Here is a 72,089-nt window from a genome sequence, read left to right on the forward strand (position 1 = left end):
GAGTTATGCAAGTCCACCATTGTATTGCCTCTCACAGAATAGGTTCACTACAATGTATTTGAGGAAGAACAGAGTGCATGGCAGTTGTGGGATAAAATCAAGAATCTCTATGACAAGAAAAGTCAAGATGTCAAATGTATTGGCTGAAGTAGCCTATGGATCTATGCATGAAGGAGAATGTGACTATGTCTGCTCACTTGAGCCAGTTCCATGCTATACTCAAGAACTTGACTTCACATGATATCACTTTTGCAGAGGATGTCACTCCTCTTTTCTTGCTTGGTACTCTTAATGAGTCATGGCGCACTGCATTATGTGCCTCTACTGCTACCTTGAAATTATCTGATGTTGAGAGTGCTCTTTTGCAGGAAGAGGTTAGCCGCAAGAATTTGGATGCCTCTCCTGTGTCTCATGCTATGACAGTTAGAGGCAGGAATGATGGATATGGAAAGCATGGCAGTGGTAGTGGCCGTGGACGGGATTCTCAGAAATCTCGGTCCAAGTCTCATGGGAAGTCACGTACCAAATCCCGTGGCAGGAATGCAGATGTTACTTGTCACCATTGTGGGAAAAAGGGCCATATTAGGCCACAATGCCATGAATTGTGCAATGAAAGGCGCAAAGATAAGGGGAAAGACAAAGTGCAGGTTAAGTCTTCTGATCGCATCATAGTACCTGCAAAGTCTAGTGTTAAAATTGAAGAGATCATCAATGTTATGCAACCTAAGAATGTTGATGATGATGATTATATCCTAGCAGCTTCTTCTAGTGCTTCGCAGATGACAGAGATACACTCTATGTATGCACAATGTTGGCTCTTGGACTCAAGTGCGTCCTTTCATGTGACACCTTACCGATAGTGGTTTCATTCATACCGTACTGTTTCGGGTTCTGTGCGCTTGGGTGATGACAGCTCTCTTGATATTATGGGCATTGGTGATGTTAGGCTGCAGTTTCCTTCTGGCAGCAGTTTTGTTATGCAGGATTACGTCATGTACCTGCTTTGACACGCAGTCTTATGTTAGCTGGACAGCTTGATGACACAGGATATCATGTATGTTTTGGAGACTCTACATAGAAGATCACTTGTGGCAGACTTATGATTGCGAGAGGTGCCAAGGCTGGCACTCTCTACCCCTTGATTGTATCAGCTTCTTCCCTTGATCATGTTTTGTCTGTGGGTTCTATCCCACATGTATCTCTTTGGCATGCCCGTTTGGGCCATATGTCTTTGAAGGGAATGAAAATGCTTTCTGGTTTGCAGTACTTACTGCCCCTTGATTATGCATGTTTCGATTCATGTGAGCATTGTCTTTATGGCAGGCAGACTAGGTCTACGCATAAGAAGTCTGGTAGGCCACGCATGAGTGAGCCCTTGGCATTGGTACATTCGGATGTCTGTGGGCCCATGCCTTGTCAGTCTATGGGTGGTGCAAAGTATTTTGTTACATTCATAGATGATTTTTCACGAAAAGTTTGGGCTTATCCCATTAAGCTAAAATCCAATGTCTTGGCTATGTTTCAGAGATGGCTTGCATTGGTTGAGAACCAGTCTAGGTATAGGCTAAAATGCCTAAGGACAGATAATGGGGGTGAGTATGTCTCACATGCTTTTGAGCAGTTATGTGATGAGAGGGGTATTAAGCGTCAGTTAACCGCCCCCTACACCCCCCCAGAATGGTTTGGCTGAGTGGATGAATAGAACCATCCAGGAGCGTGTACGCAGTATGCTTAGCCATGCAAGCCTTCCACAGACCTTTTGGGCTGAGGCAGTTAGTACAGTTGTGCATGTCATAAACAAATCACCCTCTAGTGGTTTGGATTTTCAGGTTGTAGAGGAGGTATGGACTGGAAAACCTTCCTCTTATGCGCATCTCCGTGTCTTTGGATGTGAGGCTTTTTGCCATGTGCCCAAGGACAAGAGAAGTAAGTTGGATCCCAAGAGTGCCAAATGCATTTTCCTTGGTTATGGGGATGCAGGCGAGATGGGTTACCATCTCTGGGATCCGCAGGCACGGAAAGTCATCCGCAGTCATGATGTAGTCTTCCATGAAGACAAAATGCATAGGCAGCCTGAGAGAGTTGTTGAGATCCGCAGGGTCATATTTCAAGAGGAGCCGAGAGCTCCCGCACAGCCAGCTGGACAGCCTAGAGCTGCAACAGATGCTCATGGTCAGGGTGTTGGACAGGCAGTTGGGCAGGCAACAGAGCCTACCGTGAGACGGTCTACTAGATACAGACGTCCACCTGATAGATTTTAGCCCTCGATGCATTATGTCTTGGTTACAGATGCAAGAGAGCCTTTCACCTATGATGAGGCTATGCGCAGGGGTGACAATCACTCTTGGAAGAGGGCTATGCAGTCTGAGATAGACTCTCTGCATAAGAATGACACTTGGGATTTGGTTTCCTTGCCTACGGGCAAGAAGGCTTTGCCATGCAAGTGGGTGTACAAGCTAAAAAGTACCCCTGGACACCCCAAGCTAGCATACAAGGCTAGATTGGTAGCAAAGGGTTTTAAGCAGGAGCATGGTGTGGACTTTGATGAGGTCTTTTCTCCTGTGGTTAAGATGACCACCCTGTGCTTAGCCTTGGCTTTGGTTGCTCAGCTTGACTTGGATTTATACCAGATGGATATGAAGATGGCTTTCTTACATGGGGACTTGCATGATGAGATTTATATGGAGCAGCTTAAGGGCTTTGCAGAACCTGCCAGGCAGCACCTAGTGTGCAAATTGAAGAAAAGTCTTTATGGCTTGAAACAAGCACCTAGGGAGTGGTATCATAAGTTTGATGCCTTTATGCAGTCACAGGGCTACAGCCGGAGTGCTATGGATCCATGTCTTTACACGAAGAAAGCCTGTGATGGTTCTTTATTGATTTTGGTACTCTATGTGGATGATATGTTGATATAGCAGGGAAAGCTCATGATGAGCTAGATGCTCTTAAGGCTCAACTCCAGAAGAGCTTTGAGATGAAAGATCTGGGACAGGCCGCTCACATACTTGGTATGCACATTAGACGCGACAGGCATCAGGGACTCCTCTACTTGTCACATAGGGAGTACATTCATAAAGTCCTTGAGCGCTTTTGCATGCAGGACGTAATGCCTATTGGCTGTCCATTGCGTTCTTATGTGAAGGTATCACAGGCTGCTTGTCCACAGACAGATGAGCAGAGGGCCGAGATGGCCAAGATTCCCTATGCATTTGCAGTGGGCAGTCTTATGTATGCCATGATATCCACTCGTCCAGATATTGCCTTTGCAATTGGTGTTGTGGCACGCTATATGGCTACACCTGGCAAGAAGCATTGGGATGCCGTGAAGGGTATCATGAGGTACTTGAAGGGCACTGCAGATATGTGCATATGCTATGGCAGCCAGGATACAGGAGTCGTGGGGTACACTGACTGATTATGCAAGACATGCAGATAGTAGGAAGTCCACTTCCGGCTATGTATTCACCTATGCTAGAGGTGCTGTTTCTTGGATGTCCAGGGTGCAGAAATGCACGGCCCTTTCTACTACAAAGGCCGAGTATGTTGCAGCCACCCACTGAGGCTTGCAAGGAGGCCATTTGGTTGGGTTGTTTGGTTTTGCTGACCTTGGTATTGATGCTATCCCTACACTGCATTCGGATTCTATGAGTGCTATTCAGTTAGCCAAGAATCTGGTCTTCCATGCAAAGACGAAACACATTGAGGTGAGGTATCACTTCATATGTGGAGTCGTTGAGGACAAGTTTGCTGATCTTGTCAAGATCTCGACTGACCAGAATCCTGCAGATCTGCTCAGAAAAGCCTCTCTACAGAGCTCTTTGCCTTCCTCAGGAGGTTGATGGGCGTGGGATGAGATGACGTCTTTCCTCATCATGTTGTACATGTGTACATGTTGTATTGTCTTTTTTCTTTTTCTTTTCACTCCTCACTGGGGCAGATTTGCCTTTAAGTGGGAGGTTGTTGGGGGTAAAGGCGCCTCTGCCTAGCCGCCTGTGTATTACTACACTGACAGTCACAGTCACTGCACACTGCAACTGGCAGGTGCCCATCACCGTCACTTTATTCTTTATTCTTTTAGTGACAGTTTGAATAAAGGAAGGTCCAGTCACACATTGTGACTATTGGAGTTCCCATTTCTAGTCTCTCCCTTTCTTGCTCTTGCTCTCCTGCCATAGCTCTCGAGTCCAACCTTCGATCTGCCGCTCCCTTTCAATAGTCTCGCTACCCTAGTGTAGTTTAGTGAGCCTAACATAAGGTGGGCAATGAACGAGACATATCTACATCTCTTGGCTATTTTTGTGATCAAATATGCAAAGTTTGTTACGGGCCAACAGATACTCAAAAGCATTGAAGTGAAGGCCAGGGCTTATAACCAACAATAGTTGCCTATTGAAGAAGAAGGAGCTGCAATAATTGAAAGAATTGGCCTCATCAACATGGGAAGTATGAGGTGTCAATTGAGCACAGGGATGGCAGTGGCACAATCCCATTGTGGATGCCATGTTTGCTTAAAAGTGATGAAAATCAACTGGTATTTAGTTGATGCTCTCCTTATTATTGGTCAATGATAGTTCTTGGTTTTCTTTTTTAGGAATGCATCCTTGCAACTAGGTCATGGTGCACAGTGACGACTTCCTTACTCATGCAAGAGATTAAGGACATCAACTGCACTAGCATCTTCAAGTCAACATGGCACAAAAAAGATGCAGCTCTTTCACATTACATTGGCAAATTGGATCATATAAAGGGAGATTACATACATACGCACAAATATTATGTCATGTGATGCATTATGAAGAAATATTGTATTAATTTGAATAAATGATGAACATTATGTTCGTTGTTAACAAATTATAGTTTTTCACAATGAGTATTTCCTTGATAATGTAAGGCTCCCACTTTTTGCACTGAAGGTACTAACTAGGTTTTATGGAGAATGTCCCCTTCAGTAAACGCGGAGAAATTAATTTTGGTCAAAAAGAAATTTGCCTTGCAAGTATTTGATATCGGGAATGGATGCCAATCTTTAAGGTTTACATCAAATGAAAGGCAGGGTTCCTATGAAGTCACTACCTTCAATAGTGCTAGCACCACGTATACAACTACCAACCTCAAAGGATGAGGATGATGAAGACGATGAAATGCTGACAAAGAAGATGAAGCCATCCTCTTTGAGCCTATGTAGAGATGAATAAAAGCTCGTATTACTCACTCTTTGAGCCCCATTTCTAGCCTTGTCTCTCCCTAGAGGCCAACCATTGTAAAAAATTCTCATCCAAATTATTATAAGCTTCTTGTCTCTTTTCTTTTGCCATTTGTAGTGCAAGGGCTATGTCCAAGTTTTGACACATCCTTTTTGCTTCTTTTACTCTCATTCTATTTCAAATTACTCTATAAAACGGTTGGAAAACTTCCACTAGATTGTTTGCTTTTTGTGCGCCACCATCGTATCTTGTATGTTTGAAGTACTTGGTCCTTGCTTGGTAATGGGACTACTTCATTCCTTGGGTTAACCAAATTAACAAACTTTCATATTTCCACAAAAACCAAGGACTATGACTATAAGTAATATATTGTTTATAAGAAATAAAATATATGGTTAGTTAAGAGCTAAGTAGTATGTTCAAGGTGTAAAAACCAAATATGATTGCACTTTCTCTCTCCTTAATTTTTTTCAAGGCCAAAAAGTGACCTCAAATCCCCCCTAATGCTTTGCATACATTAGAGTGTTGATGAGAATTGGATAGTATCTTCACTTGCTATTCTTCGTTAAAGGCACAATAGCCTTTAGGTGGGAGGTTTTTGGGTGAATGCCAATAGCCAAGGGTCAAGTAGGTATGCCTTGTATAAATACATACAATATATCATATAAATGAAGATAATGAAGAATAATGATAGTAAAGTACCCACCAAAAACCTCTCTCTCTCTCTCTCTCTCTCTCTCTCTCTCTCTCTCTCTCTCTCTCTCTCTCTCTCTCTCTCTCTCTCTCTCTCTCTCTCTCTCTCTCTCTCTCTCTCTCTCTCTCTCTCTCTCTCTCTCTCTCTCTCTCTCTCTCTCTCTCTCTCTCTCACACACATCACATTGACTACACATCCCACCATCACCTCCTCTCATGGACCATGTATATTGTTAGGTCTATCCACAAATTTGGAGACCCTCTTAACCCATGCAACTACACGACCATTGTGGTGGACCACGTATTGGCCAAGTTTTATACTATGAAGCAATGATGGTGGCAGAGTTTAGCACCTCTACAAAGAGAGGGGGGGTTGAGAGCTACAAAATATGTTGGATTCACATGGCAATTCTTTACACTGGATCACTACTTCACCTTGATTGAGAAGGCCAAAGCTAGGAAAAAGAGACTCTATTGCTACTTTGTGGACTTTCATAAAGCATTTGATATAGTCCAACAAGATAGATTACTACATGTTCTACATTTACTTGGAAAATATCAAACATGATTTTGGGATATCTATACAATATATAAGAGGGTGATAGGTCAAGTCAAATACATAACAGGACTGTCGGATGTAATCTCTAGCAACATTCACTTGAAGCAAGGTTCTCTCTCCTTTACTCTCTTGGCTCTTCACCTACAAGGTAGACCACATTACCCATGGTGGCAATGATGGGGTCAATATAGCAATTATATTGGTCTCTCTTATACTTAAGGCTAAAGACCATCTCAGTCTTTGAGTCATAAGAGGGCCTACATCTTAATGCTCTACGTGATTTTTGCACATAGAGGGGATTGATCGTTGATCTTGGGAAAACCAAGATCCTAATCTTTCATATATCAACACCAATATGAAGGAGATATGTTTTCACATTAGAAGCAATACTCTTGGAGGTAGTGCATTTATATGTCTATTTGTGTTACATTTACCACATCACCTGAGAGATTCACCATATCACAAATAGCTAGAGGTTAGCTCACGCAAGGATATGCAACATTAGCCATGTTAAAGAGATGGTGCCATCAAGCGCACTTTCATGATCCCCATACCCCATGGACATAAACGAGGCCAAAGATTTCTTGATTTGGCTACATTCATATGGACATGAAAGAGACCATAGATTATCATGCTCACAAATAACGCAAACCATTAGTACATGAGATCATCAACAAGAGTTTGCAACACCTACTATGGTCATGGCAACCCTTTTATAAACTATCAACTTCATATACAAAGTACAAGATATGCACCCAAAGAAATTGCCTAAGAGAGCTTTTGAGGCTTCTAGATAGCTTGCACAAATAAGACATCGGAGCTCATGTCCTACATAGGTGCAATAACTCATAGGATATGTGATTGAATTGAACCACTACCTTGCCTTTGAGTATGTCCCAACCTCCCCTACTATACATCTCTCTCACACTAAGAAACTTGGTCATGAGAAAGAATCTCAATCGACAATACATACAACATACATGGATTATACCCCCAACAACCCCTTCTTCCAAAGATGTGATACTAAAGGAACCATTTTCTAAGGACCTCAACAAATGGTTTCATTGAAACCAAGGTACCTAAAAACACGTGCCACATTGGATGTGAGTAGCCATCATTCGACCTAGGATCTCTCATCATCTAGAGAACATTGAGTCTAAAGAGCAACTTGCATTTGTAGACTATTAAGAATAGGAGTGAGGAGCACTACATATGTAAATACAAAACCTACAATACAATTCAATCCAATCAAGATACCCTACAATGTTAAGAAGAGACACCTCCCTTAGACTAGTCATGGAGTCCCCAAATAAGCAACGCTTGGGTCACTTCCTCCTCAAGACTAGAGACTCCAAATGTCATTACTCCAATCCAACACCACATAGGGGGGAGACAATCACAACTTGCCAACTCTTTTCAAACAACAATCGCACAAACAACCCCCACACAAAGGGGTAACATTCCAAGAGCTAAGGAACTCATAGTTACACAAAGTGTAGGGATGTTGAATACACAAATTACACCAGAGAGAGAGAGACTAGAGATCCACTAATGACACATGGGCAATACCTACTAGCAATAAGATAACCTTAGACATTGTTCATATACCATCTCATCAAGAATTTATTATATATTATACATGTTGATCTTCACTATAACAAGTTAAACATGATTGTCCCACATGGCTATAACTCTCGACTTGTAATTTGTCACTTTTATGGCTTTGATCCTATTTCACTATATTTGAAACGACAAGTGTATATGATACCAAAATTGGAAGGTACTTTACCAACATTATAAGATAATAGATTAAAAATTTTGAAACAAGTTTCAAGTGAAATTTTGTTTTCTACAAAATTTAAAAATTTAAGTGTATAAAAATCAATCCAAACAACACTAAGTAATGATATTTGGAGATCTTAAAAAAGCTGACAAATTTTATCTAATTCCAAATCTCTTGATTGGGAAATATACTATACATATCAAAGTATTGTCGTGAAAGTTTAAGCCTAATTTAAATTTTTTGACATGGTTTTGAGTAGAAACACAAAGTTTTCTATTTTCTGCAAAAATAATCTTAAAGATGGACATAAAAACATACACTTTCCAGCTTGTTTTGATCCTCTATATTTTTTTCCAACTACTATCTTGAGTTAATCACATTTCCCTAAAACAATTTCTTTTTAATCTCTTATTGACGATAAATGAAAATTTTTGTAGAGGGTCAAAATTACTACAAAAGTGGCTTTTTTGCTACAAGTGTTAATACACATTGTAGAACATCAATTAGTTACACCCCCTTTTGGCACCCCCAACCCCACCCCCCTAAAAAAAAACCACACAAACAGAAAGACATGGATACAATTGGCTATTGTTGGGTAGGTTTTGTTTCCCAATGCCACATGCACATGCAGATAATGCATACACACAAATTGCACTGACTAGAGTTTATATTGCATGGTTAAGGTATTTGTCACATATTATTCTCAAAAGGGAAAGGCTTTGGAACAACAAAGAAATACAGACTGACAAATAGGTTTTCTTTGGAAACTTCTGATTGGGAGAAATGCATTCTACATACTTACATCCTCCACATAAAGAATGGGCCCATCAGTTCTGTTTTTCCCTCTAGATGGTACCTTTCCTGTGCTCTTCATTTCCCATTTTTTTAAATTGTGTTGTCTTCAGTTTACCATTGTGCAAGCACAGATGACATGAGCCCGTCTATGCAGTAAGATAAATGACACAATGGATTAATAGTAAATCAGTATTTAAGCACATGTTGCTGCATAGAACATGTATAGTTTGAGATTCTATTGTTCATAATCCAATCCTGTGCTCTTCATTTCACACTTCTTTAAAATATGTTGTCTTCAGTTTACCATTGTGCAAGCACAGATGACACAAGGCCGTCTATGCAGAAAGATAAATGAGATTAGGGATTAATACTAAACCGGTATTTAAGCGCATGTTGCTGCATAGAACATGTATAGTTCGAGATTCTATTGTCCATAATCCAATACTTCTTATTTCAGTGTATAATGTGAAGCTCTTATGAAGATTCACCAAAACCATCCACAAAACGCATTGAAAATATCTTGCAATTTCAAACTTTCTGGCGTTGTATGGTGTCCTAAATGATACCATCACCATGTGGAAAAAACATCCAAAAAACATAAAGAACTTAGCAATTTAAGGAAAAATCTCAGTCATGTGCCTCTACATGAACTTCATCTCAAACAAGCCACTGGGAAAATTCATACATTTCGGTCAGAGTACTATGTTTTCACAGTTCAAAATGAAGCCCACTCTTCTCTATACTTCAGACAATACCAAGTAAACTGTCAGCCCATACAATTTCTGGAAGTCTTCGTAGATCCAGGAGTTGATTGCATCGTATCACTTACCACCACTGTCCATGTCCCCACTGTCCAAGTTCGGTGAAGATCTCAAGTCCCAAGTGACATTCAATCCCATAAAAACGAATTCATCCTTATTCATGGAAGTAACAACCTTGATGATGCCCAAGCAACGGTAAAGCAACAACACCATGGCCTAGCAGCTGCTTCTAACTTGGAATGGCATGCCTGAATATATAGCTGCTGATTATTGAAGGCCCATAAGGGCATGAATATAATTAGAACTGCTCTAGCTAGAAGATCCAGTATCTTTCATGGACCTTTGAACCTTCAACACATTGCGAGTCAAGCTGCTGGTGCAGTCTTTGACTTCTTTGGTGGATTACCTCCTGATAAATACACGTAGGAGTAGAATCCAAACATTGCAGCACTGCACACAGAACTTCAGCAGAATTAAAACCCAGAAAGTAAGTTCTGCATCATGATCTTTCAAGAAAACCTCTCAAACAAACCACAGTGAAGCATGTTCCAGTAACATGGTAATGAACCTAACCTGATGATAGCTAGAAATGCCGTTGGGAAGACTGTTTTGACCTATGCACACACCACCAAAAAGAAAACAATAACACTTTCAGCAGCCCTTTCATAGTGCTCATAGTACTTGCATGGAATGGAAGCATCCGCTTATCAAGGCCTCATGATATCAGCACCCAACTGCTCCAATCATGGCAACCAAACATTACATAGCAGAAGAAAACAATATGCTCACCTCAAAGAATCTCCGGATCTCTCTGAGCATAATAATTAAGGTGATTGCTGGTTCAAAATTTAACAAAAGCAGCAGTTAGAAAGATGTGGTCTACTTTAGGTTACTAGAAAACAGAGACTATTAATGCATAAACTAATGTAACTCTATGATACCACCTTAGAAAAGGATTCTCAAAAACATTTTCAGAACCCAATACAAGAGCATCAACCTCAGTCTTCGATCTTTTTACGAAATGGCATAAAAAACTGACCACTCAAATGAATTGAGAAACAGAATGGTACATAAGTAACCCAACCAGATCTTTCAATCCTATGCATCAGGAACACCAGACACTACCTGCTTGTCCTTTGATGTACGCCATTGACGATTCACCTTTCTTCCAAACTTTTAAACTGGAAACACTTAAACCTAGAAGTGCACCACCTAAGATAACACCAAAGCGAATAGCAGCAGTGCTTCCAGAGATTATAAACCAAAGCAGCCCTCCAATAACCAGAAAAGAACCTGTCAAAAGTGTTTTAATGATGTGTTTTTTTAGTCCAAACTTCCTGGTTTCCTAAGTGCATGCAAGCATATCATACATGCATCATGTCTGCAAGTAAACATGGACATATAACATTTGCATCTTTACATTTTGTCTTAAATCTGGAGATGGCATGTGTATGTACATGTTCTACACCACATGTTTTCAAACTTATGTGTGCAACATGCTGGTAGAGCGGGCAGTGGGCACAGGCAGTGGGGCAGAGCATGTGGGGGGCTGTACACAGATGTGAGTGTATTCAAGCCTCAATGAAGGAAGCTGTAGAAATACTTGTAAATGTAGGTATGCACACAGATGTAGATACATGTGCATGTCCATCAAAACTTGTGTGCGCAGACAAGCATCTTCTCTTTCTTTTATTCTTTTTGTAATGATACATACACAGGTGCACACCATCAGAACTTGTATGTATAGACACTCATCTCCTCGTTCTTTTGTTCTTTATGAGCAGAGCAGATACTCATCAGTTAAGCATTTGCATACTCACCAACAATGCTTAACTATCGAACAATTGTAGGAAAATGTAGAAACGATTATACATGGAATTCAGATGTGCACATAGATGCAGATATATGGGCATGTTCACATCATCAAAACTTGTCTGCAAACATGAGCATCTCCTCTTTATTTTATTTTTTGTGTGCACACATACACATCACCAATGTTTTCCTATTGAATAATTTCCCTAGACATAGATTGTGACTTGCAGGAATATAATTATCATACCGTATGGAATGCCAAGGCAAAAGTCATGTATCTTGGCACCCTTTTTTGGATTATCTGGGGAATGGGCTTTTAGAGCTGTCTCTGCAATATCTTTGATTGGATCTGGAGCATTTTCAGCAATGTAGCTTAAATTTTCTTTGCTCTTTTCTGCTGTTTCCTGTGCAGTTGCAGCCAATGCTGCTTTTGCTTTCTCTGCTTGCTCTTTTAACTGTTCCGTGGTATCTCTTAACACACCAATCAACTTTTCAGTCGATTGGACAGCACTATCTTTTAGCCCTGCCATTTCATCAACCGGTCCATCCTGTGAATTCTCAGCGGGTTGGCTTGCATCTATAGCATCATTTGCCTGTTTATCCTGTTCTTCGGATACAGCAGCTACTTGAGCACCTTTCAACCTTGTATCACTGAAACCCTGCTAGACTTTCATGCTTAGTATTACTGACTATTACTATACAATTGTAGAAATTTGTCAACTGCACCCTTTCTTTAAGATAAAAATATCTTCAATGATCAATAAAACGTGAAAATGCTCAAAAAATTTTATCAAACAAATAGATCAATGGACATGTAAAGCAAGCCCACAGAGTAAATTGTTTTCCTTTTTTACCTCTTTAGAATAATTCCTCATACTAATCAACAACTGTGGAACCAAATAATTGTCGACATAGTACCTGTATGAACTAGGGTTTACAGCACATCCTATAATCATTAAGAGCCTAACTCCACCATGTATTTGAACCCTAACCCTAAATGTGCAGTGACACAAAATTTAATGTGATGTATGAAAAGCATGCACTATGATTGTTACATATGACATATCATAATATTATAAAGATGATTCTATGTGAGAGAACCCCAAAATGTTGAATCACATGCATCTCATATAGATATTTTAAACTACATTAATGTGATGTAACATCCAACAAAAGTAACTCTAAGAACTAATGGCATGTATGCTATCAGTCCCTGCATGTGGGAGCTATGGCAGGATGTGTTCATGAAGAGTTGGCTATGCCAACCATATGACAAAGTGACAAAGTTGATGGCAAAACACAAACCTCATGAAGACATCACAAGCTTGCATTCCTGTACTTTTGATTTTGCTTTCATGCATGCTTGCCAAATTTTCAACTGATATTTACATTTTATGCCTCCAGCCTTTGAGTTGTATGATGTATTCATGTAACAGGTTTGTCATGCAGCAAGAAACTAAGACGCACGCGCGCGCACACACAGAAACTAAGACACACACGCATGCACACACAGAAACTGACCGCATGAAAAATGTATGTAAGAGAAGTTTCACTATACTAGAATGAAAAAAAGAATACAAGCCTCACGTCACTAGGTGTATGACTTACATTCAAAGTGGCTACTTGCAATATGCACACTTTGCTATCTCAGAGGCAATCTTTCAGTATCCAATATGGCAAAAGGCATCTCTACAAGGTTATAAGTAATTAGATGGATCCAACAACATTTACACATAGAGATCTCATGGAGGATACCTCTCTCCTGGCTCTAACCTCATTTGTTGGTCACACCAAAAGTAGCCTGCAATTGTAGGATTGACAAGAAAGGCTGAATTCTAGCAATTTTGCATCTTCAAAATGTTACAGGATTAGAGCATACGTAGAAGTAGCCCACCATGCCCTATTCTGAAAGCTAAATGCCATTGCCTTTACATGGAATCTAGTCTTCCATCCAAGGACCAAAGATATCGGATTCATTATGACCTTGTCCATGAGCACATGGAGTTGACAACCCCCACCTGGAGTACATCACTAATCGGGTCAAATGCAGCAGATACAGCAAGGCACTTCCATTTAGCAGCCTTGGCGATCTCTTGGATAGAGATAGGGTTGAACCTCCATCTTCTTGACTGTGGCAGGAGATTTTATTTGTACCTTCATTATCCACGTTGTTTTGCTTTTCACCCCTCAGCTTATTTGGATCCTTCCATAAAATGTCTCTAAGAGGGGGATTTGCTGAGCGCTTTTTTCTTCTAGCTCTATTTTGGCCTAATCATTGGTTTTGGCCACTAGTCAACCTGACAGTCGAACGAAGTCAAACTTGCCCACCATTTTGTATTTAACACGTCTACATATATTCTTCATCTTACTTCATTTTCCTCATCTTTTGCCTCTTCAACTAGAGTTCACTATTCTCTGAGTTTTTGTTGTCCACTTCAAGTCACCATCAGATTCTATGGTTACAAAGTTATTTACATGAATTGAGTTTTTTCGTTTTTGCTCTATTTTCCTTTGTCAAGAATTTCAAGCTGGCTAACATCAAGCTATGAGACCTAAGGGAAGATAGGTGTCTCTTGCTGATAAGGGGGGTGGTCCCTTCGCATCTTAGTGCATTGTTCTTGGATCTCTCTGGTCTAGATCTTTTCCTTTTATTGCTTTTCCTTTCACTATCATGCATTGTTAATCAAGATCCTTTCCTTCTATTGCTTTTCCTTTCACTATCATGCATTGTCAATCAAGTGTGATGACAACTATAGTCACACAATGTTGCCAAGTTTCATTGGTACCAATGCTTTGGATCTCTCTTTTGTTAAGATGGTGACTTAGGGGTCTATATTTTTCTTTGCTCATCAAGGAGAACACAACACACCTAATTATTTATTCACCTTCATGCAGAGAGATAGAATCATGTTGTATGAGAAGAGAACCATCAGTGAAGCTTAAAGAAACCATTGAAGAACCCTCTTCTATTACGACCTATGTAATTGACAAAATCTAATTGTGCACTATTGATGAGTATAAACCCTAACCCTAATGAAACCATTGAAGAACCACCTTTCTATAATGGCCTTGAGTAATTGTCGAACTATGATACTGCAATGTCTATGTATAAACCCTAACCCTAATGTATCAAGGTATAACCTAAATGTGTAATACTTGAAGATGGAATATGTACATGATTTATGGTAAACAATGAAGTACCAATTTAGTCCATGATAGATCATGAATAAGGATCCTAATAGAGAGAAAATTTAGTCATAAAAATTGCATCACTAAAAGGAGGATTCCAAGACTGTTTGTTTGACTCTAAGCATGACCATGCTCTATCATGCTAGCATGGAAGCGCTAACATATCACGATAGTATGAGAATACTGACGTGGAATCGTAGCTTGCTAATGTGGCATCAGATTTGTCTAATTGATGGAGTAACTTTTTAATTTCTATAGTTTAAAACATTCAATAAAATTCAGAACTCACAATTATGTTTGAGATTGCAAAGCTGCATTTACCTTTTTTATCTTCTCATTTCTGCTTTTAATAACAAAAGAAACCCATGCTCTAGATTTGGCATTCCAAAAAACTGTTTTAGTAGTTGTATGGGCTGTTTGTGCACACACAACACTTGATTACTATTGTTGCTTGCTCTGGCATGGCTGTTGTTTGGTTTGTTGTGGCTGTTATTTGCTTTGCTCAATCTTGAAGCTATCTCACAAGCGTGACTACTATCTCCACATTCATAGTACCACAAAACACTGTTTCGGTCAGTCTGAAACAATTCAGCCGTTTCAGCACAAGACAAGACTGTCGAAATGTTTTGGCATGATCCCCCTACAATCAAAACGGATCTATCCACAACACATCCCACGTTTATTTCTTCCTTCTCCTCTTACATTTGTGTCTCCTACAGCTCTCTTGCTCACCTATGAGTCCCTAACTGTAGCTCTCCAACAATTGCCACCACCTCCTTCCTCTTCTTTCCTTCTCGTCTTCTTCTTGTTCTTTCCTTTCCATCCCCCTCCTCCTTCCTTCCATCCTCCTCCACCTCACACTTTCTTCTTTATGGCACCAAACCAACTTGGGAGACGTGTCACTCCACCCTCAATATAAAAAGACTCCAATGGATCTAAGTAATGGCAATGAAACTTTTATGGATTGCAGAAATCAGATAGTGTAACATGAGTAAAAGACCATCTGGCATGCATGCCCAACAAGGATATCAAGCCTTGCACAAATGTGCAAGTGGATGTAAAGACAAGTCTCCATCTCTAGCAGGTGAAAGGGCAATGGAAGGGTTGGAAGTGAGCTGTCTGTGGGAGGAGAATGCGACCAGCAATAAGACGTTGCAACCAGTAGAAAAACGCAGGTGAGGAGAGAGAAAGACTAAAAACGCAGGCAGGACAGCCTACAGGAGAGAAAAAGACTAAAAACGCAGACAGTAGGACTGTGATGATGTGGCAGGCTATATAGCAGCAGGTCTGCACAGGAACAGCAGTTGCCTGGCTGGAATCAACTCCAAACTGCGTGAAGAGGACTGGAAATCAGGAGCCAACTGATGGAGACAGCAATGGACAGCTTCGGCTGAGATGTCCTCCGCGAACGGGTGTGGGCAGCAAGTTGAAACACCTAAAATCTGCAAAAACGAGATTTTGATGTAGCGGAAGAAGAAGAGAAGTGGATGTCAAACCCGCCACCAGTCTTTGCCTTCACTAGAGTGGAAGATCTTTGCCGCTATTTGAGCAGATCTAGCTCTGATACCATGTCAAAAGATGACGTACCAGCGAGACAATAGGGTTTGCGGGGAGGAACACAGAGTGAACTCGGCAAACATGGAGAATAGAAGAAAAGAGAGAAGAAACTCTGATGAATGGAATGATGAAGACCTGAATCATGGAGTAAATGTGATACAAGGGAACAAGGGTGCCGTAGCACAAGGAAGATGATGAAGACAGCCACGAACCACGAACCGCAATGCCCTCCTGAAGGGGTGTGAGGGTAGTGGAGAGGCTGGAGAAAAGAGGTGACGGACTAAATGAATCAGTCGTGAGGAATGAATGAGAGAGTGGCCTATAAATAGGCACAGTCAGTCTAGGATGGCGCCCCTTTTTGGGGCTACAAACCCTAAACGCAAAACGCAAAAACGTAAAAACGTAAACTGCAAGTGAAGGGTGAAGGGTTTCTCAACAATGGGTAGTCAAATATCAGTGAAAGAAATGTCTATAATGTTTTGATGTCTTTATTGAGCTTAAAAATGCATTCCATGCTGATTAGCCACTTAAACAGCCCCAAAATAAGCTTAATTTAATGAAAAACCTAAAACACGGAGTGGTTTGAGAGAGTTCAGTGAAACCCTAATTTAGGAGGATCCATCCTCATCTATAAATAGACAAACTGTCCCTATTCAATCCTATATCTCTTCAATGTAGGTTCTAACTCTTCAGTGGAGCTTTCAATCATCTGTCTTCTATGTTTGCACCTCCAATGTGTAGGTGACAACTAGCAGTCCATCTCACTCATCAGCTAACCTTCTATTGCTACGTTTGGACCTCTCCATCACTTGGCTGCAGCTGGCAACTACATCTATGGCTTGTATTTAGTGTCTTCTCTCTAGACGATAACTTCCTCCATCTCCCGACAACTCCTCCACATTAGGCAATAACTGCCAGCCCTTGTTCACACCTGTCAAGCCTACATTTGGTGCTCCAAGCCCACCTGACACCTACGTTTGTTGCATCCTCTGCATCCTACACTCTGACTAGTGGCCACGGACTTGGGATCCATCTTCGGTGGACGTCACTCTCTGACACACTACTCAGTCCTTGGACACACTGTACGGTCTTACATTCATTGACAACATTCATTCACTTCAAAGTTGTGTTCTTTCTATCCCTTCTTCTATTTGTGTTTTGGTTTCTGTGTTTGAGTTTTGAGTTTTGCATTTAGGGTTTGAGTTTTACTTTCTGTGTCTATGTTTGTCTCGTTGTGCTTCTATCATGGTTGTGCACTCTGTGTTTCCTCAGTGCAAACCCTAGCGATGACTCCACAATCTTCTTCACATGGTATCAAGAGCCAAAGGTCGGTCTTTGTGTAGTGCCGAGAACCAAGATGAGAATAAGTATCCCAACTGGAAGAGAAGGTAGAAGTCACTGCCATGAGAGCATCAAGAGAGATGTTGAACAACCCGCCTCAGGAGGGAAAGCCTCCATGCTAGTAGAAGAGCAAAACTCCTAGGAAGATGAAACCATGAAGGGAACAGTGCATATCCCATGTCTAGACAAGTAATAAACCTTACGTGCATGATGTTAGTACATTGTGAATTTTCATTTATCTATTATTAAATTTTATCTATGGCTCATTGTCTATCTATAATCCATCACCCTTGAGGGCTAATGAGATCTGTACAATGTGAAACACATGATGGGACTAATTCCATAAACCAATCCATATTGTTGCACATATACAAAATCCTATTTGCCCCAAAGAGAAACAGTACAAAAAAATGAGCTTCAAGACAACTTTATGAAGTACACATAGCACATCATACGTAATAAGTTGGACATGATGAGGAACCATTCTCTTCATTTTGGCTTACCCATTACTAGACTTCGAGAGACGCAGCTTCAATTCTATCTATGATCCATCACTCTTGAGGGCTGATGAGATTTCGTACAATGTGGAACATGTTAGAAGTGTAGTAAGGGAACCCTGAGTAAGCAAGGGTGCATGAGGAAAGGTGAAGTGCGAATGAGTTGAAGGGCAGGAAAAACCCTAGCCCATAGTAAGGCTATATAAACAGCCTGGAGGTCACTCTCAAATATAAAGGGAGTGTACCACTTGTACTTGTGAGCAACTCACTAAGCAAGATTTCCTTCTTGTACTTGAGCTCTCTCTCCCTCTTATGCACACATCTTTAGACTCTCGCTCTGATTCCCAACATGGTATCAGAGCCATCTCTGATCCAACAAGCTCCCTCCAACTCCATCTCACACTAAGTGCATATGAGAGTTTCATTTCTTCATCATACTTAATCTCCATGGTTGTCTGCCATACCCACCTTTGTTGGAGGATTTGGGGAAAGCAAAAGAGAGCATTTCAAATCCTGGTTTCTTCTAGAGACCTCTTCCTATGTTTAGGGCGCAGCATGGTACGACAAAGCTTGACAGTATGTACACAGGAGGCTGGCATTGACGAAATACCCGAATCTGGCACAATTTTCACAACAAGAGAGGCAACCTGCAAATACTCTCTTTGGTGAACCCCCTTCCAAGCAGCAATAGCCAAAAAGCTTGAAGCTTGGTTTTCTTCTGTTTTCTTCTCACTGAAGTCATGAACAATGATTCTAATCACTGACCGTGTAATGAAGACATGCATTTTTGAAACCTCACTTAACATGTGGATTAATTTTTAATCACATGATTAAGTAAATGTTGCACATGTGAGGTGCAACTGGGGTTAGAGTAAATTAACGAGCCCAGGACCCAAGGAAATCACGCAATGTCAAAGGCAAAAGTTGCTATAAGTTATGCCGCACATATACTTGGTGGTATCTGATGCCAATTGTTGGCCTAGGTCATTCATTTGGCCATAAGTGTCAGTTGGTGACACTAAAATTGGCCAATCAGATTATTTTTCTAGGCACTTAAATAATTATTAGATTAATTTTCATTAATTAATGTAAAGGCTGAAATTTAATATTTAATTATGGCTAATGCTAGAAAAACCATTTGGGAAGATTGCCACTTGTCAAAAAAGCCCATGCAAGACTGAAAACATCTTTAGAGGTTGAAGAGAGGCATTTTTAGTGTATTCAACCTGCAAGAGAGAGGGAGAAGATGTTGCTGGTCTGATTTGCAGCCATTGGAAGACCTTTTGAGACAGCCAAGGGCCAGAGAAGACCAATCAACAGCAAGTGACAGCATCTACAGACTGTTGAGATAAGGTAGCAACAGTAAATGATTGATTTTCTTCAGTTCATTGCATCTATAAGCTGTTGTGGCAGGGCAGCAAGTGGATTTGACTGATTTTCAATCATTCTTCGCGACAAAACTCTGAATTTTCTCTCTCTATAGCTTTCTCTCTCATCTCCCGGCCATTTCACAACCTTGCTCCGAAGATCTCAGCATTTGGACCCTTGGATGAGAAATTGTACATTTCTCTGCTGTAAACCCTAATTTACAGCAAAAATTAGGGTTTAGTAGCAGCCTAGGGAAGCGTGCCAAAAATTGGAAGCTCCAAGTTTTGGATTTTTCACGCGTGAAGGTGAATTTCAGCTAAATTCAGGCGGAGGACTAGCCAGCCATTGAATTTGGGGCATTTTCCATCTTCATCAAAGCGGGTAAAGGCCAATTAAGTGCCTGAATCAAGTTGCAAAATAGATTGAAGACTTGCTGGTCAGTTTGGACAGCAAGGGGAGTTGAAATACCGAAAGGGATTGGAAGAATCCCATTGTAAATCAACTTCTTCTTCAATAAAGCTAAAGAAATACCGAAAGGGGCCCCAATTTTGGGACCAATCGGGTGTGCGTTGTCCAAGATCAGTAGGTAAATTTGTATTTTCAGATTTACTTTGATTGTTTGCTGCTGTAATCAAGTTGTAATCAGGAATTTACCACCCATCCACAGATGGAAGGCTGGTTACAGACTAAGCAAGGTTCAAGTTCATTGCAAACCTCGAAGCTCAAAACTCAAAGCCTGTTGCCCCGAAGGTGACTCTCAAGCCAGCATTCAACCGATGGACTCCAACACAAGCACTTCACTAAGCTTGGATACTAGTCTCAAATCCACAAGTTTGATGGAAGAGACTTCCACCCATGGCAAGTGTTAGTAAAATATTAAATAATGGAGAGGGGTTTCTGGCCCTTCATCAAAGGGACCAAAGCCATTGATCCATCCAACCCTATGGATGTTGAAGATGATGAAAGAGCCCAAGTTATAATAATGTTGCGCCTGGATGAATCCTCAATTCACCATACTGACCAACTTGCAACCGCAAAAGAGAAATGGAATGAGCTCGAGAAACTATATGGTGCAAGAGAAAATAATTCCAAAATCTTCCTCAAAATAGAGTTCTTCAACTTGAAATATAAGCAAGGAGAAGACCTAGGAAAGTTCATTTTCCACATGAACGGTCTGATGGCTCAATTAGCTTCAATTCAAGCTCCGGTCACTAAAGAAGCTGCCATTGCAATACTCTTAAAAGCCATAAGGAAAGTTTTATCAACTCTTGTCACTACCCTAACAAATGTACCAAATCCTACACTTGAAGGTGTCATTCAATCTTTTCTGGATGAGGAGAAAAGAAATCAAAAAGAAGGTAGTAGCTCTAGCTCAGCATCTACCTCGACAACCCCTAAATAAGTCTTAGTCCATACTATGACTACTAAGTACTCCTTTTGCAACAAAAAAGGACATATTGTAAGCAATTGCTAGAAAAAATATCCCAACCAGATGAAGTGCAACAAATGTAAAGAAATAGGGTATATCACTAGTAAATGTCCAAACTCTCCTCAAGTTCCCAAAGAATTGGAGGCCAACTATGTCTCCAAAGCATCCAAAGACTAACTTTTCTAGTATATGGTGTATCATCTTTCCATAAACATCCTTGTATCCTATTTTATAGAGGCATCCCACTAATTCATTAAGGGGTGGAACCATTTATATTCTGTGTAATCCAATGCCACCTCTGCATTGAGAAGGGGTGTTAGAAGTGTAGCATGGAAACCCTGAGCAAGCAAGGGTGCATGAGGAAAGGTGAGATGTGAATGAGCTAAAGGGTAGGAAAAACCCTAACCCTAGCCCACAATGAGGCTATATAAACAGCCTAGCAGTAACTCTCAAATGTAGAGAGAGTGTACCACTTGTACTTGTGAGCAACTCACTAAGCAAGATTTCCTTCTTGTACTTAAGCTCTCTCTCTCTCTCTCTCTCTCTCTCTCTCTCTCTCTCTCTCTCTCGTGCACACATCTTCAGGCTCTCACTCTGATTTCCAATAGAACACACAATGGGACTAGTTTCATAAACCAATCCATATTGTCGCACATGTAAGAAATCATGTTTGCCCTGAAGAGGAGTAATACAAAAAAGAGGAACTTGACAAGGGCTTCATGAAGTACATGCAACGCATCACATGTAATAAGTTGGACATGATAAGGAAAATAGAAGATGATTTACAAGCATTTTGCAACCATTCTCTTCATTCCAACTAACCTATTACTAGGCTTTGAGAAATGCAACTTCAGCCCATCTCTTGGTGAAAAAAATATGGCAAATGTGCTCCTACTTCGGCATGTGACTTTTGATAATCTAATGCAATCTCCTACCTAGATAAATGTTGATTGTTGCCTGCGACCTAAACTTAATCTTTTGAATTTGAATAAAAATACCTTGTCTTTTCTATCCTCTCATAAGATTACAGTTCATGGCCTATTGAGAGAAACTAAAACACATGGGCTCTCGTCCATACAAAGAAGAGAGAGAACCCACTTGGAGCACTCAATGTTTTTTCATTGCAGCCTTCGCCTTCTCCAAAACGTAGCTTTGTCCTAAGAGCCTTCCTAGGTGATGAACTATAACTTGTTTAACCTTAAATTGTTAAGCTTAACTATAAGGGCTCCAAGTACTCTATCAAGACTCATATCTTTGTTCCCTTCACCTTTACAAGTGAATATGTATAAAATTGATATAGAGAAGGTAAGTGACATCCTTGAGATTTCACAAGAGGAGTGTAACATCTACTTTATACTCTATGAGAAGCTATCAGCACCCATCCCTGGGGACTCATAAACAGAGGAGGGCTAAAGCAAGAACCAAACGTGTAACAAATCCAAAACAAGAGTCAAATTTGAGGTAGAGTCAGTGGTAGGGGCAAAGTCTATTTCATCATCCTCTCAATCAAGGAGAAAATCCAAAAATGAGATGGTATAGGAGTCCTCAAATGATGCTTAGACATGTGCCATAGTCAATCGTCCACCTATCATTCTATAATGGTAGATGCACATAGCTATTTGATTAAATGATGTTATATGTATATGATGTATTTTGATTCTCCTATCATGTGTCTTAGACTTATCACCCAGTATTATGATTCGTCTAGTTATTTTGAGTCCTAATATTAGTATTCGAATACTTGGATTTATCACTTTGCTATTACATATGATGTAATCCTTATGGTCTTTAAGATTTCTATGTCTATATGGATTGCAACTCTATTAATCGCTCAATGCTCATTGTTTATAAGTTGTAAATTGAAGTAACTCAATATTTTATATTCTTCAATCTTGCTATGATCGTGTATTATACAAGCTGTAACACCTTCAAACTTCATGAATCGTGTAACATGAAGGCTTAGAGTCTTAAGTGAAATTTGAGTAAACTTTATCGTGGACATTGATATATTTAAGTACCCATGTATGGATTTTAGGGTGAAATCCCAAACTCCTCCCCCATCTCAAAAATTCGTCCAAAACTCTAAAACTTCATTTTTTGCCCCTTCCATTTCCCCCATTCTTGAAACTCCATTTCCCCCATGCTCCTCACTCATGGAGATTGATCCTAGAATCATCTAGTTGTCACACAAAATGTGGCAATGTTCACTCTAGTAAGTCATGTGGCTAAAATCTAGACTGCATACTACTAGATGAACTAACACAAAGTGCTAGATTTGCATCATATTTTGAGGCTATTTTCTAGGGATGAAGAATTATTGCTTGTGCAGAGTATAGGTGTATGTTGCCAATATTGAACAATATCAAGTTCTCAATTCTTGGAATAAAGGAAAGAAATACCACAAGGAACACAAAGGTTTTTGTGCTAATCTATCATGGGGACGTGAATTGTCAACTTAATTATATTGACATACTTGAGTTGGGGCACTCAAGTTGTGCACACGTGAGGTGCACATGAAAGATTAACTTGAATGTATGTCATGCTGACAAGCAATCCAAGCATGAGCAGTAGGGGACATTATTTAGTAGAGGGCGGCAGCATTTTGTGCATTTATTGGGGCTGGTCAGCCAGTCAGCCAGTTTTTAACTGGCCAACTGCATTTTTTAGGTCCCAAGCTGTTGTTCAGCCAGTTTTAGGGTTTTTTGGCTAGATACATCTAGCCCTCCACTTTGGGTCAGATCATTGTCTTCTTCCTCTTGTAGGTGCACACTCTAACATGGCCATTCTTCTCTGTCAATTGCGAGGACTGCTGGTTGGGTGGGAGGGTAGTGGAAGGGCTGAAAGTGAGTTGCCAGTGGGAGAAGGGTGTAACCAGCAATAAGAGGTTGCAACCAATAGAAAAATGCAAGTGACGAGAGAGAAAGACAAAACGCAAACGCGGGCAGTAGGAGAGAGAAAGACTAAAAACGAAGGAAAAAACAGCAGCAGCAGTCAATATGTTGAAATCAGCTCCGAACAATGTGCGATAGGCGGGAAACAGGCCCCAAACTGTTGTAGACAGTAATGCGCTTGGACCGCGATGTCCTCCGCGTTTGGGGCTCGATCCTGCATAACACGGGTCATCAAACAATAGTTAGAGCAAACAAGCTCCGTAGAATGTGCCTGGTGCCTCCGTGACCGCCGCAGACCATCCTGCGGTCCCCACTCCTCAGGAATCCCCTCAATCCCTGAATCACAGAGTGTGTCACGGGCACAACGAGGAGGCTGGACCTCTCCTCGTCTCTCTCCATCAGCTGAAGACTCTGGGATATCCACCGGTGGTAACTCCTCGGGGGTGACCGGTGGAACAGTAGACTCTGTGTCAAAAAACAGAATCAGAATCAAAAGGCGCGGGCTCCAAAGGAACTGTAGCGGGAGCCCAACTCTCCCCTGGATCTCCAAGAACGGGATGCTCCTCACCCGCTGGTATGGCCGGAACCTCCACAAACCGAACATCGCGACTAGTGTACACATCCCGCTTAACGGGATCATACAAACGATAGCCTTGGGACTGGGAGCTGTAGCCAACAAATACATGTCTTCGGGAAGCTGCTTCAAATTTATCACGATGAGCCTTGGGAATGTGAACATAGGCATCACACCCAAAGACCCTAAAATAAGAAACATCGGGCTTAGTCCCAAAGTAAGCCTCAAAAGGTGTCATCCCATCAACGGCTGAAGTGGGGGATCGGTTAAGAATGTGGACTGCAGTAGCCACAGCCTCGGCCCACAGAAACTGAGGTGTCTGTCGGTGCTCCATCATGGTGCGCGCCATCTCGATCGCACTTCGGTTCTTCCGTTCAAGAATGCCATTTTCTTGAGGAGTGTTGGTATTAGCAAACTCCTGGTGAATACCTTTATCTGCACAAAAACGAGAAAACTCATTAGAAACAAATTCACCACCCTTGTCGGATCGCAAGGTCTTCAATCTCCGGCCTGATCGGTTCTCCTCAAAGAGAAGCCAATCCTTGAAGTGGAAGAAAGCTTCTGACTTCAATGCCAAAACATAGGCCCGTGTCATCCTGCTGTAGTCATCTACGATCAACATGAAGTACGAGCTCCCTCGCAAGGACTCGTTCCTCATAGGGCCACAAAGATCCATAGATACAAGCTCCATCGGTGAAGTAGACCGCCGCGAAGCTTTGTGGGGAACGGCATCCCTATGCTGCTTCCCACGAATGCAGGAGACACATGGCTGCTGGCTCACCACTATGTCCGGCAACCCTCGAACAAGCTGTCCACATGACGCCCTCCGAAGATAATCATAGTTAAGGTGACCAAACCGAGCATGCCATAGCTCTGACTGTGTCTGAGGGGTAAGAAGAAGAGTAGAGAGGGCGGTGGAAGACTTCAATTTATAGATGTCGTTCTCCTCATATCCGGATGAGAGAACCTTCCTTGACCCACGATCAAGAACTCGCACTGAATCACTGTCAAACTCCACCAAAAGTCCAAGGGAGCAAATATTATGAACTGACAGAAGATGATATCCTAAACCTGGTACATGCAAGACCTCTAAGGTATGGATACCGCCGCGTCCATCTGGAATAAGCTGCATCTCACCCCGTCCGGCAATAGACACTGAAGAGCTATCTCCAATGAGAATCTACCTACGCGAAGGTCGCAACTGGGCAACACCATTTGATAAAGAAGTCATGTGCCGGGAGGCACCACTGTCAACGATCCACTCTCGAGCCTGGGAAGCTATCATCGAAGCATCAGAAGCATTCAGTGTAGAGTCCTCAATGACAGCTAGATGAAGAAATGCAGCTGATGAGGGTGCAGCCACCGCTCCAGAATCCTTCGTGTCCTTCTTGTTAGTGTCCTTCTTGTCTTTGTCAGGGCACTCCTTCCAATGGCCAGTCTTTCCACAAATATGGCATGTGGATTCTTTGTCCTTGTCCTTGTCCTTCTTGGACTTGTTATCCCTCTTCTTCTTTTTTTGGTCCTTCCCCTTCTTCTGAGAGGCTTGATCTATCAGTGCCTCCGACTTGGAAATATTATGTCCCTTTAGTTGTTCCTCTTGGTCCAAGACCATAGGAACCAACTCTTCCCACCGAAGAGTGGACTCCCGCCCGGAAGCAATGAGGGCGGAGTAGAAAGCACCGAATCGTGGCGGCAACTGGGACAAGAGTGTGATCGCCATGTCTTCGGAGGAAATCGGCTTCCCCGCATTCTGAACCTGCATCTGAAGCTGTCTAAGCTTGTTGATGTGCTCCCGCAACGAAGAAGACTTGTTCACAGACAAGGTCCGCATCTGAACCTCCAAAGAAACCCGCTTCATAAGGGTCATCCGGTTACACATCTGATCAAGCTCCAGCCATATCTCCCGAGCCACCGTTAAGTGCTCGATGTGAGCTATCACGACTGTAGTACAAGATAGAAAAAGAAAGGAATGTATCCTGGCATTCAGTTTGTCCCAGTGAGACTGTGCCTTGGCCAACTCCGCACGAGCATCGGAAGAGAGTTTGGACTCATCTCTCAACGAGGGCCGGTCGATCTCCTGTACAAGCTCCACCAAATCATAGGACTCTAGGATGGCCAACATCATCACGCGCCAGATGCGGTAGTTGTCGCCATCGAGCTTCTGATCTGCGGGAAGAGCCGGTAAGACAGGCACCTTCCGGTCCATAATCGTCTGGAACTCCAAGTCAATCTCTGTAGACATCTTTACCTGTAATGCCTTCACAAACGCAAAAGCAGCCCCCTCTGACTGTGAAAGCTCAGCCTGCTAGGGCTCTTCCGCGTCCTGAAACTTCTTCACCCGCCAGAGGCGATGAAAAAGCAAAACCTGCACTTGAAAGCTGAAAACTCAAACTTCCTCCTCGTCAAACAACAGCAAATCCACCACCTGGACTCCTTTCCTGCGCGCCCACGCTCGCTTCAGCCTTGTTCCGAGGCGCAGCCCTCCTGCCTGCCCTCAAACGCTGAAAACGCAGCCTTGTGTCGCGATAGAAACTCCTCTTAAGGTTGGTTCTTCACTCAGTCAGCCCTTTAACACTGCTCTGATACCATGTCAGAGTGCAGCGGTGCGGAAGCGTAGGACTGAGAGAGAGATAACGCAGAGAGAAGAGAGAGAAAGAGAAAGTGGAAGATGAAGATCTGTTGTATAAAGTGTGCTGTATACAAAGATATGCAGATATATACACGGGCGCAGTGCGCTGGACTGCGTGTCTCCACCTCGACGATGCAACCTGCTGTTCATCTTGAAGTCCGCTGCAGTTAGCACTGTCTCCTATCTGAAATCTGCGAACAGAGATGGAATCTACGCATGCCTCCAGCCTGTAATCTACGAGCAGAAGAATGTAGGCAGAAAACTAAAAACTCGGCTATAAATAGCCAGGATCTGGGCGCTAGAAATATGCAGGTCGGCTGCATTAAATGCAGCCAACTGTACGGCAGCAGGCCGGACTGCCACGTGGCAGTCCGACTGGACTGTGCAGTCCGACCAGGCAATGATCTCTAACAGTCGTCTACTGCAACAACTAGAGTGCCATTGCCCTTACGGGCAATCCGATCATCACACCACGGACACGGCATGTAGAAGTCCGCTTCCACTTTTCCAGAGAGCAGGTTAAGTTAGGCACTATTCACCTAGAGTTTGTGCCTTCATCAGATAATTTTGCAAATATCTTGACCAAAGTGGTCAACCGGCCAGTTCTTTATTACCTGCTACCTAGGATCGGCTTGGGTACACCCTCCCCTACTTCTTCAGCTTGACGGGGAGAGGGTGCTTCCCTCTTGCTTTTCCTTCCAGTTTGAGAGGGGGTGGCTTCTACTCTTGATCGTGACAGTGGTGATGCTTACAGTTTTTAGACATTACATTCACTTATTCTTTTATATTGTATTATGGGCATTTGTAACTTTATCCGCACCGTCAAGATGACCTGATTGTAAAAGGGCACTTGGACAAGTGAAGAATCCCCCTACAAGGGCACTGTCCTAGTGGCACCGTTGCATAGCATATTGCATGAGCATGACATCTTGCATCTCCCTTTGCATTACCCCATGCATTGGCATTATGTTTATGTAAACATGCATCTGTGCGCATTTATCCCTTTTCCGTCCACCGTATTCGTAGCATAACACATGGCAGTTCTCCTAACGGCAGTTTCCCTACCCTTGCTTGCTTGCTTGTTTTACTTGTCTTGCTAAGCCCCCCATTCTCTTTTTTGTCTTTCCACATATTCACCACATGATTGGCACATACATACACTTGCTCTCATCCTTAGACACTTATCCTAGTCAGTGCGAGGGATTGGTTTGCTAGTTTTATGCTTGTCAGTGCGAGGGATTGGTTTGCTAGTTTTATGCTTGACTTGGGTTTAAAACTCTCTTTATCTTTTCCTATCTATCACTTAATCGGCCGCTGCCTCTATATTACTTATGTATTTTCACAACATTTCAAGAAAAAAAAAATCCATTGATTCCATCCGCCTTTGTAGGACTTGGTAGGCCCTTAGGCAGCCGCCGAGCACCCTTGGTCCGATGCCCTGGCCTCTCTAGGGTGATCACTTGGGCTCCCTTGGTAAGATCACCATCGCCTTTGTAGTCTTGGTAGGCCACTGGGCAGTCGACGTGCACCCTTTGTCCGATGCCCTGACTGCTTTGGGGTGGGACACCTTGGGGTAAATTAAAATTTAGACTAGCCTTCTTTTCTCGCCCTATTTTGGGCCTGAGAGGGGGTGTTGTGCTAAGAATTGCTCTTAGCCACTTGCTCTTAGGCACTTAAACTGCCCCAAAACATGCTTATTTTAGGCTTATTTTAGCCAAAACCCTAAAACGGGGAGCGGATCGAGAGAGTTAAGTGGGAGAGGATCTAGAACCCTAATTTTCTATAAATTGGCAGCTAGCCCTCCACTCTTCCCTAATCTCGTTTTTGCAAGTTTCATGTGTTATCAGCTTGTTGCCCACACCCTGGTCACGGAGGACATCTCAGCCCTTGCTATCCATCACTGTTCCCTACAGTCTGGCGCCTGTTTCTAGCCCTCCACACGCTGATTGCTGCTATTTCTACGTGGCGACTGACTGCTGATCATCTGCACTGCTGTCGTACAGCCTGCCACGTCAACAAACTGCTGCGTTTGCAGGCTCCAACTGCCGCCCTGACAGTTTTCTCTCTCCTGCTGCAGTTGCTGCAGTATTTCTCTCACCTGTCAACTATCATCTCTAGTTTTCTCTCTCCTGCTACAGTCGTTGCAGTCTTTCTCTCACCTATCAGCTGTCCTTTGCAATTTTCTCTCTCCTCACAGCTATGTTTTCAGTATTTCTCTCTTGCAAGCTATCCTGCCTGCATTTTTAGTCTTTCTCTCTCCTCACTGTTGTCTGCATCAGATCCAACTTCTCACTGCTGCATTTGCTGGTGTTCAACATCCAGAGGTTGCCTTGCTGCGATCCGGGATCCGTTCGGAGTACGGCACACTCTCCAGCTCATTACCCCTGCCCCGATCCTTGAGATACACGAGTTCGAGGTTCAGTATTCATTCACTACATAGTGTGTTTGCTGCATGAGCATTGTATTATTAGAAGTCATATCATTTCATTTATTCACTGTGTTCATTGCCTCTGAGTTACCCTAACTCTGTTCTTTTATCAATCTGTGCTTTGTCATACGGTTTCTGTTTATGCTTCTGTGTTAGGGTATTTTCTTTACAAGGTCATGATCAGATTTGCACCTTCTACTTCAGATTTTCAATCATTATCATACCCGGCTCGCTCTAAAGACTGTATAACCTCACCTTAGCTCCAATCAACTGTAACTACATCAAATTTGGTAGTATTCTTGAACCCTAGTTCCTTACACGAAGGAGGAGACTCTCAACACTCCCTCAGCCCTGTCCCATGATAATCAATGGTTGTCAGAAGCCTCCATTCCTTGAGCATCTCATATGTATCACTTCTTCTTCACTCAATTCATATTTGGAATTCACTCATTCAAACTCTATTTCTCTCCCATTTTTGCATTTCACATTTTGGTCCGAGTCATTGTATTTCAGTTATGTTTGAACATTCTATTATTTTTTTGTGCAAACCCTAGCTTTCACAAAGGGTGAAACATGAAACAAGTTTCACTTTTGAGGCATTTCACTTTTCATCCTACTAACATGGGACAGGTTTGGGGACAGGGACAAAAATTTCCATCTCCTATCATCATAAGAGGGGCTCTAACATAGGAACGGGACTAGGACAGTATGGGGACGAGATGGCTAGAAATGGTCATCCCACATCACTATAGTTTGCATATGAAAAGGTTTGACCATTTCTCATCAAAGAAGAAAAGAGTAAAACTGTTTAAAATTCATGTTATTTTGAATGTAGTATAACTATTTTACATGGTGTTTCGCTCAGAGCTTACCCAAGGGTGAAACAGTTCGTGCTGAAATGAAGCATTGCAGGGGCAAGACACTGTGCAGATGACCTGATCAAACCATGAAGGTGTATGCGGTATGATCTGTTACATCATGTCACGTGCTTGCACTAAGTATTGACCCCCACATGTCATTATCTAAAGCTGAGACAGTTGCAGCTCCGGGAATAGTGGGTGCACTTTTCTACATATTCAGTTATTGGGGTGGATAAGCACGAGAGTCGCCTTAAGAGTCTTTTTATAAAAAGAAAAGAGCTAACAGCCGCCCGGCATAGAAAACTGTGAAGATGCATGCACAAGGACTTCACAGACTAATACTCTTAGATACCATGTAAAGGTGCATGCTGCCAGAGCTCTGAGACAAAGGCAGATAGACCACCTCCTTACAGACAGATCACAGCATCTTGAGACAAAATGGAAAGGCAAACCAACTGAGAATGTCCGAAAACGCCACACTCGAGACATTTAAAATGGAACACAGCATTGAGACCAAGGACAAGGATAAAACTGAAACAAGCAGATCAAAAACGAATTTTTTCTAACAAAGAATCCTAACAAAGAGAAAGGGAAGACTTTGCAGTACCAAGGCATCAGACGAAGCTGCAGCGATGGCGAATTTCCATCGTTGGGCGAGGAAGAGGCCCCGGCTATGAGCAGGCTGAGGGCAGCAGGCACGGATGGAAGCTGTGCGCGCACATCTCGAGAGAAAAACCAGTCTGGAAATGGAGGAGCCGGCGAGGCCTGGGGGGCCTGCTTGTTGGTGGCGGTGTTGATGATGCGGCAGCAAAGGGGAAGAGGCCAAGGCCTGCTGCTTGAGGGCAGTACTCCTCAACACTTGAGCCGCCATCGCTGCGACAGAAGAGCCAGAGAGAGAGAGCAAGATGGATGGAATGGAAGAAGAAGAATGGATGGAAGTATCTCAGGGAAAGCAAATGAATCTCTGGTGAAGAGGCTTTCTCTGGCAGTCGGCTCTCTCTCTCTCACGAGTCACGCTTATACTCTCTTTCTAGACTCTCTAGAGACTCTCTCTCTCTCTTTCTCTCTCTCTCTCTCTCTCACACAATCAAAAAAGGTCCTAATGCTGACGACTATCCCAACATCAACGACCAACTGGAGCTTTTTGCAAGTCCCGACCGTGAGAAACGCTTCCAGCCCTACGTTTTGCCCCTGCCTGGGTCCCATCACTTGCCAACTCGTGAGCCGTATCTATTTTACCCTAGCCCGCATTCGTTGCATTGATCAAGCGCCTTGTCACACGAGCGCCCACCACCACCACCACCACCAGAAGTTCTCGAGAGGCTTTGCCCAGAGAAGCCAAACTACACCTCCAACATCAAACGCTAAAACAATTTCCCGTCCACCCCCCACACACAAAGCCAAGGTTCTGGCAAACTTATGCCCCTTGCGTTATCGTTTGGAAATGGAACCTCTATTACGGAATTCTTGGTAAACAACTAAACTAAGACGTATGCATTGGTTCTACCTCTTAGAGATGCACTTCTACCTCCTTCACCCAGCTTCTAACTTTATCTACTATTCGCTTCCTCCCTCCTTCCTCTTTAGAGTAGACATTGGTTCTACCTCTTAGAGATGCACTTCTGCCTCCTTCACCCAGCTTCTAACTTTATCTACTATTCGCTTCCTCCCTCCTTCCTCTTTAGAGTAGACATTGGTTCTACCTCTTAGAGATGCACTTCTGCATCCTTCACCCAGCTTCTAACTTTATCTACTATTCGCTTCCTCCCTCCTTCCTCTTTAGAGTAGACATTTTTGCTTCCATAATGGGGACTTGCATTCCTTTAGTTAGCATTGTAGCATTGTCATAAAAGCTTTGTATCAACTTTTTTCTTCCTCTTCTTTTGGTTCTTTTTCCCTATAGATGATGTGTCTAGGTTACCAGGCCTGACCAGTGAAATGACAACCTATTTTGCTTGAGCTCTAGTCATTCATAATTATGTTTAAGGAAATTGGGGTGGCATCATTATCCAATGTCTTGACGCTGAAAAGTTAGAGTGGTACACAAATTGCATGATTGTTGAGCTAGTGGAAGGCTTTTCTCTGGGCAATCAGCATACAAGCGTGTAATTCCACATTTTGTACATCTTAGGTTGGCTCTATCCTTTTTACCTTGTTCCCTTTAGGACATCTTGATGAAATATACCATGGGTGGTTGCAAGTACAACATGTGAGAGATTCTTGTGGTTGGTTTTCTCCCACACCTTGACCTCATCCCCTGCCCAATGCCATAACTAAAACTAGCCTAAAATCCATCAAGATTGAATATCCCTCTTCATCATAAGTGACGCAAAAGATTCATGTATGATTCCTCTTCTAATGGCTCTTCCATGAAATTCATATGAGCCTCACTAGGTGGATGAGTGATGATGGGTCTAGATGGTCTAGGTATTCTTGTCAAATTGCATATATCCACCCTAGGAGCTATAGGTCTTTGATTATGGGGTGCTAGTAATGCTAATGGAGCTCCTCTTTCATAGTTGAGCTCTCTATTCATTGGATAGGATGGCCGATAATAAGGCCGATATGGCAACCTCCTAGATAGTCTACAATGCATTGTAGATTGTCTATTCGTTGGATAGCATGGTCGATAATAAGGTTGATATGAAAAAACCTCCTTGACAGTCTACAATGCATTGTCTCATGTCCAAATCTTCCACAGTTTGTCTAAGTGTGCAATTATAGATCTGGGCACTCTAACAGCAAACGGTTAATGTGTCCTGAAGCTTTGCAAGATTTAGCTTAAGGCCCACCATCTCCTATATAAGGTCCATGCCCTTTCCCTTGACTTGAATGTCAAAAGTAGGCTACTCACTAAAGATTGTGGATCTCTTACTGTGAATGGTAATGATACTTATCATTTGAATCACCTTCACATTTCTCTCCTTCAATAGGTCATCAACACGGATTGCCTCTTCAAAAATTTTGGCTAGCATGTCTCTATATACACTTACTTGCTAGTGCTTTAGAGAGTTCCTCATTCTTAATTTTGTTAAGTGAACATAGGGGAGACTATGTTTTGAGTGGGTCATTGAGTTGTAGGGATTCTCTTGTAGAGACTCCAGATGTGGTGATATAATCATAGATTTCTTCCTTGCCCTCATTCATCATTTTGATAATTGAATTTTTTGCATGACCCACTTCCAAGAATCTTTTAATGAAAAGTTCCTTAAGCATATTGAAGTCATTGGGTTAGCATCATCCAAACTAGTGAACCAAGTTTGACCTTTTTTCCTAGACACAATGTGAAATCTTGTCCGCAAGGACCAAGGTCTTGGAGGTTGTTAGCCTCGCTAACCTGTTCAAACTACTCCATGAAGCTATACGGATAGTTTCTTGCTTTGTACTTCTCAATCTACTTTGTGACTATAGGGATATTTGCTTTATTCCTAGTGTTTCATGCTATTCCTAACTCTGCTAGGATTGAGGCTGTATAATGCTGCATTGCTTTGATCTTTCTTTCAATTATCCAACAGCCACTTGGGCAAGTGTGAGATCTACTTTGAGGCATCTTTCCTTATTGGCATTGGCTCTTGGTTCAGTTCTTCCTATGCATGCTAAATTACAAATGACTTGGTTTAGTTCAACCTCTCTCCTTTGTGTGGTGATTCTTTTGTGCCTGCATGAAACATATATTTTCCTACTCCTCTTTCCTCTTTTAGATCCATTATTTTCTCATGTGTTGTTCTCCCCATGTATACTATCCTTGTCTTCTTACTGTATTGCACTTATAGATGTTGGATTTGCATTGGAAATTCACTACTAGGATTTGTCTATATTTGAGCTTGAAGTATACATGGTTTCTGATTGTTCTTATTGGACTAGTGTTTCCATGACATGAGACTAATTAAGCCAAGTATGGAGATTGTGGTTTTTGAGGAAGACACTTTTCACTCTAGTGATTGGCAAGTGGTTGTTGCACTACACACTCGTTGCTCAAAAGGTAGTTTCCTAATTAGTGCTTAGCGGCATGGCTGACAATGCTTGTAAACAACTAGGTCTCTGTCGTGTGTCAGCTATGGGCACTTATGAACACTTAGCATGATTGTAAATTAGAAGGACTTTGGAGTGGAATTGACATTGGGTGTCATATTTATCTTTGGTTGAATTACAAGTCGCAACTATGGCCAAGATTAAGAGTTTGGTTTAGCTATCCACGGGCTACCCCTCAATGCATCATTGACTAGGAATGGGATTCATGGCTAAGTTCTCAATTGGTTTAGCTATCCACGGGCTACCCCTTAATGCATCATTGACTAGGAATGGGATTCATGGCTAAGTTCTCAAGGGATACATGCATAATTGACTAGGAATGGGATGCGTGCATAGGTGAGTAGGAATAGGATACATGGCAAAGTTCTTGAGATGCACTCATGCCATAAGGATACTTGTCCCTTCCTTGCAACTAGGGATTTATGTCTCCCTTCGTGTGGGTATTCTTCACCCATCAAGAGCCATTGGTGACAGTTTTTTTTTTTAAATATTTCTGCAATCTCATTGAAGAAACTCTAGGCACTTCTTGAGTATTGTTCTTGATGTTTTAATGCATCCCATGGTCCAATTGCATGACAACAATAGTGTTGCACACTTAGCTCCTAGGTCTCTTAGCTTTTAGGTTGTTGATCCCTTCATGGGACATCCTAAGCGTCATGTATGATTAAGGTTTAGCCTCAAGGGTGTGTCCTCATAGTGCTATAGTTGTGCGAGTAGATGTGCCAGTTTGAGCACTTCATGATTAGACATGGTGAGTCACAAATGAACTCGGCCCAAGGTGGGTCTTTCTCTTGGTCTTGGCCCTTAAGGGTCTTTTGTGGTGCCTTTGGTTCTATAGACCTAGAAATTTGAGGATCACATGATGTGCTCTTAGCTCTTGTGGTGTTGATCAAATTGCCTAAAGCCTAATAGGCCTTGTGTGTTGGTTCTTGGTCACCGCCTTGTGTAGACTCGTGGCCTTAATGGGCCTAAGGGCATGAGCTCTGGCCTCTAGACTTGAGTATGGTGCCCCTCGACCATTTCTTATGAAGACAGGGCCCTATATTAAAGGTCTCTCAGCCATTTGTGCCAAATGAAGTCTCATGTCCAAAGAAAATAAATAAAAGACCTAAAATAGTCCTATTTATGGCATAACCAAATTGTGTTTGTTATAGGCCTTATAGCCTATGGTTTAGGCCACCCCATCTTGTTAGCGGGTTGTTAGCATAAAGGCCAAAAGCTTAATTCAAAGGGCCTAATGATAGATCATTAAGCCATATCATTTGTATAAAGATCAAAAGGGCTATTAATAAGGCCAAAATGGTCGATTAAAAAACAAAAGGCAAATAGGCCTAACTTTAAGGCACTCAACTAATTTTTAGTGCTTAGGCCCATAGGCCTACATTTGATGTTAAGGCCTAAAAGGCCTAATATAATGGCCAATTGATTGATTTGTTGGGAAAAATGCCTTATGGCATATTCAAAAACTAAAATGGCCATTTTTTAATAAGATGAGACCTTATGGCCTACTATATTCAACCAAACCTTCCTTTTCAAATAAGGCCTTATGGCCTTCATTAAATCAACCTATTCGGCCATGTGCCTATTCAATTGTTTTCAATGGCCAAGGCCTTTAGGCCTTATTCATGCCCATTTGGCCACATGATAAGCCTTTAGGCCTATTTGTGTTTATTAGTTTCAAACGATTGATATTTATGGAGAGGCCTTATGCCTAAGATTTGACCAAATCATTTTTCTTATAGGCCATTAGACCTTGGCTAATGGCTCTTGGCCGTGTAAAAGTGTGAAAGGCCTTATGGCCTAATGTCAAATCTTACTTAGTTTGTCAATGTGTGTAGGGCAGGCCAAAAGACACAATTAAAAGGCCATACTTGATCGAATCAAAGTAAAGGCCTTATAGGCCTATGACAAAGGTATTTACCCATCCAATCATGGAAAGCCAAAGGGTCATTTGGCTATGAAGGAAGCTACTTAGCCACTCCTTATCCATTTCTCTTGTCTAAGGCCTAAATACCTATTATTAAGTTCGTTCAACATGTTTGCCATTGATTGTTTGATCCAAGGCCTAAAGCCTATTTGTAAAGCCTACTTGATTGATTTGCTTAAGTGGGTGGTCTAAAAGGCATTTTCACCACACACACACACACACACACACACACACACACACACACTCTCTCTCTCTCTCTCTCTCTCTCTCTCTCTCTCTCTCTCTCTCTCTCTCTCTCTCTCTCTCTCTCTCTCTCTCTCTGTGTCGTTTCATGATGTATAAAACCTTAAGGCCTATGATAGTCTTTTGGCCTTCTCCTCTAAGGCCAAGCCCTCAAAGGCCTTTTCACAATCCTATCACTTGAATTCAATTGGACTCTCACATGACTTCACGGATGCAACTCTCTAAGGTCAAATAATCAAGTTGAAGCCTCTAGAGAAGTAAGGTCAAGAGGAAAGGGAAAAGAACAAGGATATCCATGATTCAAACAGGCATAAAAATCAACCAAAGAAAAATAATGGAAGTTGCACTTTGTAAGCTTGTTGGTGATTGAGTCGAATCGATCAACCTTCTCTCTTCAACTCCTTTTGTGATTGTGATCTTCTTCTTCTTCTTCTTCTTCTCTTCTTCTTCCTTGCCATGCTCCTTTAACTCCCAAATCCACTAGCCTTTCTTGAAAAACATAAATGCAATAACAAAAGAAAAAGCCAAAGAAAAAGTGAAAGCATGAGCTTTACAACACAAAAAGCTATAGACTCTCATAATCCCTTATTTCTCAAGCCCCATGCTTATTAAACCCCCTACATGTGTCTTTTTTCCTATGAATAATTGAGATCTAAAAACTTGTTGGGGGTAAAGGTGCATGTGCCTACACCTCCCTGTATTTACTATACACACCATGACCACACACATGTACACTATAGGTGCTGGGTGTCTATCACTTTCATTTTATTCTTTATTCTTTTAGTGACTATTAAATAAGAGAAGGTTAGGCACACATTGTGATTGTTGGAGTTTCCACATCTTGAGTCTCTCTCTCTTGCTCTCCTGCTCCATCCTCCATAGCTCACATCTCACTTGTTTTCGCTTGCTCGTGCTTCCACTCACACTTCTCCCTTCAACTAGTATCAAAGTGAACCATTCAAGGAGCTTCTTCATCTTACTTTAGCATGTGACAAAAGCTTCAGCTTGAAGGTTTCATGGTAGTTCTGCCCTCTTTTTCCTGAGGTATGCATTGTGCTCCCACTTCTTCTCGAGTTTCTCCCATGGGCTAAAGCTTACCCCAAGGGCTTCAAGAAAACCTATTGATCATTACTTAGGATTTCGTAGTAGCCAATGTGACCTACACGACCAATGAAAGGCTCGTCATGAATAGTGTGATTTGCACTTGAATTTCAGGCCCTCATCTTGACTTGTAGCACTCAGTTAATCACTCTCCACTCCTCTTCGCCACTTGGCAAAGGCTTTGGCATCTTTCTAACATTAATATCTTGCACTTGGACATTTTTTGGAGCTCAAAAACCTCTATTATATGATGTATACAGTAGAAGACCTATTGTAATACATGTTAAAGAATCTTTACTTAGTGCTTGAAGCTCCTGTATTCCTCTGTTGATGACCATTTGGTCCACCAATGCACAGGAGGATGTTATGGTGATGCATTGAAGTGCTATTGGATTGCTTTGAGTTTAAATAGCTTAGTTTATTCAAGGTTTTATTGCTATAAATTGTTTGGGTAGTAAGCATTTAACTAGGAAAGACTTATGCATTGAAGGCTTATATACTTCTTGGGTATATCATATACATAAGTCAATTCCTGGCACTGATGTATGGGCTTCGACATGTCTATGGTAACATTCGAGACTCTTCTTTGAGCTACCTTTGATGTCTTGGAGCTTTGGATATATTCTCCACTTACTTAATTATTGACATTACATGTTTGATGACTTATTTAGGTTCTATGCTCCCAGATGTATTGGCTAATGTCTATGGCACCCATATGTTATGTATTTGATGCAGTGAGCCTTGCATTACTCTTTCACACTTTGGATATGCTTCAATGGATGCACTTCTGAGACATTTTCATTTATCTGGATACACTATGTTAGATCTTTGGATTCTTTCTATGTAATTGAGCTTGGTTACAGAGACAGCATGACTCTTGCCTTATGTACATGTTCTCCTAGATACTATTGGATGTAGTTACACCTACTAGTGGGCTGATTTGATTTTACATGCTTTGGACACTGATACTTACATGTGTTAATAGGATTTAGTGATGTGTACACCCTTCTTGGTTATGTATTGAGCTTCATTACTCTCTACTTAGTTAGTTGTGTATTTGACCGATCTCTTGATCTTTAGATCTCTTACATACATGATGTCGATGACTTTATGATAGATTTTAGTACTGGTTATTTTCCTATTCATTGCTTGTTGCTCTTATCTATCATGGTTGTTGCTTGGATATTCATGGAAGTGGAAGCTTTGTATTTTTTTATTATTTTCCCATAGCGTTCTTGGTCATACTAATGCATGTATTACAATTGTGCTGTAATTATAGTTTTCAACATTGTCTTACAGAGCAAACATTATACTATGGTAGTCTGTTACTTACAGTTGGTGGATAGCTCTCTACTGTGATATTCCCTCCTATTTTATCATTGGTTTGGTTGAGTTTTGGGGTTGACTTGTAGTCATTTATAACAGGCCATTCTCTTGGATTATGTGTTGGTATACTATCATTATGGCCAGTTCTTTGAATGATAGTGCTATTTTCAATATTGAAAAGCTTGATGGTAAAAATTTCACCTAATGAAAGATGTAAATATGGTAGATATTGGTGCAGAAGCATATGATTAAGCCATTGAAAACCAAGACCGTCAAGCTATAGATTAAGATGATTAGGATGAGTTGGATGAGCTATATAAATCCACTATTATACTCTTATTGTTTAAACAAGTTTACTTCAATGTTCTTGCACCTGAGAATAATGACTAGAAGTTATGGAAAAAGACATGCAATCTTTATGATGACAAGCAAAGTCTTGCATCACAGATGTATCGGTTGAAATAGCTCATGGACCTTTGCATGAAATAAGGAACTAGTGTGTCCACACATTTGAGTGAATTTCACTTGATTTTTAGCCAGTCGACTTTGTAAGGCATTGAGTTCAAGAATAATCTCTCGCTCTCTTGCTCTTGCACTTTCTAAGTCATGGGACACTTTCCGTACTACCATGTGTGCTAATATGCCTAAGGATGGCTTGAAACTCTAGGACATTAAGGGTACTTTGCTCACAGAGGAGATAAACAGAAAGAATGTAGATGCATCTTATATTTCTCATGCATTGATTGTTGGGGGTAGACATGATGGTAAGAGCAATAATGATCGCCATAGTAGAGACTCACAGATATCTTAGTCACACGAGTAGTGTTGCAATAAGTCTTGTGGTCATAAGGCCTCTTTGATATGTCATTATTGTGGAAAGTAGGGTCATATTCGACCATAGTGCCATAAGATGTGTGATGATAAGTGTAAAGAGAAACGCAAGGGCAAAGTACAAGAAAAGTCTTATGATCATAGATTGTCCCTAGAAAGTCCAATGTAAAGATTAAAGAGATAAATATAGTGCAGCTTGAGTTAGATGATTAGTACATCCTAGTATTGTGACTATTGGAGTTCACACATCTTGGGTCTCTCTCTCTCTTGCTCTCTTCCTCCATCCTCCATCCTCCATAGCTCACTTGTGCTTCCACTTGAACCTTTCCCTTCACTCTTATTTTTTTATAATTTTCTAATTTTTCGGATGTTAGTTTATTGCATTCCTAATTGTCTAAATATTTTAAAATATCTACAAGTACAAAAATCAAAATTCAACACACACCACAAGCTGATTGCCTCTCAACTCACTTGTCTTAAGGTAGTCCACACAATGTTTTAGAGTGCAAGCTCATATTCTTCTACTTAGCATAGAGATATGATGCCTCATTGTTCAATTTTGTTGGGCTTGAAAATAAAATTGAAAAGCCATTGCTTTCATTGTCTGAACACTAGATTTGACAAATCACTTATTATTTTAAGCACCTCAAGAAACACAACTACAGCTACCTCTCAGTATAACCACTTCATGCTCTCAAAAAGGACATGGCAAGCTCACTGATTTGTCATTTTGTTGTAGCCTAGCCCCTACTAAGGTTTCTCTCAATGGCTCCATGATTTAAGTGATGTGCTTCAACCAAGTTTCAACTCCATAGCCTCCATCGCCGCAGGTACTCCATGTAGAAGAAGAAGAAGAAGAAGAAGAAGAAGAAGAAGAAGAAGAAGAAGAAGAAGAAGAAAAAGAAGAAAGAGCTTCACCCACATTGGTCCTTCACTCTACCTTACACTCTCCAAATCTCTCTCTCTCTCTCTCTCTCTCTCTCTCTCTCTCTCTCTCTCTCTCTCTCTCTCTCTCTCTCTCTCTCTCTCTCATACACACAATCAAGATACAAACAAGAAGTAAGAAGAGAGCTCCACAAGGTTGCACACCACAAGAATGAGATTATCCTTTTATTTCTTTGCTCTTATACACAACCTTGATTTCTTTGGGTATCCCTCTATCTCTTTGGCCTAAATATATCTTCTCTTATTTTATATACACTCTTGATTGTGGAAATACTTTTCAACTTTGTCGAGCTAAATTTTTATGCTCATGTCTCATCAAATCATATTACACCATGCACAAGATGTTGGGGGTAAAGGCGCCTCTGCCTAGCCGCCTGTGTATTACTACACTGACAGTCACCACCACTGCACACTACAGGTGGCGGGCGCCCATCACCATCACTTTATTCTTTATTCTTTTAGTGACAGTTTGAATAAAGGAAGGCCCGGTCACACATTGTGACTGTTGGAGTTCCCATTTCTTGTCTCTCTCTTTCTTGCTCTTGCTCTCCCGCCATAGCTCTAGCGTGCAAGCTTCAATCCTTATCACCTTTCAACTGGTATCAGAGCTCGACTTCTTGACTCTTGAGCTTGGCTCGTGGCATTCTCAGCTTCCCATCGACTTCCCACTCGCATTGGGTCTCCTTCCCGGCAGCCATAGCTCATTCTCTTGAGCTCCCGTCACTCCTCGGCTTCGGAGCTTCTTCCCGGCCTATTGAGGCACTATCAGGGCATTGACGTATTGCTTCGTTATTTCAGAGATTTATTTCAATCCACATGTCTAGGTAAACATGGCAGCCACCATTGAAGCTTCCAATCTTCATATCTCTTTGCCACTGGTTGTGGGCTGCTAGAGGCTTGTTCCAAGGCCTCTTTGGCTGAGCCCTCCAATCTCTCTAGACCTGCCATGTGGACCAGTAGGAGCAGCAGCATCATCACACTGATCTGCACTTGATTTTGGACAGATTTCATTTAGCCACACACTAGTTACTTCAGCTCTAGCTCCAACTTGGCAATAAGCACTTGTTTGGGCTCCATTTCAGGCTTTTTGCACATGTATTGATACTTGGCATTGATCCTTTGAGATTAAACAGTGTTTCAAGACTATTATAAATAGTCTATAGACATTTGATGCTAGTGCTACATTCACAGTTTATGCCTACGCTTGTTTGGGCATGACTACATAACCGGTTTGATGCCTATTGCATCCCGATTGATTGGGGGATTGAAGCTACATGTCAATGCTATGTTTTTGGCCTAATTGTGGGGCTGGAAATACACAGTTTATAATAGTAAATGCATGCTGAATACTCTTGGGCTGAAGCTATCTTTCATGCTTTGACATATGCCTATTGGTTCCGGGTGTATGTCTTGGGTTATGCTATGATGTATTGATCATCGAGGGACGACTTCGAGCTTGTCATTGGATTCGGATGCTTTTGGAAGCTTGAGCTTATTTCAGCCCGCACTTATTGACATCAGTCTATGCTTGATAGTGGTCAATGCTTTGACATTTATATGCTCTTTGGGTACATGCTTACTCGACGCCTACGGCTTGATGCATTTGTCTTGGCACAGTGTACCATGTACTTGTTGAGCTTTAGTGCTCTCTGAAGACTTGACTTGGATTCTCATTTTCTATTCCGGAATTTTGTATTGGATGTCATTTTGGTTGTCAGATATCTTTATTGGGATGTATGTCTTGCTCATGGGATGCTACCTACAGTTGCTTTGTAGCCGTCATGCTCTTGGGATGCTATTGAGGCATTGTCTTGGTTACCTGTCTTTGGTACTTTGACTTGGTTTGATTGAGTTGTTGAGCTCGTTTATCCATCTTTTGTGCCAGTGGGAGCATCTTGTATGCTTGACCGACATTGAGCAGGAGGTTTATGCTATTTGAGCATTTTGCAGATACTTGAGACTTTGGGAACTTTTACACTTAAATGTTGCATGGTTCATGCACTGATATCTTGGAGTTGCTTTTGACCTGAGCTTGGGCTTTCCACTCTTGTGAGCATACACCTACTGGTGTTAGGTCTTGCCAGTGTTATGTATACTTTGCCCTACTATCCAGGGGGTATGCCTACTCACTGATGGATGCTTTGGTGACATGTTTGGGTGTCATTTATTGACTTGGTGTAGTGATTTGGTTAGCAATTGACTCTCACAGTACCCTGTTGTCATTTATTACAACAAGCATATAACTCCAGACTGACATGTATTTTTCATGATGAAATATTCTGAAACGATGTACTTTCACTAGTACTTGGTGGGCAACAGCTTTGGTTATACGTTTCTCGCCACTTCTCTCGATTTTGGTGATTTTTTGATCATTTTTTGCAGTAAACAGCAAGCGGTTTTTGAACTGTCTGCAGTCTTCCAGCCTGCATTATGGCAAGTTCGTCCATTGATCATGCTATTTTCAACATCACTAAGCTTGATGGTACGAATTACTATTATTGGAAGGCCAGATTTGGCAGGTGTTGGTGCAAAAATCGCACATCAAACCATCGAGGTTGAGCGGGCAGCCACCTGCAACTATGCCAGATGAGGAATGGCTTGAGCTTGATGAGTTATGCAAGTCCACTATTGTATTATCTATCACAGAACAGGTTCATTACAATGTATTTGAGGAAGAACAGAGTGCATGGTAGTTGTGGGATAAAATCAAGAATCTCTATGACAAGAAAAGTCCAGCGAGTCAGATGTATTGGACTGAAGCAGCTTATGGATCTGCGCATGAAGGAGAATGTGACTATGTCTGCTCACTTGAGCCAGTTCCGTGCTATACTCAAGAACTTGACTTCGCAGGACATCACTTTTGCAGAGGATGTCACTCCTCTTTTCTTGCTTGGTACTCTTAATGAGTCATGGGATGTATTCCGCATTGCATTATGTGCCTTTGCTGCTACCTTGAAATTATCTGATGTTGAGAGTGCTCTTCTGCAGGAAGAGGTTAACCGTAAGAATTTGGATGCCTCTCGTGTGTCGCATGCTATGACAGTTAGAGGCAGGAATGATGGATATGGAAAGCATGGCAATGGCAGTGGCCATGGACAGGATTCTCAGAAATCTCCGTCCAAGTCTCGTGGGAAGTCACGTAACGAATCCCGTGGTTGGAATGCAGATGTCACTTGTCACCATTGTGGGAAAAAGGGCCATATTAGGCCACAATGCCAAGTATCAATACATGTGCAAAAAGCTTGAAATGGAGCCCAAACAAGTGCTTAATGCCAAGCTGGAGCTAGACTGAAGTAACTAGTGTGTGGCTGAATGAAATCTGTCCAAAATTAGGTGCAAATCAGTGTGATGATGCTGCTGCTCCTGCTGGTCCACGTGGCAGGTCTAGAGAGATTGGAGGGCTCAAACATGAGCCAAAGAGGCCTTGGAACAAGCCTCTAGTAGCCCACAACCAATGGCAAAGAGATATGAAGATTGGAAGCTTCAATGGTGGCTGCCATGTTTACCTAGACATGTGGATTGAAATAAATCTCTGAAATAATGAAGCAATACCTCAATGTCAATGCCCTAATGGTGCCTCAATAGGCCGGGAAGAAGCTTGAGAAGCTGGGGAGTGACGGGGGCTCAAGAGAATGAGCTATGGCTCCCAGGAAGGAGACCCAATGAGAGTGGGGAGTCGATGGGAAGCTGAGAATGCCATGAGCCAAGCTCAAGAGTTAAGAAGCTGAGCTCTGATACCAGTTGAAAGGTGAGAAGGATCGAAGCTTGCATGTGAGAGCTATGGCGGGAGAGCAAGAGCAAGAAAGAGAGAGACAAGAAATGGGAACTCCAACAGTCACAATGTGTGATCGGGCCTTTCTTTATTCAAACTGTCACTAAAAGAATAAAGAATAAAGTGACGGTGATGGGTGCCCGCCACCTGTAGTGTGCAGTGGCGGTGACTGTCAGTGTAGTAAACATGGGCGGCTAGGCGGAGGCGCCTTTACCCCAACAACCTCCCACTTAAAGGCGAATTTGCCCTAGTGAGGAGTGAAAAGAAAAAAGAAAAAAGACAGTACAACATGTACACATGTACAATAGGATGAGGAAAGACGTCATCTCATCCCACACCCATCAACTTCTTGAGGAAGGCAAAGCGCTCTGTAGAGAGGCTTTTCGTGAGCAGATTTGCAGGATTCTGGTCAGTCGAGATCTTGACAAGGTCAACAGACTTGTCCTCAACGACCCCATGTATGAAGTGATACTTTATTTCTTTATTTCTTGACATGAAGCATAAGAAATAAAGAAATTTTATAAGATTTCCTAAAGGCATTGGGTACCATACCTTTCTATTGCATGGGTAGGGTCCTATTGACAAGAAAATTCTTAATAAGAAGGATAGCTAGAGATTAGCATTCTTTGAGACACTTGCCCCTGCTTCTAAGTTAGACCAAAGGTAGAATCTATTCCAAACACTATTGCTTGGTTGTATATCAAAAGCAGGAGGAGCCACATGAGATGATAATTCCAAGTACTAAGCTCATTACATTATGTAAGCAACCCTAACAAATGTCAGCCCAATCTAAAGGAGAATATGCTGAAGCACTATACAGTTATTATAGATCGATGCATTTTGAGACTGATCCTTATGATTAGAGTTATGTACTTAATTATGTGGGTATTATTCATACAAGCAATGGAAAACATGTAAAAGCATTAGAATATTACTTCCAAGCATTGGAACGATTTTTTTTTTTTTTTGCCACAAGCTCTTAATAATATGGCCATTATTTGTCATTACTTACGATTATCTATGCTACTCTTGTGGGTTCTATTCATTCCATCCGATTTGTGAATACTTGTCATATTGTAGGGATTTCCTTCATTAAGATTCCTATAATTGACACCAATGGCCAATAATCCATTAAGATGAAAAAAAAAGAGGTTTGTATACTCCTCGTCTTGGGCTTGTCAACATAATGGACATGAGTATTACTAGGAGGATAAGTAATGATCAGGTCTAGAGATCTAGGGACTCTTGAGGGATTGAGTTTTGCTCTTTATGCTATTTATCTTTGCTCTTAGCAACTAGTATGGCTAATGGCAATGCTAATTGAAGTTATCTTAGACAATTCAGATTGCAATTGAATGGCTCTTAGCTATAATTTAGGTTAGGGCATATGAGCCTTTGAGGATATCTACAATATGTGACTTCATGTCTGAAGTGTCCACAATTACTGCAAGTTCATGGTAGCCTTGAGCACTTTGAAGGGAGATGGTATTTGCTGTAGTGTATGCACTACATGTTTTGGCAATAAGATTAGGATAACTTCAAAGTTTCAACCATATTTAAGAACTCCTCCTATTGCTCCTTTACATCCTCTATGAGGTCTCGTGTGCGATTTGCCTCAATCTTGTTGCCTCAATCTTGCCTCAACTTAGCTAAGGGTGCTATTGATTACTTATGGCCTTCTTGTCTCTATGTCTTTCCTTAGTGCACAAATCATCAATGCATATAGCTTTATCTAGTACATCATTGATGTTAGAGTGGCTTTAACCCCTTCTAAGAAGGAAAGGCAAAGGAGAGACACAAAAAAAAAGGCAAACTTTTAGAATGAAAAGAGATGCAAAAACCAAAGTGTCTCAAGCACTTGTAATTTGTGATAGAAAATAATTTTTAAGAGAGTTAGACTCACTCCCATGCAAATCATAAAAATATTATGAGTGAGGCATGCGCATAAAAATATCAGTTCAACAAGCTGAAAAATATTTGTCAAGACTAGAGAGTGTATACAAGGTAGGAGACTAGTTTAAGCCACTGAGATGGGAGGTTGCCAAAGATTAAGGCTAGGTATAAAAGCAAAAAAACTTAAAGGATAAGCTCATTCTTGTGGTGTGTAATCTTGTGGAGCTCTCTTCTTGCTCTTTGGTTGTGTGAGAAGAGGAAGAGGGAGGGAGAGAGGGAGAATGTGAGATAGAGTGAGGGGCTGGTGTGGGTAAAGCTCTTGCTTCCTCTTCTTCTTCTTCTTCTCCTTCTTCTTCTTCTACATGAAGCTTATGTAGTGATCAAGGCTATGGAGATGGAGCTTTCTTGAGGTGCATAACTTGAGTCATGGAGCCATCAATGAACCTTTGTAGATAGACTATAATAAGAAGGTAAATTGATGAGTTCATTATGTTTGTTTTGAGAGCATGCAATGATTATATGAGATGTAGCCATTGTCACATTGCTCGAAGTGCTTGAAACAATAAGCATTCCACCAAGTCTGGTGCTCATAGCTTGTGAAAATGAAACAACACACATTGGTGCCATTACTAGGACCAACATAATTAAGCAACTAGGTGTATACTCTCTATGTTGAGTGGCGTGATAGGAGCTTGCACTTTGAAACATCACATGAATTAGTTTTGAAAGGCAATCAACTTGTGGAGTGTGTTGGATTTTGATTTTACATGTGTAATTATTTTAAAATCGTTAGGCAATTAGGAATGCAAGAAACTAAGGTCCAAAGGGTTAAAAAGTTAAAAAGTCATAAAAAATAAGAGTTTTTTGGTTTCTGTTAACCATAGGAAAAATAAACAAGTAAGGGTTTTAGTAAGCAAGGGGTTTGAGAAGCAACAAGCCAACACAAGTTGTGGCTTCACATGTTTGAGAAGTTCTTTGCTTTGGATTTTGTTTTTGCTTTTGTACTTTTGTGCAAAGGGTATTTGGATACCTTGGAATTGAAGAAATAGGGCAAGAGAGAGAAGAAGAGGAATCCACAACTCGCACTAGGGAGACAAAATGAGAATTTGATTGCAAGGCCAGTTGAGTCTTCTTTGTCATCAACTAATCTGTAGGTACAGCTTTCGTGGTCCTTGTCTAGTTGACATTCTATGCTTATTTGACTCCATGGATGTTATCTCTCCTTTCCTTCATCCTCAATCTTGCCACTCTAGAGGCCTCATCTTGACTAGTTGGCCCTAAAGGGCTTGATTTGTGAAGTTTGTTTTAAGGATTCCTTTGGGACTCAACCATAAGGGTTGGAGCAAGGCCTTAGGCTTTAGAGTTTTCTAATCTATTGCACGAGCTTGTACTTGGCTGATAGGTTCTTTGATAAAGGCCTTATACATTGTAAAAAGGTCAAAATGCCTTGAAGTTGGCCCCACTAACTTCTTAAGAGAGAGCCTTAGGCCTTGCAAATTGTTATTTGATTGTTTAGGCCTATGTAAATGATTGCCTTGATTAGTAGTAAGACCTTTCTGGCCTTAGGGATATAGAGCAATTGAAAGGTGCATCATTGACCCAAAAAGCTTCTTAATACTGGTTGTGGGGCCTTTATTTAATTAAAAAAACAACCAATGGCTAGGAGACATGTGAGCCTCTAATGTGCTTTTTTAAAAAGAGAAAAATTCATTGCTTCTCAATGGGCCTTGCAACAAAGAGAAATTTGACCACTCAACTATAGTAGGCCTGTAGCTCTTTAATTTAAAATGCAAGAAAAGAAAAAGGTAAAAATTCATATGTTAGAAAGGTCCCCCTATTATAGCCCCTAGCCTATGCATAAATCATTATAGGGCTACTTTGCTATATGTGGAAATACAACATACTACTATGGGCATTGCAGATAACAAACGCACTATTTCAAGAAATAAGCATGAAACACACAAATAACTTCATGAAACCATGAGAGAACATCACATGATAATTATCACAACATTATAAAACAAAGAACAAAGAATAGCACTGAAATATGACAAAGATAAAGTAGAAAACATGGCACAAACTATTCAAACAAATTTGTATTGTCCAAATCCCATCATACAACATGGCGCGATCAGCAAATGAGAAAAGAAACTGCCTCTTCAAGCCACACATGCAAAAACCTTCAACATGTACATGGTCATATGATCTTTAAAGTCTATTATCATAAAGACACTAAATATATTAAGATAAATGCTAAGGGTAATACAAAGAAAGGTAAATATAATGCTTAATGCTATGGCTAACACTTGGCATAGCTTGATGGATGGGGGGCCATAGCCATGACTCGTTTTCGATTGTCAAATGTCTTATATACACAAGCCTAATGGGACATAGTTATGCCTTACCCAAATACTTGCACTTTGAAATATGCCACATAGAGAAACCATGTGCAAACCCTCTCCAATAGGATGCTCATAGTGCTCTAATATAGTTGCATAACTCATTCAAGAGACTGCCAACAAAAATAAAGAAATATAGATATAGTTATGGGTATTAAAAAAATACCACTAACAATTTGTCCAAATAGTTTATGAGCTCTAATGCTCATGCATTCATGTGAATTAAAACCCAAGCCTTCATGAGAGGCATAACACCCCCATGTGGCTCATGAATAGCCAAAGGCATAAAAACCCCCTCATAAATCTTATCTAGACTTAAATATTTGATTTTCACCTCTTGGTTTACATCTAACAACACCTCATCATCAGACAAGCATTAGACTTGGATCTATAAAAAGCATACATATTAGCAACATGTCCATTTCTCTTACCACTTTGAAAATTAGAAATAACCATAAGCATTTTATCATATTCATTTTGCAACCCACCCACCCTTTAGTTCAAAGAATCCTCTTCATGCATGAGGGATTCCAAATGTTCAAAAATGAAGCTTTGTTGGACAATAGCATAAGGCATGCCGATAACACAAGACATCATGTTTGCCATAACATTCTATTGTTCTTGCATTAACTTAATCAAAGAACTCTTCATAGTGGTAAGATCTTTTTGTGTAAGATTTTAATATTTAATATGCACATCCATATCTAGTAGCATTTGTTTTTCTACTCGCAACAAAGGTTCCATCCATGCATCTAATAAAACCCTTTTAGATCTCAACCAGGCATTATCTTGAGCTATCAACTAAATCTCCTTATCAAACTTATTTTTATATTAATAGTCCATTCTTTGAAAACACATGAAGAAATCCTACATTTCTATAGCATGGAACCATATAGGGCCTTAACTTCATTCTCATGAAGTTTTTTCTTTTTATGCATTTCCATGATCATAACATATTTCTGCTCTCTTTCATCCTTGAGTTGTTGCTGCAATATTTGCACTACATCCGTCTTGACATCACCACTTATTTGTAAGTCAACCAAAAATTTATGCAATCCGTTTGCCCCCATGCACAAGCCACGTCCAAGATTCAAGGCATATGAGAAGAAACCAATGACTATTTATCCTCATGAATACCAACTACATCATGCATAGTATCCACCTTCTTAGGCATAGTATCCAATTTGACTTTTGAAAACTTGAATTTTTTTGCATCCCAACAATGATAACATCATCCATTGCATCATCTTTAGGATCCACATCAGCCAATCTAAAAGTCTATATGCATACAATAAGCCATTTTTTCATTTTATGAGTAGCATGAATATGAAAAGACATATTCAAAGAATCCAATTGCTTATGGGTATTATCACCCTTGTGCCACAATGATAACAGCTACTACCAATTACTATTGTGACCATAAAACATTAGAACTTGACAGAAACGTCCCTCTTGGCCTTATGAAATAATATATTTTACTACCATTAAACACAACATTTTTTTTAGAACTATTGTGCACAGTTCCTTTAGAACCATCCTATAAAGAACTCTGGGAATTTGGGCACACATGATCAAGTGAGCATATAATGCAGTTAGCACTGGACTAATTCTACTTCTTGTTGTTTTCTGTGAATAGTCATGATGCAATGTACCTTCCCAATTTGGTATTGCATTGCTTTTTGCATACCACAAAATAGATATCCCTTGTGATGGAGTCAATCTTAATGAACAAAAGAAACCACTCCACAAACCATTATATGTGCTACCTCCAACGAATCCACTTGCCTTAACATATATTGATTTTGGTACTTGTCGACATGCCAAATTCAACTTGCATAACTCTTATGTACATCACCAATGCTTAATATGATCATTTCATTCCAAAGAAAATACTTTAGCAATAAGAGAAGGAGTAAGATCTAGATTTCATCCATATCTTCATTATGAGTTCCAATTGCATGGTTGCATGGAGATTATTTGCCCAAGAGTTCCAAGGTATCTCGACAAAGTTGAGCAATCCAATTTGTAATAACCACACTCAAGTATTGGCATCCGACGTATCCACATGAAGCATAGAATCCACCAAAGGAGTAGACAACTCACCTTCTTCATTAGTAGAGCAGCCATACAAACGGATTTTGGGTGTTGGCTCCTCTTTTTTGTGGCTAGCACAAAAGTACCTTGATTGACATCTTTGACTATCACATATAGTCTAGTATAGTAGAGCTTGACCTTACCAAGTTACTTTATGAGCTTTGAATTATAGACCACCAAGTTTCCTTCCCCGAAAATATTCTTTTTCACATGACGGTTAACCATATCTTATGTTCTTGTTTGTAATACCATTGATAGGTAGTGAGCAATAATTCTATCTTCTTCCAACTGCATTAACTATTGCTAAACCTATTATGAATTGATTCCTCAAGAGACAATCTATGAGTAAAAACAATCCTCAAACTAGGTGCTTTTTTTCACCAACTTAAATGGAGTCAAACATGTTGTAGCCTTGTAGGTTGTCATGAAGGACCACAAAGGTAAATCTAACTTGGTATCCCAATCCTTGCACTTGTCACTAATAATATTCTTCAAAATGTGCAATAGGAAAGAGTCTAGGAAGCGTGCAAGTATATATGCTTGCAAAGTGGCAGGGAGTTCAAATCCTAAGGGATCAATTGTAAGCACAACCATTGAGCTATCCCAATTGTTAGTCTCATTGATCAAGCCCTCACCTTAATTGACCAAAAAGTGACATGACAACAATGCAATGCTTAAAAGGGGTCACAACCTCTCAACACCATTGAAGATAGTGAAGGAGAAATAAAGGTGGAAGACGTAGTAGGCAATCTAGCTTGAGTGAGCAAGGGATAGTGGTTGCTAAGGCATACAAAAACAACTTCATATGTGGTGCATCATGATGTCATATGAATCCCTAGAACTACCAATTAACTTGGGAAGAACTAGATTGTATCCTATCTACTTGAGGATCTTCAAGCACAAAAAGCTCATTAGAGTCACATTATTGACATAGAGGCACTTCCAATATTCACCAAGACTTTCTTGCAAGTAGAATTGGCAAGAATACTTGTGTGCATTGTTAACCCTAGTGCAAAGAAAGTAAAAAGAAAATTAAAAAGACTAGGGAAAAATGGAAAAATGTGGCCCGACTGAAGAAATAGGAGGAAAAGAAGGTCAAAAGAGCAAGGACAACCTTAAAAGTTCAAGGCAAGTGCAAAAAGAGGAAAGGCACATTTTAGCTATAAAAGAGCACTCTAAATCCTTGTAAAAGAGCTCCATGCTCCCTCCTATTCAATTTGTAAATGTAGACGGGCATGGGTAAATGCACAATGCAAATAGGAAAGGGAATATGAAAAGAGGACCTAGTCTAAGATGGACAGGCATGTAAAAAAGGAGTGGGTGCCCAAAGGGGATTAGGGTTTTGTATAAAATGCAAAAAGTGAATGAAGAAGCTCATTCTTGTGTGCAGCCAAAAGTAGCTCTCTTCTTCTATTCTTCTTCTTCTTGTTCTTGCTTTCTTGAGCATGTTCTTGAGAGAGGGAGTGAGGAAGTGAGTGCGTGAGGGTGAGGGACCATGGTGGAGAATCTCTCCATCTTCTCCTCTATCTGCTTCTTCTCTTCTCTTCTCTTGTCCCATTCGCAGCAATGGAGCATGGAGCTTGGATCTTGAGGATCAAGCTTGCTTGAGCTTGCACCCTAGATCGTGGAGCTACTAGAGTGCTTGAGGGAGGAGGCAACTTGATCAAGCATGGAGGTAAGCTCACTACACTTGTAGCTATGAGAGCGCATACGGCTATGTGAGAGGTAGCCATTGCACTTGGCTTGAAATGCTTGATACCATTAGTGGTCCATGGGTTTTGGCAGTCGATGGAGAAGCTTCCACATTTTTGGTTTTGTTGCCGCGACCAACAACAGATTCAAGCTTTGAGTGCTTGCATGCTTAGAATCAAGCATTGAAGTAGGGTTTGCCCCAAATTGGTGCTTGAGATAAGTATGAAGCAAGGAAGCTGAAGAGGTATTTGATCTCCTTTGCGAGTAAGTCTTTCTATTTTTTGGATTTAGGTGAGTAGGTTAGAGTAGTGTAAGTGGTTACTTGTGATTTGGATGCACTTAGGTGAGGGAAAACCAAGGAAAATAGAGAAACACACAATAGGGTCTTTGCTGTAATAGTAGGCCCAAAATAGGGGAAAAAGAAGGAAAAGAGGGATTTAAGGCATTAGGACAGCAAAGAGAGAGAAGGGGGAAGCAACAAGGTAAGAGAGAAAGGGTTCAAGAAGCCAAGAGTGCAAAGAGAGAGCTCATTTGTGTGCATTTAGTTAAGAGAGAGCTTGAGAGAGAAAGATAGAGAGAGAGCTACAAGGTAGGAGCATAGATTTGTTCATTGATTCACATTCTCGCATCCTCGAGCCCTACATGTATGCACTGAGTGCAAATGATGCTTTGTGATCCTAGTTAGAACCCTAGTTGCATTGTTAGATAGGCACCACAAGTATTTGAGGGATTTTTCATCATTTTGTAGCCCGACTGCCACACTTGGACAGATTCCACATTTGTCAGAGTCCCGCTACCACTCGGATAGTTTGAGTCACAACTCCACTCAAACAACCATAAAATTGTTAGAGTCTGAGACTTGAACCCTAGAACTAATTTGGCCTTGGACAGCCATCCACACAGACTCGGATGGTTGAGCCTTAAGCCACTCAGACTCGAACAATCCACTTGGACTCAGACTACCAAGGCCAGTCCACTTGAACTTAAACAGTCCACTCGGACTCAGATAGTCCACTCAGACTTGGACAGTCTGAGTCAGGCGCTTCGGTAGACTGCATAAAAGCCAGATTCTGGCAAATTGGACCCACCCAAGGCAGGCAAAGGCTAAGCCCAATCTAGACTACACCCTCATAGGCCTCCAAACACATGGAATGGTCCATAGGGCCACCAGACTCACAAATCGTGATCTAACAACCCAAAAAAAACTGCAGCACTGACCCTCAGTCTCGTGTCCCCAAAGAGACCTAAACTAATTGAACAAACCTGCTACCCCCTCAAACCACATGTCTAAGATATCATAGAGGCTAGAACCAGCTAGTTAGAGTAGGTGTTAAATGCACAAAAGGATCAAGAAAGTGTACGTTGCACTGTATTCTTTTCATCGGATCTGCACACTGCATCAATTGAACATTTGACACACACCAAAAAAGTTGAAAGCCTAATTTTGCATAGTGCACTTTGAGGAGCACACCACTAGCATCTAAGTGCCCATAACATTGAGGATTGTTTTAAATAACAAGGAATTCACACAAAATAAAATAAGCTGAATGAACCCACTAGTAGGAGGAGACCCTAGACATTGAATAGCGGCCAAGGACTGTTGAGATATCGAGCTCCACTCGTGATATGCCAGGGTGACCGTTGTGCATTTATGTCACCGACTTGTTAGTTGCAGATGCGGTTGGTACACTGCCCATGAATAATAGCTAGATGACAGTTATCCTTATCTACTCTAGTTCGTGGCTTAGTTAGTATGCCACCTTAGTTAGTTGAGTTTGGTTTGGGACCCATATATAGGGTTCTTCTATTTCTTTGTATAAGAGTTCTTTTTGGCTTACACAACTAAGAAGAGGAAAACTGTTTTCAGCCTCCACCTTTGTGTGTATTCCCCCATTGTGCAAGCAAGAAAGCTACAAGTGAGACTCCTTCCTTTTCTCCCACAATCTTGACATGGTATCAGAGCCTTGTTCGTGGTAAGGAGCTCAAGAAAGCAAGCCAAGCTCGCGGTGTTCTGGTAAGAGGAGCAGTGTTGCTTTCATTTTCTGTTTTGGGAGCAGATCTCTGCAAGGTAGCACGGCCGGAAATTGCAAGAGTGCATTGTCTTAGGTTGAGACGCCCTTCGCGGTGAAGCAAGAGGGCAGTATATGCTGCGGGATGAGGCTTTAGCCCTCGGTGACCCTGTTTTTTTGATTTGAGGCCATTTCGGGGCCTATTTTGGAGGCGGAAGTTTTCTGCAAGCACTCAGGAAAAAGCCCTGTCTTATGCTGTGCGACCATTGTTCTACAGGTCGGTGAAAGATTACCACAGAAATTGCATCGTATACTTGTGTGCAGAGACATTGGGAGTTACAGAATCATCCTTGGTTCCTGCATATGCAAAATCGTCACTAGGAAGTGACTATGTGGTCAAATACCACTTTCGCCAGTTTTGCAGATTTGCCCTTGTGAGGGTGAAGCTGTGTTTTTTGCAGTGACAGAATTTTTTGCAGTGTTCTGTAATGGCGTCTGATTCTCTTTCACAGATTGTAACTGAAAAGCTTGACAAGAACAACTTCCAAGCATGGAAGTTTAGAATGACGATTTTCCTTATGGGAAAAGGATATTGGGAATTTGTTGCGGGAAATGAAGAAGAACCAGTTCTTCCTGATGTTCCCAATCAACAGCAAATGCAGGCATTTAAAGCATGGCATGAGAGAGCCAGGAAAGTTTTGTATTAGCTGTCTATCAGCATTTCAGACTCTATGATTGTGCATATTCAGGATGCAAGTACGCCAAAGGAGGCATGGGATACTTTTTCAAAAATGTATAGCACAAATACACAAGCCAGGAAAATGCAGCTCAAGCAAGAGTTGCATAATGTGCAAAGAGAAAATATGAGCATCAATGACTACCACATGAAGGTGAAGAAGATTGCAGATGCACTTGCTTCCATTGGGTCGCCAATGGAAGATGATGATTTAGTTTTTGTGACCTTGAATGGTCTAGGAAAGGATTATGCACAGTTTCGGATATCCATTTCAGTTCGTAAAAGATTTCCTGATTTTGAGGAGTTGATTGTTTCAGTTCGTAAAAGATTTCCTGATTTTGAGGAGTTGATTGCTCTTCTAATTTCTGAGGAGCAGAGAAATGGTGGTGCATCTTCTTCAGGAGGAACTTCAAAGGAAGTTGTCTTCTACTCAAATGGTGGAAGAGGTAGAGGCAGAGGTAGAGGAGGCCGATCTGGAGGCCGTAGTAGAAATCAGAATATGCAACAAACTCAAGAAAACCAGTCCTATGGAGGAGGACGTGGTAACTCTAGAGGGAGGGGGAGCCAAAGAGATCGTGGTGGATGGCAAAGAGGCCAAAATGCAAACAGTAATGTTGAATGCTACTACTGTGGTAAAATGGGTCATATGGCTAAAGACTGCTATAAAAAGCAGAATGACATCATGAATGGAAAATTGCAACAAGGGAATTATGCATCTTCTAGTAGACAGGGTGATGACAGAAATGAGCATTTGTTTATGGTGCAGCACATGAACAATTCTGTGACAAGTGCAGAAGAAAGTAATGATGTATGGTATGTTGACTCAGGTGCATCAAACCACATGACAGGTCATGCAGAATGGATGGAGGATGCAAGGAAAATGGAAAAACCAGGATTTGTGGAGACTGGTGATGATAATGCACATCCTATTGTGCAGATTGGAAAAATTCCTTTGTCTATGCAGGATGGGAAAAAGAAATACCTATCCGATGTATTTCATGTCCCGAATATCACCAAGAATTTGGTTTCTGTTGGTCAAATGGTTGAGCAGGGCTTGCAGGTCAGATTTAATCTTCATGGATGCTTTGTTGAGGATATGAAAAATAAAGGTCGCTTGATAGCAAAAGGAAAGAAGAAGGGCAGAATGTCTACGTTGGATGCAGACATGCCTGAATTGAGTGCAGCAATGTTTGCACATGGGACCGGTGTAGTTGCAGATATTGATATTTGGCATAAACGCATTGGTCATGTTAATGTACAGCGACTTAAATCAATGCAGGCCCAAAATATTGTTGCAGGATTGCCTAAATTCAAGGTTGCAGAAATGCATAAGGTATGTGAAGCCTGTCAATTTGGAAAACAGGCAAGAAAACCATTTCCTAGACATGTTCAAGAGAGTAAGAAGCCATTGGAATTAATCCACTCTAATGTGTGGACTACTAAAGCTGCATCTCTTGGAGGCTGTCATTATTTTGTCACTTTTATTGATGACTATAGCAAAAAAGTTTGGGTGTATTTTATGAAAAAGAAAAGTGAAGTTTTTGGGCATTTCAAAACTCTTAAAGCTATGGTTGAAAAAGAAATAGGCCTGCAAATAAAATGCCTAAGGTCAGATGGAGGGGGAGAGTACCTCTCAAATGAGTTTGCAAGGTTCCTGCAGGAGCATGGCATAAAGTAGCAATATTCATGCAGTCATACCCCACAACAAAATGGAACTGCAGAAAGGAAAAACAAGCATATTGGAGAGGTATCTCGTGCTAGCTCAATGAAAAAGACTTGCCAGATTTTTACTGGGCTGAAGCAGTTGCTACAGCAGTCTACATAATGAACAGGACTCCCACTGCAGCAATACATGAGATGACTCCAGAGGAGAGGTATACTGGTAGGAAACCAGATATTTCTCATTTGAAGATTTTTGGTTGCATTGCCTATGTTCATGTGCTAGATGAGTTGAGATCCAAGTTGGATCCAAAAGTTAAGAAGTGCATCTTTATTGGTTACTCTCTGCAGAGCAGAAAGGGTATAGATGCTATAACACCTCTACTCGTAAGTTTACAGTGAGCAGAGATGTTGTTTTTGATGAGATGAGTAGCTGGTATAAACCAGTAAATGTGATTGATAATGTAGATGCACAAAATGGTAATGCTGCACAGAATTCACAGCAGCAGTCACAAGATATTAGTGGACCTGGAGCGTCCTCTAGCAGTGGTTCACATTCTTCGCCATGGAAGGTAGATTGAGATCAGGAGAATCTTCTCAAAGCAATGCAGATAGTGGTATTCAGGTATCACGAAAAGGAAAAGAGAAGGTAGATCAGCCCATGTTTGATGTGAATGCAGGTCACTCTTATGTGGATGGTGCATCCAGTGGCTCAGAACAGAGCATTGATGATGAGTTGGGTATTCCTTCTATTGTTACACCTGGAGTAAGGAAGACCAGGGATGTTTTGAGAGCACCTAGGAGTGAACCTACTTTGCACAGGTCTACCAGAGCTAGGTATCCAGTGGATAGGCTGAAATATGATGGATTTACAGCCATTCACTATGCATATATGGTCAAAGTGATACAGGAACCAGAACCCACTTCTTTTGAGCAAGCCATGGGAAAAGAAAAATGGGAGAAAGCCATGGATGAAGAAATAGATGCCTTGGAAGCAAATGCTACATGGGAATTGGTACCTTTGCCTAAAGGTAAGAATGCAATTGGCTATAAGTGGGTTTATAAGGTGAAGCACAATGCAGATGGTTCTGTGAACAAATACAAGGCAAGATTGGTAGTCAAGGGGTATGCACAAACATATGGCATTGATTATGAAGAAACATTCAGTCCGGTTGCAAGGATGGCAATCGTAAGAGCAGTCATTGCTATGGCTGTATCAAAGGAATGGTCTTTACATCAGATGGATGTAAAGAATGCCTTCTTGCATGGTGATTTGCAAGAAGAGGTCTATATGGAGCAGCCACCAGGTTATGTGCATGCTGTTCATCCTGAGTTTGTTTGCAGGTTGAAGAAAGCCTTGTATGGCTTGAAGCAAGCACCTAGAGCATGGTCTGACAAGATAGGACAGTATCTGTTAAGATTGTGGGAGAGAAGGAAGGAGTCTCGCTTGAAGCTTTCTTGCTTGCACAATGGGGGAAGACACACAAGGGTGGAGGCTGAAAACAGTTTTCCTCTTCTTAGTTGTGTAAGCCAAAAGAACTCAAGTACAAAGAAATAGAAGAACCCTCTATATGGGTCTCAAACCAAACTCAACTAACTAAGGTTGCATACTAACTGAGCCACAAACTAGAGTAGATAAGGATAGCTATCATGTAGCTATTATTCATGGGCGGTGTACCAACCGCATCTGCAACTAACACGTCGGTGACATAAATGCACAACGGTCACCTTGGCGTATCACGAGTGGAGCTCGATATCTCAACAGTATCTTGTCACTATTGGCTTTCAAATTTCCAAGGCAGATTTCTCACTTTATGTGAGAAAAACAGAGAAATGTATTATGCTACTTGTCATTTATGTTGATGATTTGATTATGACAGGTGACGGTGATGAAGATATCCTTCATGTGAAAATGCTATTGAAGCAGAAGTTTGAGATGAAGGATTTGGGAGAGCTGCGTTATTTCTTGGGCATTGAGGTGATTAGATCACCAAGTGGGATAAGGCTCTTGCAGAGGCAGTATGGATTGGACATGCTGTCCAAATATGGGATGACAGACTGTAAGCCTATTTCAGTTCCTTTGGAGCAGAATGTGAAGCTGAGCGCAGATGCAGGTAAGCTTCTGGAAGACCCTACTATGTACAGACGCATAGTAGGAAGTTTGATTTATATGACTATTACCAGGCCAGATTTGAGCCATGCTGTTGGATTGGTAAGTTAGTTTATGTAGGCTCCAAGGAAACTGCATTTGGATGCGGCTAGACACATACTCAGGTATGTGAAGTCCACATTGCAGTATGGACTACTTTATGAGACTGGGGTTCAGATACAGTTGCATGGATACACTGATGCTGATTGGGCTGGTAGTATTTCTGATAGACGATCTACCAGTGGATATGTGTTCTCTTTTCGGAGTGCTGCAGTCACTTGGAGCAGTAAGAAATAGCCTACAGTTGCCTTGTCGAGCACAGAGGCTGAGTACAGGGGTGCAGCAATGGCTGCATGTGAGGTAGCTTGGTTGCATAAGCTACTTTATGATATGCATTAGTCTACAGATGGGCCAGTTGTCATTTATTGTGACAACATGAGCAGTATACACTTGGCAAATAACCCAGTCTATCATGCTAAAACAAAGCACATTGAGGTGCATTATCACTATGTGCAGGAGAGGGTTTTACTAGGTCTTATTGATCTAGTTTATGTCAGCACAGAGGATTAGGTAGTTGACATATTTACGAAGGCATTGGGCGCAGAGAAGCTGCGCAAGTTTAGAGACCTGCTTGGTGTGCAGGAATTGGGATTGAGCTCGAGGGGGAGTGTTGAGATATCGAGCTCCACTCGTGATATGCCAGGGTGACCGTTGTGCATTTATGTCACCGACTTGTTAGTTGCAGATGTGGTTGGTACACCGCCCATGAATAATAGCTAGATGACAGCTATCCTTATCTACTCTAGTTCGTGGCTCAGTTAGTATGCCACCTTAGTTAGTTGAGTTTGGTTTGAGACCCATATATAGGGTTCTTCTATTTCTTTGTATAAGAGTTCTTTTTGGCTTACACAACTAAGAAGAGGAAAACTGTTTTCAGCCTCCACCTTTGTGTATATTCCCCCATTGTGCAAGCAAGAAAGCTACAAGTGAGACTCCTTCCTTTTCTCCCACAATCTTGACAAGGACACCAATCGTCGAATATTGAGAGACTTGAATTGTCGAGCCACTTATAGAGCAACAACAATAGATGCGATTGGGGGCACAATTCTACCTGATCTAATCAATCTGATTGACACCCTAGCTACTCAAGAAATTGGCAAAATGTCAAGCGCCAACCTAGAAAATGATGACTTGCAAACTAAAATAAAGCATCACTGTAGACCAGCCGAGGACATCATAGCTGGGTGAGATTGGCAAAAAAAGTACTACAGGGTATGGTTGCCTACAACCAAGAGGAACGAACTGAGGCAAGACATAAAAATGCACAAGATCCAATGCATCTTAATGCTTGCTAATTGAAATAGGAAAGGACCAAACACTGAGAGGGAGAGAGCACTAGAAGTCGATCTAACATTGAGAGAGCTTCTCATGAAGCAACTCTTAGACAACATGGCTGCAAAGTAGAGAGGAGTAACCCTAGCAACTTCATTGCTAGTAGGACTAGGAATCACCTTGAATTCTAGGAACCAGACCAAGGTGCCCATGATTGCTAAGAAACTCAACAAGTATCAGCCCGACAATGACCCATATAGCTTTGTGGAGCATTTTGAGCAAGTATGTGAGGCTAATGGCCTCTTGGACCTTGCTCAATGTGCATAAGTTTTTAGACTTTGCCTAGGAGACAAAGGACAGACGTGGTACACTAGTCTACACAATGATCTCAATAACCTCAAGAGTCTCTTCATCAAGAGATTCTTTGAGGTGGGATACTATGGCAATATCTATGAGCATTAGTCAAAAGAATAAGGAGAATATCCGAGACTATGTCACCCATGTGTGGAGTCTTTTCAAGAGAATCCCAACCGCAGAGAGTGATCTAGAAAGCGATGGTCTTCACCATCGTGTTCATAAGCAGAATCCAAAGCAAAGAGCTTTACAAGGCCTTTGTGAGAAACTCAAACTTGCAAAGGGACGTGCTAGCTAGGATCTTTAAAGAAGACATACGAGTGGATGACTTGCTCAAGGAGAGGAGCGCAATACCCACAAACCAAGACAACATTGCCTCTAGAACCTTAGGAAGAGCTACAACTATTAGTGAAAGATCAACCTAAGCACCCAAGATAAGGGAAAGAGTGTCAACTAGAGCCAGGAGTGTTGAGATATTTGCAATCACACCTATTTTAGCCTCTTTGTATAAGGCAATTCTGGGCTTAGGACATGCAGGCAAACTGAATCCCATATGCACAAAGAGGGAAAAATGCTACCCATCCAGCAACTATAAAGCATTGTACTTGACTACCACTTTTTCATATATGATGAATACAATATCATGATGCTTTTACATCTCAGTTAGTGTCTTGGTCATTGTCACTCTCATACTCAAGATTGTGGTCTTCAGTCTATGTCATCATGAACTTAATCTTCATCTTCCATCCGCCATAGCCATGCTCTAGATTCACGTCTTTCACATGGTATTAGAGCTCAACTAAGCATGGCTTAGCATGTCTCAGGTCTTCTCTCTACTCTTTCAGCTCCTCTTCATCTTTGGACAGCTCAGGATCAGTGTATGACTCCATTTCCAACTTCATCCTCACTTGACCTTGAGGCCGCCATAGCCACATAACATCTACCCTACTTTGAGCTCCTAGATCTCTTCAACTAGGATAGATCTTGATTGGATTTCTTCTAAGTATTTGTCCCTCTGCTCCAGGTGCAGCTCCCTATTAGCTCAATCACTAGCATTGGCCCTTCTTTGGCATTGTCGAATTTTGCGGTCGCTGCTTGTCTGCAACTCGTCATCTAGACATATGATTGTTCTCCTTGTCCACATCATGACGTTCATCCTAACCATAGGGTTTTGAAAGCCCACTACCCAAGCTATCTTCTCACCAAGTATCTCAGCAAATGATCATCTTCACGATCTACTGGAAGCAAAAAACTAGTCATCTCCTTGCAAACCCAAAAGGGCTGCCATAGCCCTTGAGCTCAAAGCTCACAAGCCTATTCCATTTCTCATTTCTTTGGGCTCAACCAACAATTTGCAACTCTGATCTACTCAATGCCTCATTCAAATCAGTAAGGGAAGTGAGAAATCAAAGCTCAAGAATCAACATCAAGTGCTTGAATTACATAGTATCTCTTGATACTAGTCTAGTGCTTCTTGGCACTTGTGTTTTTTTAACACATTCTAGATCATTTGGATTGCTAGTTATTCTTAGTCCTTAGAAGCTGATTCTTGGTCATACTAATGCCAAACATGAAGGTCTTTAAGTGGATGCTTCTCATGAAGAGTAGCATTACTCTTGCTGCTCATTTTAGCTACATAGAAGACTTGTTTATTCCACTTATAGGGATGGATAGACTTACTTGTTCTAAAGTGAAATCAATGATCTCATTTGAAGTTTTTGAAGACATTCAAGCTACCTCCGTAATCATGCAAATCTCAAAGATGATACCTTTTCTTGAGGGGGATATGGACATGAAGACTAATGCAACTAATGCAAGCAAAGTCAATAAAGAAGAAGACAAGGAGAACCTAGAAGAAGAGGACTAAAAGATCAAAGCAGTGGACATTGAAGCTACAAGCAAAGTGAAGAACAAGTACAGGATAAAAAAGAGCAAACTGGACTACACCGATAAGAATACATACAATGAATTGAAGATCTATGTCAACAGAAATGATGAAAACTGCAAAGATTACAAATCAAATATGTGAAGAAAGGATCAATAAATATTAGTAGAATTCTATGAGGGACAATGACAATTTGGTACTTTCTTTGCCATGGGCTTGCCGAGTCCTTGACCCAAATTTTTACTAGACTTTTTTAGCCTTATAATGCCTAGCCCTAATGCTTTTGACACAAGCTTGTAAAATTGTCATGCAGCCTTGTACTACAGCCTATGTACACTTTGTGAGGCCCCTGTTATAGCCTCTGGATATCCATCATGTTTATGGTACCCACATTTAGCCTTTTTTGCGATAGCCTCCAGTATTTTGCCATGTTCATGGTATGCCCACACTTTGCAGGTGTTGCCTCACTAAAGCCTCTACACACTTTGTACTTTCTGGTTGTGATTGAGGAGGGGTGTTAAGATATTTGCAATCACACCTATTGTAGCCTCTTTGTATAAGGCAGTTATGGGCTTAGGACATGCAAGCAGACTGAATCCCATATGCACAGAGAGGAAAAACTGCTACCCATCAATTGCCATACTTACATCCATATAATTAGCCTTACTACCTAGGGAGTAGATCGCCATATTTTGGAAGGGGAGCTCCACTAGCCCTCCTAGCACCCAATGATTCAAAGCCAGCTATCCCTAGGATGGATATCAACCCCATAGGGATACCTAGACCACTTGGATACCCATCATGACCCATCCCACCAAGCGATGCTCCAATACATTACGTAGAGGAGCCGAACGAGGATGAAGCCTACGTGAACCCTTATGTCTCATACTATTAAGAGGGTAATCCCATCTTGGTGGACTTCAAACCAGTGCCGGTGATGGCATTGGGTAGGGGAAGAGGTAGAGGTCTAGGAGGATAGAACCAGCAAACCATCGCATATTGGACCTGCAGTCACCCAGGACACATCTCATCTTGATGCCCTGAAAGGGAGCAAGCCAATCAAGACAAGGCTGCGACTTGAGGTGCCCTCAGTGTAGGATCACACACTTGTACATTGAGTACCCTAGGCAAAAACCTTCCACTAGTTCAATTATTGTGTCCTTGTACCATTGGGACTGTTTGGAGAGTTAAAACACTTGGTTGGCAAAGCCAGGCCAATTCCACTGAATGTCATGACCTGAGCACATGCAATGTTCACAATAGCAAATGATGCTTGCCCATAGAGGCTAGATGTATGCCCTAAAGAGGCTAGAAGATAGACAAATGATGTATGCTCTAGGAAGAGATGTCCTCACTCCCATATGCACAGTGAAGAGAGTGGAACAACCCAACTACTATAAAGCATTGTACTTTCACAATGAGTAATGCAATATCATGATGCTTTCCTCTTTCAGTTAGTGTCATTATTGCCATTGTAAGTCTAATACACAAGATTGTCTTTATGAGTCCAAGCTTCCATCTTGGAACCTTATTCACTTGTGTAATAGTTGGTCTCTATATTGTCTATGTCATGAGTTGTGTATTCATTTTCTATCCTTCATAGCTCCTACCATGCTCTGGATCCACACTTTTTAACATGGTATTAGAGCTCAGTTGAGCATGGCCTAGATCTCCTTTCACTCCTCTTTGCTCTTCTTCATCTGAGTCCAGCTTAGTTTGAGTGTATGACCCCCATTCTTCACTTGAATCTCACAGCAGTCACCTTTTGGCAGCTGCAGCTAGATTGTATCTACCTCCATTAGAGCTCTCAAATCTCCCTCTATAAGCCATATCCCACAAGCTTTCCTGTAGGTATATCTTCTTGGACTTCATGTGCTCCTCTCTGGCACCTCAATCTGTAACATTGCTGCTCCCTGGCTTCGACATTGTTGAAATTCGTTGCGCTTCCCAACTGTTGTGCATTTTGATCTCTCTCCATGTAGCGTGATTCATCCTGCAAGTTTAGGGAAATTGAAGGTCCATATATGAGCCACCTCCCACATATATGAGCTACCTCCCACATAAATCTTGTATCACATGATCCTTTGTAGCAGCTGCAATCATAAAAAAACTAAACATGCAGAAAACCCTAATAGACAGACACCATAGTTATTGACTTGCAAGCTCAAAACCACTTCATTTTCCCATCTTCTCAGTCAATTGGAGTTTGTGCCACTTGGTTTAGAGTTCTTACTCAATAACTAGCACACATTTGGGCATTGAATTAATAAGGAGGGGAGATCTTGAAGGCTTGGAAGATTTGGAAGACCATCAAGCAACATCAACATCAAGCTCCTCTTCCACCTCACTCTTCTCAATCTTCTCACTCCATTGGAGGTTTGACACTCTCTCTAAGTTGAATCCTAGCTCAATTTTGAGCAAATATTAGCTCAAGAAGGAGATTTTTTTGAAGATCTATAGAAGGCTTGCTTGACAAGACATTCAAGCATCATCAAGCTTCAACTACATAGTATCTCTTCATACTATGTAGCTAGTGTTGTTTAACACTACTATTTCTTGTGCCCTTTTACACATTCAAGAATCAACTCACTGTTGGTCTCATCTCACTCACTTGAAGTTGATCAACATGGTAGAACTCAAACAAATAGCCAAGTTCAATGGAGAAGGCTTTCATTCTTGGAAGGAGAATACCATGTACCACCTTATGCGGAAGGACTTGTGGGACTTGTTTCAAGAAGATGTAGATAGCAAGAAGGAAGATGATGAAGATGGGTTCATTGAAGAAGACCAGCTCAAGACAAAGGAGTGGAAAAATACGAACAACAAGGCTCTAGGCATCATTTCTTGGGGACTATCTGATGATATATTACACCATATCTCTAGCATTAGAGATGCTAAAAAGCCTTGGGATGAGCTTGACAAGATCTTTGGAGGTCAACCCAAAAACTCTACGGTCAAGTTGTTAATGCAATTCTATAAGCTTGACATTAAAAATAGCACTTCAATGACTATGCATATTAACAAATTCAAAAGTCTAAAAACTCAACATGCCAATATGAAGAAAACAATAGATGAAGCTGAAGCCATTGCTGTACTCCTTGCTAGTGTAAACTAGGATCCTTATGAAAATCTTGTCTCTACTCTCAGCAATGTACCTAATTTGTCACAGAAAGATATTGAGCACTCTTTTCTTTACGAAGAGAATAAACAGAATAACAAGAATGCAAAAGATGGTGTTTCATTATCTAGGGAAAATCTCTTATAAAGAGATGGAGCTGCTAGAGCAAAAGGCCGAGGCTGAGGATTCAACTGTGACAACAAAGATTGGATGACATGCCATTATTGTGGTAAGATTGGCCATATAGCTAGTGAATGTTTCCACCATAAAAGAGCACAAAAAATGCAGAATAGTAACCACCAGAATCAATTCATGAATGAAAGAGACGAATAAGAAGATGCTTCGCCACCATCAACAACAACTTTGACAGATTGTTTTGAAGAAATTTTCTTTCTTATAGTGGATCTTATGTTTTCCCATAGTGGATTTTTTGTTTCCCTTAGTGGATTTTCTTTGTATAACAAAACCCTTACCAAAGATATAAATTTTCAAGCTTTAACTTGACTAGGTTGCCTATGAGCTAGTCTCCCAGGCCATGTCATCATGTAGGGGGGGGGGGAAAGCCAAAAAGTGTAGGAAGTTATCATTTGAGGGGGGGTGTTGAGAATAGCAAATGATACTTTCCCATAGAGGCTAGATGTACGCCCTGAAGAGGCTAGAAGATAGACAAACGATGTATACTCTAGGAAGAGATGTCCTAAATCCCATATGCACAAGTGAGGAGAGAAGAACAACCCAACTACTATAAAGCATTGTACTTTCACAATGAGTAATGAAATATCATGGTGCTTTCCTCTTTCAGTTAGTGACATTGTTGCCATTGTCAGTCTAATACACAAGATTGTATTTATGAGTCCAAACTTCCATCTTGGAACCGAATTCACTTGTGTAATAGTTGGTCTCTATACTATCTATGTCATCATGAGTTGTATATTCATTTTCCATCCTCCATAGCTCATGCCATGCTCTAGATTTGCAATTTGCAATAGGCAAGGCATGCCAGTATTTCATTACTAGGACCTAACAACCTTGATGCAACTTCAATAAGGAAAAAAAGCTATAGAAGAAGAAAAATGAGGGTTGAGATGAAGATTACACTTAAGATGGATAGTACCACCACGTTACCAAAGGGGAAGCAAGTCATGGACGTAGAAGTAGATTTCTACTTAAAAGACATCAAAAAAGGGAAGTGCTAAGATTGGAGAATATCCCAATCTGAAGCGCCAATTAGAAGTGGTTGATAAGGTCAAGGAGTGGGTGAGAGAAGCTCAAGTGCACCTAAAGGATGCTACCAAAGATGAGATTGACGAGCTCTCTAGTGTGAGCACACCGGTCTCACCTACTCAATTCAAATTAAGAAACACATCCGCACCGCACGTGGCATTGCATAGACAGAGTCTAGACACTACAGGTGGGCTAACTGCCCGAGATCATTGGTAAAAGAGTGTAAAGTTTAACAAAAAGCAAGCAGGTGGAACGTTGCTCATGACAGTGATATTGGCCCCTATGACCCTACCTCTAGGGGAGAGCTGCTCACTAGGCAGAACCCAATGCTATGGCAAGGGTTGAAGTAGTGGGTAGAGCGACATGACGAGCTTGGAGTGACTAACTTGCCTGACCACAACATCTTTATCCAAAGACTTGGTAGAGATATCTGCAACTTGTTCATCAGTCTTCATATGCATAAGATTTACTCTCCCTGTAAGAACCATCTCTCTAATAAAATGGTAGTGTACCTCAATGTGTTTAGTGTTGGCATGATAAAATGGATTTGTTGCCAGTAGTACACTATTGATATTGTTGCGCAACAATGTCACTGGAGCATCCACCTGTATGTCCAAATTAGCCATAAGCTTGAGCTGTCATGAAATCTCACATGCTGCCAATGCAACACCCCTATACTCTGCCTCAGTGCTAGACAATGCAACCGTAGGTTGCTTCTTGCTGCTCTAGCTAATCATTCCACTTCCAAATCCAAAGGCATAACCACTTGTAGATCTACGATCATATGAGCATCCTGCCCAATCCGCATCTCTGTATCCAACTAGTGTCAAGGGCTTATCTTTCACATAAAACAACCCATAATCTACAGTGGACTTTACATATCTCATAATCTGCCTAACAACATTCAAGTGTGGCTTTTTGGGCTTCTGCATGAACTAACTTATGAGCCCAACTACATAATTCAAGTCAGGCCCGGTGATGGTCAAGTAGATCAGACTTCCAACCATCTGGTTGTACATAGTCACATCATCAATGATCAGCCCTGCCAACTAAAAGGTGAGAAGGATCAAAGCTTGCTTGGAAGAGCTATGGCGGAGAGCAAGAACAAGAAAGAGAGAGAGAGCAAATGGGAACTCCAACAGTCACAATGTGTGATCAAGCCTTCCTTTATTCAAACTGTCACTGAAAGAATAAAGAATAAAGTGATGGTGACAGGTGCTCGCCACCTGTAGTGCACAGTGGCGGGCACTGTTAGTGTAGTAATACATAGGCGGCTAGGCGGAGGCGCCTTTACCCCCAACAACCTCCCACTTAAAGGCAAATCTGCCCCAATGAGGAGTGAAAAGAGAAAGAAAAGACAATACGATGTATACATGTACAACATGATGAGGAAAAACATCATCTCACATCAATCTCCTAAGGAAAGTAAAGCACTCAATACTGAGGCTTTTTTTGAGTAGATCTGTAGGATTTTCAATAGTGGAGATCTTGACAAGGTCAATAGACTTGTCCTCCACGACCCCATGTATGAAGTGATACCTCACCTCCATGTGTTTTGTCTTCACATGGAAGACCATATTCTTGGCTAGTTGAATAGCACTCATAGAATCCGAATGCAGTGTAGGCAGCATCAATCCCAAGTTCATGAACCAAGCGGCCCAACCATATGGCCTCCTTGCAAGCCTCAATGGCTGCAACATACTCAGCCTCAGCGGTAGAGAGAGCCATACACTTCTAAAACTTGGATTGAGCCTTGGACATTTAAGAGACAGCATCTCCAGCATAGGTGAATACATAGCCGAAAGTGGACTTCCTACTGTCTGCATGTCCTACATAATCGGAGTATGTGTACCCCACAACTCCTATATCCAAGTTGCCATAGCAAATACACATATCTTCTCAGGTATTTCATGATACTCTTTACGACATTCCAATGTTTCTTGCTAGGTGTAGCCATATAGTGTGCCACAACACCAACTACAAAGGCAATATCTGGACAAGTGGCTATCATTGCATATATGAAACTGCCCATGGCTGATGCATAAGGGATCTTGGCCATCTCGACCCTCTGCTCATCTGTCTGCGGACAATCGGCCTATGAAACCTTCACATAAGAAGGTAATGGATAGCCAATAGGCTTCACGTCCTGCATGTAGAAACGCTCAATGACTTTATGAATGTACTCCCTCTGTGAGAGGTAGAGTAGTACCTGATGCATGTTGTGCTTAATGCGCATACCAAGAATGTGAGAGGCATGCACCAAATCCTTCATCTCAAAGCTCTTCTTCAGCTGAGATTAAAGAGCATCCAGCTCATCATGAGCTTTCCCTGTTATTAGCATATCATCCACATAAAGTACCAAAATAAGTAATGATTCATCACAGGCTTTCTTCATGTAAAGGCACGGATCTATAGCACTCTTGCTGTAGCCCGGTGACTGCATAAAAGCATCAAAATTATGAAACCACTCCCTAGGTGCCTGCTTCAAGTCATAAAGACTTTTCTTCAACTTGCACACCACTAGGTGCTCCTTGCTAGGTTCTGCAAAGCCCTTGGGCTGCTCCATGTAAATCTCATCATGCAAATACCCATGCAAGAATGCAGTCTTGACATCCATTTGTTACATGTCCAAGTCAAGCTGTGCAACTAAGGCCAAAACCAAGCATAATGATGGGACCTAAAATGGGCAGGCACTGGTTACGGCACTAGCCAGACCTCATGCACAAAACAGACAACCCCACCACATGGCCTTGCGGGCCAAGAGTGTCTACAATGCACCGATGAACACTAGATAGACTTAATTATGCGTTTGTAGCTGATATGTAGTCCCAACATTTACCTTCCCTTCTCCTCAGAGGGAGATCCCATAACATATAGGCATAGTGCCTCGTCACACAAACATCAGGAAGCTCCCCTTGGCTGATTGCTACGGCTCCACTGTGACTCTTGTACACCTCGGGGATTAGCCCCAAGATGCGTCGCTTCAACATATAAGACATAACGCACAAACTCCACTCTTTTCCTATTTTATATGATCCATGAATATATAGATCCTCACCAAACAGTCCCAAGGAAAGCGTACAACTGACCTATAGCAAAGGCTCCTTTCTAGTCAATGTATAAGTCATGTCCTAGGAAGACAATTGCTATGTAATCTAGGACTGATACCATGTCATGTGTCATGCATAGTGCATATGATCCTAGTGCACAAACAATATTTATCCAATCAGCATTTTGTGATGTGGAAAAAACAACCCTTTCATGATTTTCACTAAACATATGCTTCGATGTATGGAGACTAGCACCGATTTCTCGTGCTACTAGCCCCTTAAACTGAATTATCGCAATTCTAAATGGAATGCACAATTAAATGCTTCAAAAATTCAAACCCTCTCAGCCCTCTTAATCTCTTAACATCACCTTTTCCCTCTAATGTTTAGCTTATGTTATGTTGCATAGGTGTAGGGTTTTGTTTTGTATGTATTTTTTGCATAAAATGAAAAAAAATAAACTATAACATATAAATAAAGCCAAACTCGATCCAAACTTCATGCCTCAGCTTTGTTTTATAGCCACAATCGCGAGTCATAATTTTCTAGATTTTTATAATGCGAAAATCCTATTTTTTTCAATTTTTAGCTATTTTTCTCTATTGATTTATGCATAAAAATAGATTATTTTTGATTTATGATTAGGGATTGATTATGATAGCTGAAAGATATTTTGTCTCAGAATTTTATCCCATGCGCATCTATTTTCCCCACCCGAAACCAATAAAACCTTCATTTTTGCACTAAAAAGGCGCTTTTCGGCCATAATTTAATTATTACAACTATTTATCATTACGGGTCTACACTCTTTTTTTGCACAGCCCTCAATCATAATGCAAAAAAGTTCCAATTTTTTCTTTTGTTCCATATGAATTTCATTTAGACCATCAAACATCAACAAGAAGGAAATTTCCTTTGTAAAAATGAGGCATATCGCTTATTTTATGTGTTATAGGTTTTGTAATTAATTTTTTCGAGTTGCCAATGGACCGGACAATAGCAAATATTCAATGTTGAACATCTCCTCTCAGCCTCCTCTTAATCTTGGAGCAAACCGGTTCATTTCGAACAAGCATCCTTCAACCGGTCTTCATTCTTCTTCATGTGCATGAACTGCCCCTTAAGGGGAGAGAGGGAGGAGAGAGAAAGACTGGTTTTCATTCTTTCAGCATAGTACATTATTTCTCGATCAGATTTTGGCAATGGATGGCAAAGATTAGATGTAGTGCAGGCCCAGGAGGATTCTCTCCTCTTTGTCCAAAATGGTCAATCATTGGCAAAATGGGGGTGCCAAAAAAAACGCGCCCACCTCCCCCCCTCCATGTCATTTCATTTCATGGGCTTAAGCCCAAGCTTAAGCAAGCTTAAGCTTTAAAACATAAATTATCTAGTTCATGGCTTATGCTTTCACACTTCCGGCAAGTGGGTTTTTTAAGTTTTGAGGGGGCAAACGGTCTCGGAATCAAAATCCATCTGGACAAGCATCTTTAGGGCATCGAAATTCATCAACCTGGCCTCCGTCACGCTCTTCCCGGCTTCCAGATCCAGTAGTCTCTTCACAACCCCGAACCTTGCGGGGATTAAATGGGGGGTCAAACGGGCTCGGATCGATGAACTGAGACTTGCATTAGATTCCTGACGTCGAAATGCATCTAGGAAAACTCCAGCTCGGCCATCTGACACCATTGAATTTTTCACATATGCATCTAGAAAAACTCCAACTCGGCCATGTGACACCATTGAATTTTTCACATTTGCTGCTTCAAAAACGGCTTCAAATGCTTTAAGGAGAGCACAAAGTTGGCTCCTTAAATGTAGCTCTCATGTAAGGTGGTCATCTTGACCACATAAGAAAAGACTTCATCAAATTCAACTCCATGCTCCTGTTTAAAACCCTTAGCAACAAGTCTTGCCTTATAAGCTGGCTTGGGGTGCCTAGGGATACTTT

General features: G+C 41.3%; 1 protein-coding gene across 1 annotated transcript; it reads right to left on the reverse strand.

The window, feature by feature from the left end:
* Window positions 1–9,556: 9,556 nt before the first annotated feature.
* Window positions 9,557–31,443, reverse strand: LOC148019385 (protein FATTY ACID EXPORT 3, chloroplastic-like). The gene is made up of 6 exons (XM_087661031.1): window positions 30,978–31,443; window positions 11,855–12,266; window positions 10,921–11,088; window positions 10,585–10,631; window positions 10,369–10,409; window positions 9,557–10,245 (listed from the first exon to the last, which is right to left on the reverse strand). The coding sequence occupies exons 1-6, from the start codon at window positions 31,239–31,241 to the stop codon at window positions 10,161–10,163; spliced, it is 1,017 nt and encodes a 338-aa protein (XP_087517157.1). The 5' UTR covers window positions 31,242–31,443; the 3' UTR covers window positions 9,557–10,160.
* Window positions 31,444–72,089: the final 40,646 nt, after the last annotated feature.

This window comes from Lygodium microphyllum, chromosome 20, assembly GCF_053477565.2.
Source record: "Lygodium microphyllum isolate KBCC chromosome 20, Lygodium_microphyllum_v1.1.10, whole genome shotgun sequence".
NCBI classification, from domain to species: Eukaryota; Viridiplantae; Streptophyta; class Polypodiopsida; order Schizaeales; family Lygodiaceae; genus Lygodium; species Lygodium microphyllum.

Coding starts and splice junctions, on each gene's coding strand:
- LOC148019385 (XM_087661031.1), bottom strand. CDS start 31,241: ATGGCGGCTCAAGTGTTGAGGAGTACTGCCCTCAAGCAGCAGGCCTTG. Junction 11,089..11,854: donor TTGCCTTGGCATTCCATACG/GTATGATAATTA, acceptor CACTTTTGACAG/GTTCTTTTCTGGTTATTGGA. Junction 10,410..10,584: donor AGATCCGGAGATTCTTTGAG/GTGAGCATATTG, acceptor GTGTGTGCATAG/GTCAAAACAGTCTTCCCAAC.